Source organism: Miniopterus natalensis, chromosome 19 (assembly GCF_054644295.1).
Source record: "Miniopterus natalensis isolate mMinNat1 chromosome 19, mMinNat1.hap1, whole genome shotgun sequence".
Classification (NCBI taxonomy): domain Eukaryota; kingdom Metazoa; phylum Chordata; class Mammalia; order Chiroptera; family Miniopteridae; genus Miniopterus; species Miniopterus natalensis.
Genome location: NC_142099.1, coordinates 34,845,267 through 34,915,933, shown reverse-complemented (window position 1 = coordinate 34,915,933; position 70,667 = coordinate 34,845,267). Strand labels below are relative to the sequence as shown.

At 45.4% G+C, this 70,667-nt stretch overlaps 2 protein-coding genes and 3 non-coding genes across 5 annotated transcripts; 4 read left to right on the top strand and 1 right to left on the bottom strand.

Annotated features, from left to right (window-relative positions):
• Positions 1 to 4,918: 4,918 nt before the first annotated feature.
• On the bottom strand, positions 4,919 to 8,436 carry HJV (hemojuvelin BMP co-receptor). The gene is made up of 3 exons (XM_087828174.1): positions 8,112 to 8,436; positions 7,247 to 7,782; positions 4,919 to 6,653 (listed from the first exon to the last, which is right to left on the bottom strand). The coding sequence occupies exons 1-3, from the start codon at positions 8,206 to 8,208 to the stop codon at positions 6,027 to 6,029; spliced, it is 1,260 nt and encodes a 419-aa protein (XP_087684300.1). The 5' UTR covers positions 8,209 to 8,436; the 3' UTR covers positions 4,919 to 6,026.
• Positions 8,437 to 25,483: 17,047 nt separating this feature from the next.
• On the top strand, positions 25,484 to 25,555 carry TRNAE-CUC (transfer RNA glutamic acid (anticodon CUC)). Its single transcript has one exon. It is a non-coding gene; the product is annotated as a tRNA-Glu (tRNA).
• A 2,076-nt stretch (positions 25,556 to 27,631) lies between these two features.
• TRNAG-UCC (transfer RNA glycine (anticodon UCC)) lies at positions 27,632 to 27,703 on the top strand. The gene has a single exon. It is a non-coding gene; the product is annotated as a tRNA-Gly (tRNA).
• Positions 27,704 to 29,482: 1,779 nt separating this feature from the next.
• Positions 29,483 to 29,555, top strand: TRNAK-CUU (transfer RNA lysine (anticodon CUU)). Its single transcript has one exon. It is a non-coding gene; the product is annotated as a tRNA-Lys (tRNA).
• Positions 29,556 to 44,136: 14,581 nt separating this feature from the next.
• Positions 44,137 to 57,034, top strand: FCRL1 (Fc receptor like 1). Its single transcript, XM_087828211.1, has 11 exons — positions 44,137 to 44,167; positions 47,762 to 47,782; positions 50,078 to 50,347; positions 51,367 to 51,654; positions 51,819 to 52,097; positions 52,438 to 52,551; positions 53,610 to 53,637; positions 54,646 to 54,728; positions 54,955 to 55,026; positions 55,595 to 55,626; positions 56,831 to 57,034. Exons 1-11 carry the CDS (start codon positions 44,137 to 44,139, stop codon positions 56,900 to 56,902), a joined length of 1,290 nt encoding a protein of 429 aa, XP_087684337.1. The 3' UTR covers positions 56,903 to 57,034.
• The last annotated feature ends 13,633 nt before the right edge of the window (positions 57,035 to 70,667 follow it).

Genomic DNA, 70,667 nt, shown 5'->3' with positions numbered 1-70,667 from the left:
AGGTGATGGTTTGTTTTTTCTATGTGGGGAAAATTGGCCTGTGTTGATGTTTATAAGCATGAGGGAGATGGGACATTGTGTACTTAGCCCAACTTCCCCTTTTCTGTGAAATTTTTTCTTTCTTGCACAATTCACTAATCCAGTTGGCTCAGCCCTGCCACCCAGTGGGCCAATTCATGTACTGTCAAGAACCTTAGTCCAAGAATTGTCTCAAAATCATAGCTTTTCTGTGACTTGAAACTTGGCCCAAATGGCTCCCTGAGAGGTGAAGCTGATTCTTTGCTCACGAGGAAAAGCAGCAGAGGAAGGACTACGGAGATCACGACTGCGGAAAAAACCACACGGTGAAAGTATTTTTGTTTTTTTATCCAGACTGACATTTAACAATACCTTCTTTGTTAATAACATTTCTAGTGTACATAGAGACAACTGTACATGTGCTTTATAAAGAAATTGCACAGCCCTGGCCAGTGTGGCTCAGTTGGTGGGAGCATCCTCCCGTGCACCTGAAGGCGTCAGGTCCGACCCCCAGTTGGGGCACTGCAGCACACACGGGAGGCAACCTATCAGTGTCTCCTCCCACCCTTCCTCCTTCTCTAAAATCAATTAAAAAAAACAAACAAACTTGTACAAGCATTTGCTTGTCACTAGATAGGCCGGCAGATGTTTTTTAGAGTGTACATTGTGATTTGGAGAGCTCAAGTGACTTGCCTAGGACAAAATTCATCTGATTTATGGTTCAAAGATCTTTCTACTAGAATATCTCTGATTTTTTTTAAAAAGTCATCTTTTTTGTAAAGATTTCTCTGATTTCTACAAGCAGATTTAATTGCCACTTTTATATTCCTACAGCATGTTGGACATGCTTCTATATGTTATGATTACTGATTGTTTATCTTGTAATTATGTTTATCGGACTGTTCCTTCCCACTAACCTGAGTTCCTCAAAGGAAGGAACCACGTTGTCACGGCCTGGCAGAGTTTAGGTGCTTCAGGATTTCTAAAGGGTAAAAACCCATAGGATTATTTTACCCAGCCTGTTCCATTGCTCCTCCTGCTGGTTGTGGTTTCTTCTCTAATGCTGATGGTATTTCTCCCTGGCTGTAGGCTTGGTTGTGGTAGGTGCAGATCCGTGACCTCCATAGAGAGAAAATAAAATCATGGCAGAACATTTTCCATTTCAGATGCTATAGTTTTAGCAAAGGGGCTTTCAATTCTTGGCTGGGATGAGGTGAAGTAAGAGGGCTAAATGAAGAGGCTGAGGAGTTTTTTAATACTCCGATTTAACTGGTTTCTTAGAGGTAGGATTAGAAGAAAAGTGCTGCATCAAGACTGACTACACAAAACTCTTGATAGTAAAATTATTGGTCACTTGAACCAATAGCAAAGAATGATTCCAGAATAGCTCACAGTGCAGGCAGGATCTAGTTATCCTTCCTGATTTCTCTTTCACTTTCTCAAAGCCCACCCTCCATCCAAACACACATTTTATCTCAGGAAACATATTTAACTTATTCCTTCCTATTAACTATTGGGAGGATGATGAATAATTTGGTTTGGGAGCAGGCAGAAAAATTAAGGAAGGATCTTTATTTTCTAATGTTCTGCCTTGCTTTCCTCTCCTTGTGCTGGTGCAGTTTCTTGGCACTGATTTTGAGAACCATAATTGTTGGGCCATGGAAATTCTGCTTCCTTGAGAAGAAATGTGGGAAGGAGCTTGCTATGGAGTCTGTGAGGAGGGTAGGGAGGAGGTGGGTGGGCCTGGGGAGTGGCTGAGGTGCCCACAAATTTAAGAAGTTAAGGGGGCAAGTTATTTTATTTCTTAATTTAGAAAGATTAGACACAGCTACTCTTTTTTTTGTTACAGTAATTGAAATTTTACATCCCATTGTACCCCTACCTTCCCTTTCCTTTTACCTCATCCTTCCAGTAGAGTTATTGCACAGTTTTGGCTAAAGCAATATTCAGTGTTTACATTATCATCACTGTGTAAATAATATCCATGTGGAGCCAAGTAGTGTATTTTGATTGCTTTATGTCTTGAACGACCCTATGTTTTTTGTGAAGTTATAATAATTTAAACTATTTAGTTTACTATGTATCTATCTTAAATTTATTTTTGAAGTGACAATTCTGCCAAATATTTACTAATATTTTCTCTCATATGGGCAACCTATCAGATAGTCTAAGAAATTAATTTTCTTTTTCCTGGAGACTTGCCTCATCCTGAATAATTCTTTTTAGTCACCAGCGCCACCTGCTGACAACAGCTGGAGTTTTGGAAAGACAACTAGGAGGCACAGGGTTGATGTTTTTAAACCAGAAAATGTCCTTTTTCCTGGTTTCTGACCTTGAGAATGACAATCTGAAGGAAAAAATGTGGTTCTTATGACAGGCGTCGACAGGGAGGGTATAAAATCATAAAACATTCTCTTCTTTTGCCCCATCATCTTTTTCTTTTCTGTGTTTTCCTAGAAGAAGGAAAGTCTAAGCTTTTGTCTGATCCACCAGAGGAAGAGGGAGAGGTGGGCTACCCACTGCAAACAAAAATTTATAGCTTTATTAGCTATACTTGATGCATGATAAACTACACATACCTAAAGTGTATAATTTCATGGTTTTTGACATGTATACCTATTGTTGCTACACTCAAGATAATGAACATGTTACTTGCAAACGTTTCCTCACACCCCTTTGTAAACCATTCCTCCCTCCCTCCACAAATCCCCAGGCAACCATTGCTCTCTTTTCTGTCACTACATATAAGTTTGCACTTTCTATTATTTTATATAAATGGAAGCATGGAGATGTACTCCTTTTTGTTGTTTGGTTCTTTCACTTGCATTATTACTTTGAAATTCATCATGTTGTGTGGATCAGTAGTTTATTTCATTTTATGGCTTAGTGGTATTCTGTTGTATGGATTTACCACAATTGGTATATCCTTTCACTTATCAATGGACATTTGGCTTGATTCCAGTTTTTGGTTATTTCAAACAAGACTACTATGGACATTGGTATTAAAGTCTTTGTACAGAAACATACTATCATTTCTCTTGGGTCAATATTCAGGAGTGGGGTGTTTCAATTGCATGGTAAGTGTATACTTAAACTTTTTAAAAAAACTTCCCAATTGTTTTTACAAAGTGGTTGTACTATTTTACATTCCCACCAGCACACCTTGTGCTGAGAGCTGCACGCTTTGTCAACAGTTGATATGGTCAATCTTTTTAATTTTAACCGTTCTAATGGTGTGTAGTATTTTCTCATTGTGGTTTTTTTTTTTATTTGCATTTCCCTAGTGACTGAAGATGTTGAGCATCTTTTCAAGTGCTTATTTTGAACTACCCCTTTTTAAATACTTCGTTGGTAACAGGGCTAATCCTAAATTTTGGCAAAGGAAGCAGTGTTACATGACAGGTGTCATTAAAGGGCCTCTTTCACCAGTTGGCTGTGAAATTTTAAAAAATTTACTAGAGATTCCCAAACCTGAGGGGTAAAATCACTCTGGTGAGTTAAGAGAACCAATGTAGGGAGCAGTTTCTTAAAAAGATGTTTCAAGTTAAAATGCCTATTACCTGAAAGTGAAGGGAGAGCCCTAGATATTTTTCTTCCCATTTCTTTCTATTAGGACAGGTTTCTATATTAAAGGCCATTTCAGAAATTAAAAGAGACTGTGCTTTGAGAGAATGGCAGAGTGGCTGTGGCCCTTAGAGAGGTGGAGAGGAGGAAATAGGGGATGAATTGCAAAAGAAGTTTGAAATGGCAGACCAGATGGGACACCCCGTCTGGTAAGCACTGGCCAGTGTGTATATGTGTTCTGGGCAGGCGGGTGAGGCTGGAAGAAGAGGGGAACGTAGTGTCAATACATGATTAGATCAGGGACAGGCCCCAGATAATAGAGTAGCTGAAGGGGGAGCCTGAGACCAGAAAAAAAAGAGGGGAAATACAGAATGTAAAAGTTACCTTCTAGATGGTTTTTGTTCAGAGCAGCACTGTTGCTTTAGAACATCCTGGACCAGAATAGCTTCTATTCTCAAGTCTTCTCTTCTACAAACTAGATTCCTTCAACTTTGGGCTCCCCCACCCCAGCTCTCCTTCTGGATTTCATATGACAGAAGAAACTAGCTTTTGTGGTGGCAGCGCCTGCCACAGCTTTCCTCTCCTGCCACTCTCCTGACCAAAATTTAAGTGGTTCTCCATTTCCTTGACAATACAGTGTAGTGATTAAGAGTTAAGGCTCTAGAGCTAAACTGCCTGGGCTCAGTTTCTGGCTCTACCATTTATTAGCTGGATGACTGTGGGCAAGTTGCTTAATCTTCCTGTACCTCAGGTTCCTTATATAAAAATTAGGTGAGCCTGGCCCTATTGCTCCGTGGTTGAGGGTTGACCCATGAACCCAGAGGTCATGGATTGGATTCCCGGTCAGGGCACATGCCCAGGTTGTGGGCTCGATCCCCAGTAGAGGGCGTGCAGGAGGCAGCCAGTCAATGTTTCTTTCTCACTGATGTTTCTATTTCTCTCTTCCTCTCCCTCTAAAAATCGATAAAAAATAGAGATGAAAAAAAATAGAGATGAAAATACTTCCTTCCTTAGAGAGTTGTGAGGATTAAATGAATTATTTAAAAGTGTTTAGAATAGCCCTGGCCGGGTGCTTCGTGGGTAGAGCATCAGCCCATGCACAGAAGGGTTGCGGGTTCAATTCCCGGTCAAGGGCACATACCTGGGTTGCAGGTTCAATCCCGGGCCTGGTCAGAGGCAACCAACAACCCCCCCTCTCTGTTTCTCTCTCCCCTCCCCCACTTCCACTCTCTCTGAAAAGCAATGGAAAAAATACCCTCAGGTGGGGATTAACAAAACAACAAGAAGAACAAATTGTGTTTAGAACATTGCCTGACAGGCTTTAAGCTCTCAATAAATGTTAGCTGTTAATTGCATTGAAACTCCTTGGCTCCACTTTCAAGGTGCTTCACAATCTGGCCTCTGCCGATCTCACCCTTCTAGTCCGTTACTTCTTGCCTCGTACATTTGAGTTTTGCTGGTTTCCCGAGTCGTGAATCTGTGCATAACTCCAGGTGCTTTCAGTTGCCTGGAAGGACCTTAACAATTGAAATCCTACCCAGTCTTCATATCACTTCAAATCCCATCTCCTCTATGACTTCATATTATTATTTCTTGAGTTCTCTCCAGGCATCTTCCTATCAGAATTCACAGTACTATAGAATTCAGTGAATCATTACGCACCCCTCGGTCCTTCATGTGAATCAGTGTTGTCTCCCTGATACCTGCGAACTTTCCGAGGGCAGAAACAATGTCTGAGTCTTCTGAGCCCTCTTTCAGCGGCATGAACACATTGTCTTTACACATTTTCAAGCATCTATGAAGAGATTCAACATAGGCACAGAGGAGGCGTGAAGAAGCCATAGCTTTAATAACTGATTAGTTAGGGGTGGGGGGTGATGGTTTCTTTCCTATCTGTGCCATTTTCCAAAGGCAGGTTCCTTTCACCTAAGATCCAACAACCCCACTTCATTCCTGGACCAAGAAAGCAGAACACATCTTACCCACATATATTCATGAAACAGACTCTTTTCCCTAATCACTTTTCCGCTTCCCAAGAGAAAATCACTGTATTTTTATGGGTAATGATCATGTCTTCCTCTTTCAGTTCTTTCCTGTTAAAAGTCTCAACCCTTCCGTTTCCTACCGATCGTCAGGACCACTATCACCTCTGAGCTTGTAAGGGTGATCTCAGGAGTCGATGGGCTGGGACAGTGCACTCACTGTAAACGGGGCTGGGGAACTGGTGGAGTCCCTAGAGAGGTCTGCAGTGCAGAGACCCTGCCCAGAATCCTTATTCTGTGATCCATGCTCACCTCTGGACTGCAGCCCCATCTGACTGGTTAAGTGTTGTTGTTTCCTGTGTCCCCCAGTCCCCACTGTCCCTTCAGCGATTCTTTAGTTTCTTCCCTGCCAATCTCTATCCCCAAATCATTTTCAAACCAATCAAGGGCTTGCTGGCCTACTTATTGAATGCAAAGCCAAAGAACAAAGAGCCCAGAAAGGAGTAGGGCTGGGAGGGTTGCTGAGGAAGGAGGAATCCCGGCATCTGAGGGGAAGAGATGCAGCTTTTCTAAGTCTGGCAAGAAGGCTCGGGCATCCTCTAGAGCAGCCTGAGCTGCCACAGTGAAGTTGGGGTCACCAGAGATTAAAACATCAAAGACACAGGAATGAAAGTAAGCATCTTCGACTGGCAGCCCTTCCTTGCACAGCCGCCTGGCAGTGTCAGTGCTTATAGCTCCCCGGCGAAGACTGCGCTCCGAGTGAGAGAGTCGCTGACTCGGGGGGCACCCTCCAACGCAGAGCTGTAGGTCCTGCTCTGCTGAGAAGGCCCTGGCCACGTCCTCCGCTACCTTGATGGAGAAGGCGAGCTGCCCAGCTGTCTGCCGAATAATTATAGTTGTACCAATATAGGCAGCCTGGATCTCCACGTGGCTGCCCGGGTTAGTAGTTCGAATGGACAGACTTGAGCCCCCAGGCCGGTCGCCTCCATTGACAGAACCATCTTCAAAGGCTGCAGGAAGGTTGTCCACCTCAGCCTGGTAGACCTTCTGATCGATGCATTCCTGCATGTTCTTGAATATGATGGTGAGCTGTGAGGGCAAGAGGGAAACAGTTCATTTCGGGTTCAGGGTTCAGGGCACCCGTCCCCGGCTCCCAGTCAGGCCTCTGGGGCAGGGACCCGTGCGAGGCTGGGCAGGGCCGGCTGGCCTGGCCCTCGCTGTGCCCCAGGACGGCCTCCTCTCCGCTCACCCCTCGCTCCCTCAAGGCCTCCGCCTCGGCAGCTCCCACAGGGGAGGGGAGGGCTCCCCCAGCAGGGCCGCCGCTCGCGCCCGCCCGCCCCTCCCTGCAGGGGTTTCCAGTCTGAGCGAAGTTCCCACGAGGGGGAGTGATTTCCAGGAGCAGGTGCGCGCAGGGGGCAGTGGCCACGGGTAAGGGAGTGGCCGCGGGGGGCAGTGGCCACGGGTAAGGGAGTGGCCGCGGGGGGCAGTGGCCACGGGTAAGGGAGTGGCCGCGGGGGGCAGTGGCCACGGGTAAGGGAGTGGCCGCGGGGGGCAGTGGCCACGGGTAAGGGAGTGGCCGCGGGACGGAGGGGATTGGGGGCGTTGCCGAGCAGTAGCGGGAGTGGGGGGAGTGGCCCCGTGGGGTGGCCGTGGGAGGACCCGCGGGGCGACCGAGTCCTGACCTTCCGGGTGGCGGTGGCGTTGGCCCCCGCAGCCACGGGGGAGCTGGTGGCCTGGACAAAGAGGAAGTCATTGTCCAGCAGGGGCCACGCTCCTTGGACGCGGCACGTGTGGAAGTGGTGGTGGAAGCTGCGCACGTGGGGGTCCCCGAAGGAGGCGCAGTGCAAGAAGCCCGGGGGCCGCCCGTGCAGCCGCGAGAAGCGGCCGAGGTAGTCGCAGGGGTCCGGGGCCGCGGGGCCGGGGGCGGGCCCGGGGCCGGCGCCGGGGAGGGCGGGGCCGCGGGGCGGGGGCGGGGCCGTGGGGCCCTGGCGCGAGCAGTTGTGCTGGATCATCAGGTCCTCGATGCCGTGCACCGCCGAGTGGAAGGCCAGGTCCCCGCGGCAGGTGCGCGCCGTGCGCCGCGTGCACAGCGCGTAGGAGCGCAGCGCCCGGCAGAGGCCGCCGCCCCGGGGCGCGCCCGGCGCGCCCCCGCCGCGGAGGCTCAGGGTGGACGACACGTACTCGGCGTTGCAGCGGAGGATCTTGCACTGAGAATGGGCTGCGGGCACAGGGGCGACCCTGAGGAGCGCGCTCTCCCAGGCCTCCTGGGGGCCCAGGGTCCCTGACGCACCCCAAGTCCGAGCCCCAGTTCCCTAGCCCTGCCCGCACTCGGCTGTGCTGAACACGCTAAGCCCGCTAGAGCTCCCCGGCGGCCGCCGGGGTCCTCCCAGTGCCCCCCCAGGCTGCGGGCGGACGGCGCGCACCCCCGGGAGGCGCACACCTGCGGGGCGGGCAGGTGCCGGGCGCGCCGTCGGGCCGTCGGGCTCACACCCGCCCAGGCCGCAGCCGGCCGCCTGGACCCCCGCCCCGACCCTGGCCCTTCCTTACCATATCCACAGAGGAGCAGCAGGAGAGTGAGGGTGCTTAGAGTCGGGGGGCTGCCATGGGGGGACCGGGGACTAGGGGACTGGCCCGGGTCCCCCATACCTATCCAGCCAGGTCCCCACAGGCTCCAGTTCTTTCCAGCGGATGGCTGTCCTACCTAGTGAATTTTGACTGGCCGCCCTGCAAGAGACTGAAAAACGAAATCTGGCTGGGCCTGAGGAGAGACAAGCTGAAGATAGCTCAGGATGATGTGAGGAGAGCCTGGCCAGACCGAGGGGAGGGTAAGCCGACTGAAGCCTGGGGCCAGCGGAGCCCCCTCAGCCCTGGTGCGGCTGTTAAACCTCGGGCCCTGCTCCTGTGACCACGTTCAGGCCCCTTATGCAATACCCCTGGCTGGGGGTGGAAGGAGCATCGAGTGGACGGGGGTGGGGGGCAGAGTCCACTGCGCTGCCCCATCCCAGCTACCAAACAGCAGACATGTCCAAAAAGGAGGACTCCTGGGGACAGAGCAGGTCCCCATCACCCCGAGGCTCCCCGGGAGAACTGGGATCTGAAAAGTGCTTCTGGAACACTCCCCACATCTGCCTCCCCCCATCCGGAGGGAGCTCCAGGGGTGATTCCATTCCCCCCGTGTCAGGATTTTCAGCAAGAAGGAGCACTGGCGAGCACCCACCCCTCAGGATCCAGGTAAAAAGGGAGCCAGTGAACCAGTTTCTCTCACCTATTCTAGAGACTGCAACCATAGCGCCCCTCTCCTGGAATAATGGGTCGCAGCCCAAGCTCCCAGATCCATGTTTGCTCGTTGTGACTCAACAGTTCTTGAATGTTTCCAAACCTGACCGAAGAATCGCTTTTTCCGTTAATCTTCCCTTTGCAAATCCACAAGTTCTCGGTCTCTTGATGAGGAGAGAACTTGGGGAGGGGCTTGCCTCTCTTGGGGTAAGGGCCTGATTGGGGGAAGAGTCATGCAGGAGGGAGAACAGGACGGCAGGACCGAGTTGTGGGGGGAAATCATTTATGACAAGGAGTGGCCACCATGCCGGAAGCCCAATGCGAAGGGCACTGCTGAGCAGGGACGGGGTAGGAGAGTATCCTGACGAATCGTGTGAGGCTGAATTTGGCCTTGATGAGAAAACCACAGACTGGGGGTGTGGGAAACTCCTAAAGAGGGAGACCTCCTCAGAAGCCTTGAGGTAACAAGGGGTGGAAGGAGCTTAAACTGCCGGAGGAGAGCCTGAGGATTAAACTTCAAATGGCCGGAGGCCTGAGGCCAGAAAGAAATCAGACAGAAGGAGAAATGGAGGTTGGGGCACCTTAGCATGGAAGAGATCTTAGCTTTTGGACCAGAGATATCTGTTATAATTTTATGAACGTCTAACTTCAATCCAGAAGCTTATTAAAGGAATTGCAATTTCATTTTGACTTACTGTTTCCAGAGGTCAAACATTACTCTGATATCCCGCTCTCCAGCCATGACTGCCTATTCTGTTGGTCAGCTCCAGCCAGGGGATCCCCCGTCTCTTTCTCCATATCTCCCCTAGGTCCCAAGACCTGCTGCAATCTCAGTGAGGTCAGGGAGCCAGAGAAGGTCTGGTGTGGGGGGAAGGGGGAGTATATGGCTGGCTGGAGCGCTGGACAGCTGAGCGGGGGAGGGAGGTGGCTACCGAGTTGACTGTTTTAAAAATAGCTAAGTCCAAAATTCCAGGAGCTTTGGTGGCAGTAGGGTGTGGGAGTGGGGAGAGTGGGAGGACTAGAAAGAATGTAGAGTATAGGGTGCCAAGTAGGGGAGGGGGGACAGAAATATGACAGGCAAGTCAGATATCCAGTTCCAGCTAATATGACTCGAGTCACTGCCTACTCCAGGCAGCCCTCCAGCATGGCCACTAATGAATCCCCCACCTTTAAAAATTAGAGTGGGCAATTAATTGTACGCCTCTCCTTCACCACCCTCATCTCTGCTGTATTGAATACTGCATTTAGTTTCTGCAGAACATATCTAGTGGGAGCTGACTTTAAATAAGGTCCACAGCAGAGGTGGTTCACAGCCCTTCCCCCATCTTTGCAGAGTATTTCAGAAGGACTGAAAAAGCCAGCTGTCCAGAGGAGAAATCCGAGCTCTAAGTTGTTCAGGATGAGGGTTTGTTTCAGTCTACCAGCTCCGAGCCTTGCAGCTGTCTATCCCCTACTACCTCCATTTTCATTGCCTTAGTTATACAGCAGTTTCTGCTCCCTCCCTCTCACCAGCACACACACACACACCTGCGCACAAACACACGGGCCTGCACACAGCCTCCCGAGTTGCTGGGGGAGGAAGCTAACCGAAGCAAAGAAGTGAAAAAGGAATGGGGGTAGAAGGTTTTGACAGTTACTAATCCACAGGGGAGGGGTACTTGGAGAGATAAAGAAAGAAAAAGAGACGTAGAAAGATACTTTGTGGAGTAACATAATCCTGTCACCTTTTAAAATATTGCAGCCAAGGAATTTAGCCATGTCATATTTTTGCAGCCATAGGGATCTGGGATCAAGTGAAATTAACCTGGGCTGATTCCAAATTATGCCACTAAGGCATCTGCATTAATTGGCTGTACATTTAATTCAGGATCTAGAGACCCACAAAGGACCCTTCTCTTTTATTATACAAATATACCTGACAAATTTAGTTTTTCCCTTCACCACATAAGGCCACATCATAAAGGCTTTTATTGCCAAATGACCCCAACCAAACTATTCAAGTCAGTTTAAAAGAATAATTTGACCATGGTGTCCCAAGTGGAATATACTCCAAGGACAAAAAGAGGTGCAAAAATATTTTAAAGTGGTCATATTGTTGGTGGTAGTGTCAGTATTATTATTCTGAAACTATTGTGTATTGTGAGATAAAACAAATGAGTGTTAAATATTAGTGTATTTGTGAAACAGGATTTTTGGTGTAGAACAAAGAGACACAGATTTATAGTTGCTGCAGTTAAGTAAAAACTATAATCCTGAATTTATTTTTTAAATATATCTTTATTGATTTCAGGGAGAGGAACGGGGAGGGAGAGAGAGAGAAATATCAATGATGAGAGAGTCATTGATCAGCTGTCTCCTGCACGCCCTTGATGGGGATTGAGCCCACAACCCAGGTATGTGCTCTGACGAAGAATCGAACCACGAGCTCCTGGATCCTAGGTCGATGCTCAGCTGCTGAGCCACACCCAGCCTGGCTATAGTTCTGTATTTAAATCAGAAATATAACTTGGCTCATGGTGTTTTTATCTTATTTCCTAACTTTGTGCTAAAAAGGCCTTGAAACAGTAACCCATTAGCAATGAACGTGCTAGTGTTCAAATTGAGCTATCTAAATACTGTTTCCCACTAAAAGGAACTCCTTGGAGAAATGACTGATTTCAGGTGTGGGGCAGGAATTGCCCAAGATAAGCAAGGAAGCTTTCAAAGACTTAAGATTGTATCAAAAGGAATCAGAGCGACTAAAATAACTTCTACCGGCTAAAGATGGGCAATTTGAGTGCCAAAATGGACACTGTCTACAATGGATTTAAACATATTTAATATGTTTAAATATGCTTAAATCTGAGTTCACAATGCTACTTAATTGTAGTAAAAGACACATAGCATAAAATTTACTATCTTAACAATTTAAAAATTTTTTTTTTTTTTACATTTCACTGAAAATATTTTATTGGCCTTTTGGACAGAAACAGGAATTTATTTGCCATAAAGGATGATCCCAACATAGTTCTCCTGGAACCAGCGCATGGCCTCTTTGTGGTTCTGTGTTTGGCCCAATGCAGCCCGTCCTGCGTTTCTTGCCTGTGATGCTGAAACCTGGCCTGCCAACCACACAGACGTCCAGGCCGGAGGTGCCAATGCTTGGGCCACGTCGATCCCCAGACCGATGTGTTCCTGGATCCCAAAACCAAAGTTTCCAGTATCTGAGAAGTTATTTTTACATAATTCGTACTCTCAGGCTTTCAGACCTTTCTCCAAGACTTCTCCCACCTCGGCCCCATGGCCTGCGCAGTGGCCGGCAACCTTGTCATGTCTCCTGAAGCCAGAGGACCCGACGGTGCGCCTGGCCTTGGAGGACACGGGCCTGGCCTGCCAGCTGCTCAGGGCCGTGGGGCCCGGTCGTCCGTCTCCTCCCCCCACAGCCTAGAGGCAGGTGGGCAGGTGGGGAGCTCCCCGAGGGGTTCTCCTTTCACCCCGATCCTGCGCCGCGATGAACAACAGGAAGAGCTCTCTGAACACTTTTAAGTGTACAGTTCAGAAATGTTAAGTACATTCAGATGACTGTGCAGCCAATCTCCAGGAATTTTTTCCTCGGATGTGACAGTGCGCCCCTGTGACGAGACAGCGCGCCCCTGTGACGAGACAGCGCGCCCTGTGACGAGACAGCGCGCCCCTGTGACGAGACAGCGCGCCCCTGTGAGGAGACAGCGCGCCCCTGTGAGGAGACAGTGAGTTCCTGTGAGGAGACAGTGAGTTCCTGTGAGGAGACAGTGAGTTCCTGTGACGAGACAGCGCGCCTCTGTGAGGAGACAGTGCGCCCCTGTGAGGAGACAGTGCGTCCCTGTGACGAGACAGTGAGTCCCTGTGAGGAGACAGTGAGTCCCTGTGAGGAGACAGTGAGTCCCTGTGAGGAGACAGTGCGCCCCTGTGAGGAGACAGTGAGTTCCTGTGAGGAGACAGTGCGTCCCTGTGACGAGACAGTGCGCCCCTGTGAGGAGACAGTGAGTCCCTGTGAGGAGACAGTGCGTCCCTGTGACGAGACAGTGCGTCTCTGTGAGGAGACAGTGCGCCCCTGTGAGGAGACAGCGCGCCCCTGTGACGAGACAGTAAGTTCCTGTGAGGAGACAGTGCGTCCCTGTGACGAGACAGTGCGCCCCTGTGAGGAGACAGTGCGTCCCTGTGACGAGACAGTGCGTCTCTGTGAGGAGACAGCGCGCCCCTGTGAGGAGACAGCGCGCCCCTGTGACGAGACAGTGCGCCCCTGTGAGGAGACAGTGAGTTCCTGTGAGGAGACAGTGAGTTCCTGTGACGAGACAGTGCGTCTCTGTGAGGAGACAGCGCGCCTCTGTGAGGAGACAGTGCGTCTCTGTGACGAGACAACGCGTCCCTGTAAGGAGACCGTGCGTCCCTGTGAGGAGACAGTGAGTTCCTGTGACGAGACAGTGCGTCTCTGTGAGGAGACAGTGGGCCCCTGTGAGGAGACAGTGGGCCCCTGTGAGGAGACAGTGGGCCCCTGTGAGGAGACAGTGGGCCCCTGTGACGAGACAGTGCGTCCCTGTGAGGAGACAGTGGGCCCCTGTGACGAGACAGTGGGCCCCTGTGAGGAGACAGTGGGCCCCTGTGACGAGACAGTGCGCCCCTGTGAGGAGACAGTGAGTTCCTGTGAGGAGACAGTGCGTCCCTGTGACGAGACAGTGCGTCCCTGTGACGAGACAGTGCGTCCCTGTGAGGAGACAGTGCGCCCCTGTGACGAGACAGTGCGCCCCTGTGAGGAGACAGTGCGTCCCTGTGACGAGACAGTGCGTCCCTGTGAGGAGACAGTGAGTCCCTGTGAGGAGACTGTGCGCCCCTGTGAGGAGACAGTGCGCCCCTGTGAGGAGACAGTGAGTCCCTGTGAGGAGACAGTGAGTCCCTGTGAGGAGACAGTGAGTCCCTGTGAGGAGACAGTGCGCCCCTGTGAGGAGACAGTGAGTCCCTGTGAGGAGACAGTGCGCCCCTGTGAGGAGACAGTGAGTTCCTGTGAAGTTCTCTTACTATAGCCTTTGTTTTAAAGTCTATTTTTTCAGATAAGTATTGCTACTGCCAAGTTTTTTTAAATTTCCATTTTCTTGAAATATCTATTTAATCTCTTTTATTCTGTGTATCTTTCGTTCTGAGGTACTCCTCGTGCAGACAGCATATGCTGCATATGGGTCTTGTTTTCTTATTCATTTGGTTACCCTGTGTCTTTTGACTGGAGCATTTAAGCCATTTACATTTAAAGTGATTATTAAAAGATATGCATTTATTGCCATTTTATTTTATTTCACTATGTTCCTCTTTTTCTTCTTATAAAAGACCCTTTAACAATCCTTGTAATACTGGTTTGGTGGTAACAAACTCCTTTAGCTTTTTCTTGTCTGGGCAGCTCTTTATTTTTCCTTCAATTCTAATTGATAGCCTTGCTGGGTAGAGTAGTCTTGGTTGTAGTTCCTTGCTTTTTATCACTTTGAATATTCTGGCCTGGAATATTTATGTTGAAAAATCAGCTGAAGCCCGGCCGGGCGTGGCTCAGCGGTTGAGTGTCACCTAGGATCCAGGCGATCAGGGTTTGATTCCCCGTCAGGGCACATGCCTGGGTTGTGGGCTTGATCAGTGACTCTCTCATCATTGATGTTTCTCTCTCCCTCTCTTCTCCTCTCTCTGAAATCAATAAAGATATATTTAAAAAAAGAAAAAGAAAAATCAGCTGAAATACCTATGGGTGCTCCCTTGTAGGTAACTGTCTTTCTCTTGCTGCTTTTAAGATTCTCCCTTTGTCTTTAATCTTTGCCATTTTAATTATGATGTGTTTTGGTGTGGGTCTCTTTGGATTCATCTTGTTTGGGACACTGCACTTCCTTGACTCGTGTGTCTTTTTTCTTCACCAGGTTAGGCAAGTTTTCAGTCATTATTTCTTCCAATAGGTTCTCAATCCCTTGCTCTCTCTCTTCGCCTTCAAGTACCCGTATGATATGGATGTTGCTATGCTTCATGTTCTCCCAAGAGTCCCGTAAACTATCCTCATCTTGCACAACTGAGACCATATACCCATTATACATAAATCAAACTTATTTTGAGATAATTATAGCTTTACATGCAGTGGTAAGTAATAATAAAGAGAGATCTGAGTGCCCTTTACCTAGCTTCCCCCTACCCCCAGTGGTAACATCTTGTGAAATTATAGTACAATATTACAACCAAGATATTGACATTGGTACATCAAGGTACAGGACATTTCCATTAGAAGGATACTTTATGTTGCCACATCCCCACCTTAACATCTAGCAATAACTAATCTGTTCTTCATTTCTATTTTCTATAATTTTGCCATTTTAAGAATGTTACATAAACAGGTTATAGTATGCAACCTTTGGAATTGGCTTTTTTTTTTTTTTTTTTTTTTTTTAAGAGAGAGAGAGAGAGAAGAGAGAGGGAAATGAGAGACAGAAACATCACTGTGAGAGAAACATCTTTCAGCTGCCTCCTGCATGCCCCCTTCTGGGGATTGAGCCTGAAACACAACCTGGACATGTGCTCAACCACTGAGTAGCACTAGCCAGGCAGGATTGGCTTTTTTTTACTCAGCTTTTGTCTCTGGAGATTTGCCCATGTTATGTGTGTATCAATAGTTTGTTCCTTTTTATTGGGGAGAGATGTTCCACAATTTGTTTATTCACCTGTTGAAGGCCATCTGCCTTGGTTCCAGTTTTTGGCTATTATTAATAGATCTGCAATAAACATTTCTGTACAGGTTTTGTATGAACATTAGTTTTGATTTCTCTGGGATAAATACCCAAGAGTACAAATGTTGGGCCATATGAAAATTGTGTATTTAGTTTTTAAAAAACAAACTGCCAAACTATTTTCTAGAGTGGCTTACCATTTTACATTTCCATGAGCAGTGTATGAATAATCCAGTTTTTCAGCATTAGTCTCTCCAGCATTTAATATTGTCATTATTTTTTATTCTAGCCATTCTGATGGGTATGTAGTGATATCTAATTTGTGGTTTTAATTTGTATTTCCCTAATGGCCAATGATGCGGAACATCTTTTTATGCAAAATGTTGATCTGAGAGAGACACATTGATTGGTTGCCTCCCACACACCTGTCAGGGCTCAGGGATTAAGCCTGCAACCTAGGTAACTGCCCTTGGCCAGAATTGAACCCAGTACCCTTCAGTCCATGGACAGATGCTCTAACCACTGAGCAAACTGCCTAGAGCAAATGTGTTTTAATTTTGATGGAATTTATTTTTATCAGTTTTTCCCTTTACAGATAATGCTTTTGGTGTCAAATCGTTGTCTAGCCCTTCTAAAAGTTTTATGCTTCACATTTAAGTTGGTGATCTACTTTGAGTTAGTTTTTGTATAGTTCTGAGTCTGAGGTTAAGGGTTTTTTGTTTGTTTGCTTATGAATGTCCAATTTTATCAGCAATATATATTTAAAAAGTTATTCCTCCTCCATTCAATTGCTTTTGCACCTTTGTAAAAAAAAAAAAAAAATCGGTTGGGCATATTTGTGTGGGTCTACTCCTGGGTCCCCTATCTTGTTTCATTGATCTGTGTATTTATCCTTTTGCCAATACCTCACCACCTTGACTGCTGTAGCCTTTTAATAAGTCTTGGGTAAAGTCTCAAGTAAAATGGATCTTCAGTAAAAAGCTGATTCCTCCCACTTCTTTTTCAAAATTTGTTGTAGCTATTCTAGTTCCTTCCCCTTCCCATATAACTTTTAGAATAATTTTGTCTGTATCTACAAAAATCTTTCTAGGATTTCCCCCTCACTAATTTCTTTATTGTGGTAAAATACACATAGCATAAATTTCACAATTTTGACCATTTTAAAGTGTACAGTTCAGTGGCATTTGGTACATTTAAAATGTGCAGCCATCACCACTATCTAGTTCCAGAATATTTTCATCACCCCAAAAGGAAACCCTGTACACATTATGCAGTCATTCCTCAACCTCTGGCAAGGACTGACCTGCTTTCTGTCTTAATGGATTTGCCCATTCTGCCCATTTCATACAAATGAAATAATATAACATGTGACCTTTGTATATTATTTCATACAAATGAAATAATATAACATGTGACCTTGTGATTGCTTCTGTCATTGAGCTTAATGTTTTGGAGGTTCTTGCAAGTTGTAGCATGTCAGTACTTTATTCCTTCTCATGTCCAAATAATATGCCATTGTATGTATATACCACACTTTGTTTAACCATTCATTCCTTGATGGGTATTTGAGTTGTTTCTACCTTTTAACTATTGTGAAAATGAATGTTTTCACAATTTACTTGAAATGTAAAAATGAATGTGCTGTGAATGTGCATGTAAAACTATTTAATTACCTATTTTCAGTTCTTTGGGATAAATACCTAGGGGTGAACACGGGGTCATATTCTATGTTTAATTCTATGTTTAACTTATTGAGGAATCACCAAAGTGTTCTCCACAGCAGCAGCAACATTTTACACCCCTACCAGCGATGTACAAGGGTTCTAACTTCTTCTCGTCCTCACCAGTATTTGTTATTTTCCATTTTAAAAAAAGGATAGCCATCATAGAAAGTGTGAAGTGGTGTCTTATTGTAGTATCGATATATATTCCCTTAATGACTAATGACACGGATCACCTTTTGCATGCTGATCATTTAAATATTTTCTTTGGAGAAATTCTATTCAAATAATTTGCTCATTTTAAAATTGAATTGTTTGTCTTTTTGTTGTTAAGTTAGATTCCTTTCATTCTTTAAAAAATTTTTTTTATTTCTCGATCTTAGAGAAAGAGAGGAAGGGAGAGAGAAAGAAAGAGAGGGAGAGGGGTCAATTTGTTGTTCTACTCATTCATGAGTTCACTGGTTGATTCTTTTTTTTTTTTTTTTTTTTTTATATGTGCCCTGAGTGGAGATCGAACCTACAACCTTGGCACATTGGGATGATGTATTTCCTTTATTCTTAAAAGATATTTTTACTGGATATAGGAATCTGGGTTGACAGCCTTTTCTTTCAGCACTTAAAAATGTTTGTGCCACTTATTCTGGCTTCCATGGTTTCTGATGAGAAATCTGCTGTCATTCAAATTGTGTCATTTTTCACTTCTATCAAGATTTTTTCCTTGTTTTTAGCTTTTAGCAGTTTCACAGTGATGTGCCTTGGCATGCATTTGCTTGGGTTTATCCTCTTTGGGGTTTGCTTATTTTCTTCAATCTGTAGGTTTATCCCTTTGCCAAATTTTGGGGAGTTTTCAGCCTTATTTTTTTTTATTAACAGCTTTATTGAAATATAATCCACATACCATAAAATCCATCTGAGTTTTGTGAAGTTGCATTTGATTGCCTATAGGCTTGGGTTTAATTCTACCACCTTACTCTGTATCTTCCCTTCACCTTGCTTAGTTCTTGGTTTTATTCTCTCTCCTGACTTCTAGGTTGACATCGCCCCACCTCATTTCATTCCATTTTTTTCTCACTCTTAGTTTAGTACACAGTGCTTCTGTCTTTCAGTGGTTATCTTAGAATTCTTAATGTGTTAACTTAAATTTTAATTTTTACCCTTCTCACAAATGAACTTAGAATAATTCAGCTGCAGTCATTCCTGAAGCTGCTTCCTTCTCCCTGTGACCTGAGCTCTCAGCTCCAACTTTAGCTTGGGAGTTGGATTTCCATCCCTTCCAAGTGAGTTTTGGACTGAAATGGGCAGTCACCAAGGCCATTCCTTTCCTGCTCCTGTGAACATGAGAGGGGGAGGAAGGGGCCAGTGAAGGGTCCCTCAAGCCCTCACACCTTCCACACTGCTCCCTCATCCCTCACCCTGCAAACTTTGGGGGTCTTTCTTGCCTTACAAGAGAGCGCTGGAGCCAGGACCTGGTTCACCCCTGCCCTAGGTCTGAAGGATCCAGACCCCTGTTCTCAACACTGTTCTCTTTTGCACACGTGGCCTGAGCCCTCTGAGTTTGACAGTGTGCACTTTAGGCAGAGGAGCCTGAGTCTACACAGACCGGGGACTTGTTCAGCATCACAGGACTTGGAGGTTCTCCTTGAGCCTCCACTAATGGTGCAGCCACAAGTGGGAAAGCTGCCCAGATCAGGGAGTGGCCTGGATACCCAGTAGCCGGCCCTCACATCAGGCCAGTTCCTGGGGCAGGATCTAGCCCTTCCTGCAGCCTTTTCCAGGTGGCACTTGGCCTTGGCCATCTTCTTCTTATGTAGGTTCTGGTGCCGCTGGTGTTGCTGCTGCTATATCTTCACCACGTGGACTGCGCACTTTGCTAGGAAAATTCCTGGGCGAGTGGAATAGGGAAACTCAGATAAGAAAATTAGACAAGGCGAAGCAGTTTGGGCAGCTTGCAGCCAGCTAGTTAATCATAAGACCACCTCTTCCCCAACCAAGGACACCTGAGAGCAAATGGTTCATACCCTCCTCCCCAACCAGAGAACACACAGCTCAAATCACCCTGGCCTGGGAAAACAGGGAGCAGAGACCCAATTAATGCCATTTGTGCCAGCTAAACCCAAGGACAGATGAAGCTGGGGAACAAATAACAACAAAAAAACCCAGTAGAGCCAGACAGACCCAAGATAGAAAGTAAAACAGCTAAGCAGACCAAAGAATAATCCCAAACTCCCCTAGACACTCATTTTGATGCCTCAGCATATTAAAAATGCACCTGAAAAACTGATGAATAGTCTGCTGAAACCCTCCCCTAAGATTCTCACCCACAGAAAGAAAAGGATAAAAAGTCCTTAGGACAAAGACTCAAGGCGGCTCGCTCTAGAGCACGCCCATGCCCCTTCCTGGCCATGACCTATTTATTTCTTCCTAAACTCTAAGGGTCTGCATGAGACTTGCAACCAGGGGAGTGGTGGGCAGCAGCAGCTCCACCCAGGCTCAGACCCTGATCCTGTCTCCAAGGCCCCATTTTCCTTTGACTCTCCAGGGAGCTAAAAGCAGCCCCGCCTAGGCTCTCTCCCGTTGCTTCTTCTACCCTATAGTCTTCCTTTTTTCCACTGTCCCCAGCTCTAATAAACATATTCTCAAAATCACCTGGACCCCTTTGTGAAATCTTTCCTACACCAAGTCAAGAGCCCACACACCACAGGCTGGTCTGAGGCAGACCCGCTCCTGGCCTGGCCGCCCACCTGCGCTCCCGCCTCCTGCGCTTCAGGGCCTCCTGCAGCAGGTGCTCCTTGTCCTGGTCAGGGTCCTAGACCCTCACACCCTCGGCCTGGCCTCGCACAGAGCGTCGCTTCCGCCGAATCCCGCTCTCCAGCTCTGGGCGCTTCCCTGCGCCCTGCTCCACAGCTCCTCCAGCCGGCTCTGCCATGCCTGCCCTGGCCCAGCAGCTGCCCTAGTGCTTGCCCACCGGTGGCGTCAAGTTCCCCTGGAGACTGCTTTAAAATCTTTGTTAGATATTTTGAGATTTCTCTCATCTGGGTCTGGTCTGTTTTCATTCAGCTTGGGATTTTCCTCACTGGTGGGATGAGTGCTTGTAAACTAAAGCAGGGGCACTTTGGATTCTGGATCGTATTTAGACCTCCTGTTTTAGTTGGCTTTCTCTGATAACACTCAGGCAGAGGAAGGGCGTGTGCATGGCTTGTTACAGTGGGGTAGATATAGGAATCCAGGTTTTCCAGTTCGCCTCCATTTACACCTAAGGCTCCTCATCGCTGCTGGGCAGGGTAGGAGTTCCAGCTCCCAAGGTGGCCTCCACTGACCGAGGAATGGGGTGGACTTGTCATCACTGGGTGTTGGGGGAAGTACTGACTGTCTACTAAGTGCCAGCTACCCACCCAGCAGTGAAGGGGAGGAACACCTCCTTACAGGCTGGTGAGAGTGGAAGTCTGGCACCCATTCGGCCCTTGCTGGCATGGGTAGGGGCACGCCACAGTTCTTTCTGTGGTGTTTGGCTGGAGTAGAGTTGTTCTTATTGTCAGAGTTAGAAATGTTCAGACCTGTAGAGAATTTTTATGAGTTTATTTGAGTCAAACTGAAAATTGCTGGGAAGCAAAAATCTCAAAGGATTGAGAAAATGCTCTAGAGAATGGCAGTTTTGCACTTTATTTTTTATACATTATAATCAAAAGAGGAGGTGTAAGTGGAGTGGGGGGAACCTTTGGGATTGGATAAAAGACATGTACATCTTTTACACAGGCGGGACAGGGTAGGTAACAATCTACAATCAACATAACAATAACAATGAGGGGATTTGTGGCCTGTGCTCTGGAGTGATTGTGTCTGGAGGGGTAAGAAAAAAGGGAAGTTACCTTGACTTTCCAAAGGTAAGATGCAAAAAGACAATAGACGGGCTCAATTAAGGTAAAAATTGACTTTTGTCAGGGAAGGGTCTGGCCTAGGACATGACTACTTGCTTTTACTTAAAAAGTTTTAATTTGAGACCTTCTGTGGTTACTTTAGGTCTCTGAGTTTATAAGGCCACCACTCAGGCCTCCCCGGAGCTTATCAGGTTTAGTATGTGGCCCTTTTTTGTCCACATTATCTAAAAGTTTTCTATTTTGATAGGATGCCTGTTTCCTGGTTCTTTGGTTGGAGCGAGCAGGCTTTTGTTGGTGTTTTTTGTTTTGTTATTTTGGCTGCACCTGTTGGCATTTCCACGTTGCTGGCTCCTCCGGCTCCAAGTCTGGGATAAATGATGCAAGAAGAAAACCCAGGAAATTACTACTGTGTGGGTCCTTGGGCTCTGAGTTTCCTAGTTGGTTTCCCTCTTTCTATCTTTCAGAGGCCTTATTGTTACCAGAAAGGGGACCTGGCCCTTGGTGGGTCTGCCTAGGGCCAGCTGATGATGTGTGGGTTCTTGACTTTTTGCAGGAAAAATTTCACAACATGAGTCCAGGAGACTATGAGGGAACCTTTATTAAAGCTGGGACAGTAAAACAAGAAAGGGCTTAGCACAGAAGAAGCAATGGGAGCACCTAGGCTGGGCTGCCTTAGCCCTCTGGGAAGGCAGAGGAAAGGTCCGAGGGAACAGGTTCAAGGGTTAGCCTGGGATGAGCTGCTACTTCCCTTTGCTCCCCGGGTTGCAGGTTACATGGGCCCCTTAGAATTTAGGAGATGCGGCCTGTGGGGGAAGACATGGAGGAAGAAGAGGGGAAGGGAATGGCGGGGGCTGCTCCCCAGAGGGAGAACTCTCGCTGGGTCCTTTGTCTTGAGGCTTTTATCACTTTCTTGCAGTTGGGAATCTTAGGGGATGTCTCAGGGGAGGGTTTCAGCAGAATATTCATTCGTTTTCTAGGTGTGCCCCTCCAGGGCTGTGGTCTCCACCAATTGGTCGGTGTCAGGACAGGGGGTTGTTAGTCATTGCAACTGGTCCTGGTGTCGCCCTTCTGGTTTTGCTGTTTTTCTGATTCTGGAGCTGAAATACAACAGAGGCCTAGATGTTATCTCTAGGGAGGTGACCTTCTGTATCGGCTGTAAATTGCTCTGTCGATTTGTTCAGCTGTCTGTCTCATTTTCCGTATTCCACTTGTCCAGGCTTACTGGCCTGTTTCATTAGGTTGGTTTTATATGCAGTGCCCAGGGTTTTTAATTGTATTAGCAGACAGAATAGGAAGGAGTACCTCTATTCAATCTTCCCTGATCCATTCTCTTTTATTTACTTGTTTTTTTGGTTTTCCACTAGATTGTGAGTTCTCTAAGTATATTTTTGTATCTTTAATACCTAGTCAGGCACATTATCTGTAAATGTTTGAAGCAAGGAAAAAAGAAAATAGAACATGGAATGAAGTGGAAGAATTGCATGTCTCCCTCATCTGTTCTTACGTGTGTGGTGCCAGGAAGAGGAGGAGGCTTAGTCTTGTCCTGAATGGTGGATTTCTCCTGGCGCTTTGATGCTGAAAGGTGGTTGGCTCCGAGTTCATAGGCTCCTTCCTAGGTTCTCATGTCTTACTGAAAATTACCAGTAGGTGGCAGAATAATTGATGAAAATGGACTTGACTAAAACATAAGGAGGCTGATTTCTTCTGTGACACAGAGAAATAAATTTTCTTACCTTTTACCCACCCCTGGTACAATCTCAAGATGTTGCTCTGAAGGTTAGATACTTTTTTTCAGCCTTGAAGTACAGGTAGCTGAACAGTGGGGACAGAGATGGAGTAAAAAGAAGTGGATTCTGTTAGGCAACTTGGTGACATGTGACAACAGGATTACTTGTTTTTTGTGAAAATAAATGTCTAGCATTTAGCTACTCGTCTCCCTAATTTCTGGCATTTAAACCCACAGGGCCTCGCCGTGTGGCTTAGTGGTTGAGTATCTCCACCTATGATCCTGGATATCTGTTTCCATTCCAGGTCAGGGCACAGGGTTTTGGGTTCGATCCCCAGCAGGGGGCGTGCAGGAGGCAGCTGATCAATGACTCATCATTGATGTTTCTCTCTCTCTCTCCCTCTCCCTTCCTCTCTCTGAGATCAATAAACATATATTTAAAAAAACATATTAAAAAAAACAACCCATAGGAAGTTGGAGATTGGATGACTGGAGGAATAATACTTTTCTTAAACATTTTAACACTGATATTTTAAAAGCAAAACAAGGCCCCTCCCCACATCCTACTATCCACTTTTTCTGTCAGGCCCTGCTGATATGTGCACGTTATTAATGATTCAATTTTTGAATTCTTTTTAAAAAATTTATTATCAAAAGTATTTTTGATACTGTTGTAACTTAACCTAGTTATTAAGTAACAGAAAAGGAACAGGGGGAAGGCCAAAAAATATGGGCATGCCATTTATGCAGCTTTGCCAGGAAGCTGCAGTAAAGTCTAGGTGACCTAGGAAAGGTACTAGTCTGTCAGTCACACCTGGGAACAGGTCATTGACCAGAGTAGGGGTGGCCAGTGCAAGCCCGGGAAAATTTAAGATATTTAATCTCCTACACAGAGGAGTTTGCTCTCTTGCTCTTGGCTCCTGGCCTGCGGAACTCACAGTCCTGCGTTCACCCACAGGGCTCACAGCCACGTGGACCCCACACAATGGACTGATGCATTACAACTAGCTTAATGCTAAACCAAACACAGCTCCACCACCGAACAGAAACTTTGGATGCTGGCTTTGCTTCTAGTTCTACTGAATCCCCAGCTGCACATTTTCCAGGACTGGATTAATGGAAATGGGACTTTGGAAACTCAAGGACGTAATTCCATGAAAATAAAGCTTCCTACCACATCTCATCCTTCCGTGAGGTCGTCTGGAAATGCTTATTCCAGCGATGCCCGAAGAACCCCACTCACACTAGCAACAGAGAAAGATCATCCACTCATTTCTCTGGTAACATTTTCTTTTTTTGGGGGGGGAGGTTGCTTTTAAAAAGTTCTATTTGAACTGAAGTGCAGAGAGTTAATCACACTGCAGTCATATGGCCAAAAAAGGCCTTGGTGGAGGCTTTGATTGTTTATTTGTTTCAGTTTTGTTTTTCTTAACCTTTTATTTTTTAAAATTTCAAATTTATTGAAAAGTTGAAAGAGTAAAATAATGAGTACTCAATTACCCTTCTCCTAGAGTCATTGTTAACATTTTGCCACATTTGTGTCAACATAAGAAACATTCAAACCTAGAGAGAATTTTTGTGAGTTTATTTGAGCCAAACTGTCAACAATTGCCAGGAAGCAAAATCTCAACAGATTGAGCTAATGCTCCGGAGAATGGCAGTTTTGTAATTTATTTTTTATATTACAACCAAGAGAAGAGTAAGTGGGTTACATAAAATTCATTGGTGACAGATTAGGGAGGCTGGAGAAAGCAAAGGAGGGGGGACCTCTGGGATTGGATAAAAAGTAAAATGATAGACATGTACATCTTTTACATAGGTGGGTACAGGATAGTTAACAGTGACAATTAACATGATAACAATAACAACGAGAGGATTTATGGTCTCTGCCCTAGTGTGCATTGGTTGCACCCTGAGGGATCTGGAAAAAGGGGAGTTACCCTGGCTTTCCTAAGGGCACAAGCAATGCGCGGGAGCAGGGACTACAAATCCTGCCATTGCTATTTTTGTCACGTTAATTGAATACTGTTAACTATCCTGTTAACGGGCGCCTGCTCTTTGGATTGTCAAGTATAAAATAAGGTTCCAAACTGCCATTCTCTGTCTACACTTTGGCTCAAATAAACGCACACAATTTTTTTTACAGGTTTCCTGACAGGTCTAAATTCCCAGCAGAAGAAAAAAGCTCCGGCAGGGCCCGGGTCTCCCAGCCTGACACACCGGGACCTTTACTCAGCTCAGGGCAGAGGCCCCGGTGCACGGGCCGAGCGCCAGCCGGAGGCCTTTGCTCTTCCGCGGGCGGCTCAGCGGCTCCCCGGGACTCGCGAGGCCGAGAGCGCGCCTTCCCGCCTCGCTCCGAACGTCTGCGCGGGGTCTCGGGGACGCGACGGCGTGTGCACGGTCCCCTGCAGCCCGGAGCCACGCTTGGCAGTTCTCTCACTGGTTTTCTACTTCAAAAGGGAAGTAAGAATAAGAAGTCGTTTCATCGTCGGGAAAGGTCAATATTGAAAAATATCTCAAAAACCGAATTAGGTAAAACAATATATATAGCATAATGAATAGAAAGACAGTCATTAAGTTGGAGCTATCTGTCCTTTACTCAACCAACCTCCCACAGTCCCTGGTGGTCTAGTGGTTAGGATTCGGCGCTCTCACCGCCGCGGCCCGGGTTCGATTCCCGGTCAGGGAACTTCCTTTTTATGCCTAAGTACTATTGTAGACTCGTACCATTATAGACTCGTACTATTATAGACTCGTACTATTATAGACTCCTTTTTAATGATTAACACTGTTTCTTCTAGTCACTTCTTCCATCCACCCAAAACTGAAATATAGGAAATGTGGAAAAATAAATACATCATACTTTGCTGACAATTCCAACACCCCAGGGTAACTTAATATCCAGTTTTTGAAACAAAATGAAATAATGCTATGCAAACTATTTTATTTCCAGCTATTTTTTTGTTGTTATATTTCCAACACTTTCCAATGGAAATATTCATCAGCAACATATTTTCTTTCAATTTAATTTTTGAAAAGTAATATATTTACATGGTTTAAGATTCAAATATGTTGGTGGGGAGTGGGTGTGGGGCGGAAAGGGTTAATGGGGAAAAAGGGGACATCTGTAATATTTTCAACAATAAAGGTAAATTTTTTTACAAAGATTCAAATAAGCAAAAATGCATAACTGATGACACCTAATTTCCACTCCTGCCATCTAGTTTTTTAACGCAACCAATGTTAAGTTTTGCAATTATAATGTAAATATTTTATGCAAATAGATTATATACATACATACTTATATATTTAAATGTTTCCCTTCTTGCACAAATGACAGCAATCTATACACACCTTTTTTGCACGTTTCCTTTCCACTTAATATATTTTATAAATAGTTCCAGATTAGGCATGAAGAGTTTCCTCATCTCATAGCACATAGGATTCCATTGTATTAATATTACATAATTAATTGAACGAACTTCCTATTGTTGGACACTTAGGTTATTTCTAAACTTTTGCTATTGCAAACAATATTGCCATAAATAATCTTGAACATCTGTCATTTTGCACAGGTGTGGAAGAAATGTCCAGGAATTCAAATGCTGCACATTATACTTTCACTAGCAATGTGCAAGGTCAGTATCATTAAAAAAACAAACAAAAAACCAACACAAAACAACTCATGGGTTTTCATCAATCAATCGTACTTCTGGTCTTTTAGTCCCACTCCCCAATTTTTTTGGTGTTACAAATAACACTTTGATAAACATCTGTAAGATACATCTTTGTGTATATCTTTAGATATTTACTTAGGATAAATTCATAGAAGTGGAATTATTACCTCATACAATCTATTAAATGGATTAAAAAATAAAATGCAGAACTGAAAAAATTAAGAGCTAGGAAAAGTATATTAGTGGGTAATTATCTTAATATTGAATTGGAGAAGACTTTTCCAAGATAAAAGCAAAGACAGAAATCATAGGGGATAAAACTGACAGAGTAGACTACGTAAAAACAGAAAACTTCTGCCCATCAAAAAATCCTATAAACAATTAAAAAAACAAATGATAAACTGGTATAAGTAGGACAAAAATAATATACATACCCAATAGAAAAAATAGACAAAGCACATTACTTTGCAAGTCTCAAAATTAACAAATAACAGGTAAAGTTTTGAAAAATGATCAACCTCAATAGTAACAGAATAAATGCAAATTAAAATGAGACTCCATATTTTTATCCTGCGCTTTTCTAAAGATGAAAAGAATGACGATATCCAGCTGACCTATATATTCACTGAATACTGAAAATTGGTGATATCTCGTCACCCAGCAATTTGGCAATATGTATCTAAAGCTATAAAATGTAATAAAAAGTTTTTAAAAAATCTACACGTTTTCAATTGCAACTTTACATTTATGCATTTGCATTAAGGAAACACTCTCAAATGCTAACTATATGTGTACAGAGATAACTTCCGATGAAGGGACTTAACTCGTCCCCTGGATTTCAGAGGACCCTTTCAAATGAGGATAGATTAACTGAAATTGACTTTCCTTAAACCTGTGAAATAATAAAAAACTACCAGAATTTTCAATATGGTCGTAGGAGAAAGTATAGAGAGCTTTTTTCCTCTCTTCCTCCTTTGGCTCTGTGTTGAAATCTTTTCGTAACATAAATCTCAACAGCGGAAAAAATTTGCAGAGCCAAAGGTTGATGTACTATTCTTCACAAGAAAACAGGCAACAGCCTTCCAGTTGCGTTGGTGGTATAGTGGTGAGCATAGCTGCCTTCCAAGCAGTTGACCCGGGTTCGATTCCCGGCCAACGCATCTCGCTCTCTCTTTTTCAGGAAATTGAGACTTGCACTCGGGGAGCCGGGAGAAATGAAATCTTCATGTGTTTTATAGCTGCACCTCCCCGAGCCAAGCCCGTCTGCTGGGGTCGCACCAGTTTATAAAAATTGAGGGGTGTTTTTTGCGGGGGGTGGGGAGTGGGGGATGGCGTTTGGGGGTGGAGGGTTAAGGAAAATCCTGAGAGAGGCCGGTCAGATCTGTTTTCCCCAGTTCTCCGAGCTGGCTGACTTACTGAGGGGTCAGATGGGAAGCCGGCCCAAGCGCCCGCGCTGGGGGGAGGGCACCGAGTCCCTTGCGGCGGCTCCGGAGCAGCAAAGCGACGGGCTGGGTGCTGCCGGCCGCCGGCCGGGGCGCAGCAGCCCCGCCGCTCTTCCGGCCGCGCCATTCGGGGAACCGAAACCTCACTGCCAGCTTCTAAGCTGCAGATGTAAACAGGAAAATCCTCTGGGACTGCCGCTCGCACCCGTGGGTGGGCGGCTTGTGTTTTGGCGGGGAAGAGAGAGAAGTGACTGGAGGGGCGCCCACTCGCAGGCTTCAAGGCAGGACGCGGGCGCGCCGCCCAGCAGAGGGCGCGATGCTGGCGCCGCACCGCGGGCTCCGGGGCTTCGAACCCGACTCAGGGGCGGGGCTTGAAGGTTCCGGAGCGGAAACCTTTGTTTGGGATTGACTCGGGCGAACCACCAGAGCTGGGCAAACAGAATCGAACAGCAGCACGAGGTAGTTTCCTGTCGCAAAAGAAATGAAGTCCAACCGCGATCTGCTGCTGCGCAGGTGGCAGGCGACACTGTGCCGTCTATATCCACTGTAGTGGGTGGCACTCTGCGTCAGGAACCCCGAGTCAGGGCATATCATTCTAGTTGGCTTTTGCATCCGAATTTACTTAACCTTTTAAACGTTAATAAAAGGTTAAACGTTAAAATTTTAAACGTGAAATTTGCTCGAGGCAGTGTCGCAGAACTGCAGCCAACGAATGGGGTTGAGTAATTGCCTCCCTCTCAGCTCACTCCGCTGCCCCTCCCCCCAGGTGAGCCCAGCGGGCTTCGGCGAGAAGGGCCCGGGGGGTGCGTGGCAGGGGAGCGTGGCACCGGCCGCCGGGGGAGGCCCCCCGGCCCCGCTGAGCCGAGCGGACAGTCCCTTCGCTGGGAACCCGGAGCTCAGCTCCTCCTGCAGAGTTTGCGGAAAGGAATACCTAGGGGAGGGGAGGGAGACCTCCTTCAGGCCCTGGAGCCCGTCCGCGGAATCTCGGGAGACCTTACCACGTGAGGAATATGGTCTTTTACTCGGGCCACACAAAATTTTAGTATTTAAAACCAAACTCGTGCCCTAGATGAACAGCAAATCGGACCTGTTTTCCCAGGGACGCGCCCCCTCCCGGTCGCCGAGATTAGCGGGGAACAGGGCTGCGGCCCCCAGGCCCCGGCGCACCAGCCCTCGCCCCCCGACTCCCGCGGCTCGTCCGCTCCTCTTGTCCTCAGGAGTCTGGTCCCCGAAGCCGGACCCTCCGCGTGACCCGGTCCAAAGGGAATTTGCGGAAACACTGAGGCTTCAGGACCCGTGATTCCCGCGTTGGCGAGCTCGCCTGGCTCCGCGCGGCCCCGTCACTCTCTCGGAGCTTCGGGTTCCTGGGTCCACAGTAGTTAGATCCACAGAATTCAGGACCTGAGATTTCTTTCAGGCAAATGACGTAGTTTAGGCACTTGGCCTCTGGAGTGAAATTGTACTAATACCTGAAGTTTAGGAAGAAGCATCGGAGGTGCCCGGCTAGCTCAGTCGGTAGAGCATGAGACTCTTAATCTCAGGGTCGTGGGTTCGAGCCCCACGTTGGGCGCACTCTCATTTTCCACACCTGTGATCTTGTTTTTTATTGAATTGCCTCTGTTCGCTCCAAATTTAGCAAAAAAGAGGAACCGGAGCCAGGAGCCTAGTATCTGTCCCCCACCCCCACCCTTGGACCCGCCCCAACTCTGCTCCACGGAGAAGACGCCCTAAGACGGGACCAAGTGGAAGCCGGTTCCTGCTCCGCACCTGGGCGGCAACTTGAGGATAAAGTTGGAAAGACCTTCTTAGCTACGAAGATGTTCTCCGTTAGGTGCTAAGGAGCATGTCTTTGCTTTTTAGGTTTTGAAACGTTCACCGGCCGCAAGGGGCTGTAAAATACAGCTCGTTAAGGAAGGTCCCGAAACCAAAGAGGGAGAGAGACTCTGGAAAAGGGGCTGGGCAGGCGGAGGGACGCGGACGAGCGAGGAGCAGGGGAGGTCGAGGTGGGAGGAGGGGCGGAGCTAGGACCCGGCCGGGAGCGGAAGCTGGGGGGCTGGCGGGGCTGCCCGACGAGAGGGGGAGTTGGCGGGGGTTGCCCGACGAGCGGAGGGGGGTTGGCGGGGGCTGCCCGGCCAGCGGGGGGGGGTTGGCGGGGGCTGCCCGACGAGCGGAGGGGGGTTGGCGGGGGCCGCCCTGCCGGCGGGGGGGTGGGGTTGGCGGGGGCCGCCCTGCCGGCGGGGGGGGTGGGGTTGGCGGGGGCCGCCCTGCCGGCGGGGGGGGGGTGTTGGCGGGGGCCGCCCTGCCGGCGGGGGGGGGGGGGTGTTGGCGGGGGCCGCCCGGCCGGCGGGGGGGGGGGGTGTTGGCGGGGGCCGCCCGGCCGGCGGGGGGGGGTTGGCGGGGGCCGCCCGGCCAGCGGGGGGGGGGTTGGCGGGGGCCGCCCTGCCAGCGGGGGGGTGGTGTTGGCGGGGGCTGCCCGGCCAGCGGGGTCCTGGCGGCCTCCGTGGAGCGAGGCGCCCTCTTGTATTGAGTTAGTTCCTGACACCCCGGAGACCTTTGCTCTACCTTCAGAGCCTAAAGTTGTTTGCCTTACATTTGTTCCTCGTAAACATGTTTTCATTGTTGGGATGGGAGGTGTAGGTTAAATGGGCCTACAGGCTTCTCTACAACAACTCTGGCATTCCTTTTAAATTTATCTTTATTGTTGAAAGCATTACAGATATTCCCCTTTTCCCCCCATTGATCCCCTCCACCCGCCCCCATTCTTTTGACATTGTTTCTGTAATGCTCACTCTAATATGTAGCTTGTAGAGAAGCAGCATGTTTGTATAAGAATCCTAGGAACTAACTTCAGAAGATGCAGTCTCTGACCTTCATTCATCCCAGTTCCAGGACATTTGCTGACCTTCAAGTGTAGAACCAAGATGACAAAGACCAGGATGACACACACCAGGCCATCCCTTGACCAGTTTTGAGATGCTTATTGGAATGGACTCTGCTGGCCTGCACATAGAGAGCTTTTCAACCCACTCTCCTTGATTTCTTCGTTCTGCTTTCCCTCTCCTTCCTTATAAAAACCTCTGCCTGCACTGAGGTGGGGAGATGGGCTTTGTGGCAAGAGTCCCCCATCTGCTCAAGTGACCGGCGCTTGAATAAACTTCTTTCCTTTTTCACCAGCATCTGTAATCATGAGTTTGGTTTTTGTGGCGGCAGGCAGTCGAACCTTGGTTCTGGTTACAAAAATAAAAGATCTATTACCCAACATCTCAATCTAATGAAAAGGTTAAATGTCTCCCCTTTCCAATTTTTATTTGGCTTAGGATCCACCATGAAGGTCTCACTCTGGAGGGTGTGTTCTGGGTTCTTCTTCCGCAGCTAAAGCCTGGGCTCTGTCACAGGGACACTGGGAACAGCTCTACAGTCCGATCTTGGGAACCACTTCCTCAGAATTCCCAGTGGTCGGGGAAACAAAGGGGACCATCACAGCACTGGCCCTTTACCTACAAGATTCAGAGTCACGTGTGAGACCAACAAGCAATAACATTCTCCAACCTAAGAGATGGGTTTGTACTGCTATTAAATGCTTGGTAGGGTTGCCAAGAAAAGAGCTGTCTTTTGGATAATGAGACTGTGACTAGGTGCAACTTCTTTGGAGGGTAATTAGTCAGGAATTAACAAAATTAGAAATGCACAAATACTTTGATCAGGCAAGTCTACTTCCAGGAATCTATTTTGGGGAAATCCTTGCACAGGTGATAAGGATATTGGTATAAAGATGTCCTTGAAGAATTATTTATAATAATAAGCATTAGGGGGGGGCGTGGTTCAGCAGTTGAGCCTCGACCTAGGATCCAGGCGATCAGGGTTCTATTCCCTGTCAGGGTCAGGGCACATGCCCGGTTGCGGGCTCGATCAATGACTCTCTCATCATTGATGTTTCTATCTCTCTCTCTCCCCCTCCTTTCCTCTCTCTGAAATCAATAAAGATATATTTTTAAAAAACCCAACAACAATAAACATTAGAACCAATGGCATGTTTATCAATTGAGGAATGTTTAATTATGTAATAGGCCATCCATACCATGAAAGGATATGCAGTTGTTTCAAAAGACAAGGTAATAATGAGAATGGCGATGAGATGCTACTGAAAAGAATTACAGTAGCTAACCTTTAATGAACACTTTTAATTGGTCAAATACCTATGTGCCCTTATGTGCCTATCTCATTAAAATTCAGATTAACCCACGAGGGAAGTGCTCTTATTTGCCCCCTTTTGTAGATGAAGGACTTGAGGCACAGAAAAATTCAATAACTTGGTCAAGGAAGATCACATCACAGAAAAAACAAAATTTCCACTGAGAACTTGAAGTTTCACCGCAAGTGAACACTAAGGTTTTGTTCTTTCCAATTCTTGGGAATTTCAGGTTTCCAGGATGCGTAGTTGTAAAAACCCAACTTTGGGAAGTGAGGGACTCTCTGCCGTGGTTCTGGGATAAAGCGAGCTCCTAAGCTCCAGACACTCTCCATTAAAAAAACTCCGTCAGCCCTGGCTGGGTAGCTTCAGTTGGTAAGTGTGTGGATACCCAAGGTTGTGGGTTCCATATCCGGTCAGGGCCCATACAAGAGTCAACCAATGAATGTTTAAATAAGTGGAACAACAAAAATCAATGTTGTTTTTTTTCCCCCCTCACTCTCTCTCTCTCAAAAAAAAAAAAAAAAAAAAATCAATTAAAATACCTTTGTTGGTCTAGGGCATGTATCTGGGTTGCAGGTTCTCCAAGTATCTCCCTCACATCTCTGTCTCTCTGTCTCTGTCGCTGTCTCTGTCTCTGTTTCTCTCTCTCCCCCTCCCTCCCTCCCCCCCCCACTCTAAAAATCAATGGACAAAAGATATCCTTGGGTGAGAAAGAACAGCCTCTGAGGGTGAGGTGGCTCATAGATTACAATGGCGAGTTGCAGGTAGATCAGAAAGGAATTCAAGGACGTAAAAGTCACCGCTCTTGGGTGGGCTGGAGCCGCTGACCTTTCGGTCAAACGCGCTATCCAATTGTGCCACAGAGACACCGAAGGTCGCCTTCCCAAACTGATTTCCTGATCCCCAGAACTGCTCTTCGACCTCTGGCTGGGAACATCCTCCCTGCACTCCAGGAGCCGGGGCGTGGGAGACACCGAGACCAAGCGCCTTGGCGTTGGGCACGTTTGGACTTCGACACCTGTCCGGAGTCAGCTGGGGGTCCGCGGCCTCCCCCCGGCTCTGGACGATGACCACAGCTCTCCGGCTGAAGCCCGGCCTTGCCCACTCGCGCTCAGGTGGGTCCCTGCAGCGCGCCCCACCCTGCGGCCTCTAGGACTCCGTGGGGCAGGACCTGGGATTTGCTCTGAAGCAGCCGGTCCCCAGAGCAGGGCCTGGCACCGTGTAGCCACCTAATAAATGCTCGGTGAAGGATGCGTGCCCCAGGGGGCCTGGGGAACCAAGCGTTCCCGGGTGGACCTGAGGCGTGTAGCCATCGAGGAGACCGGGCAGGTTCCTCCGGGCCAACGCGCTCTTACCCCCCGCTGACTGCAAGGGGCGCAGCCCTCAGCTCCCCATCCTTGACCTGAGGCGGCCTCAGTCCAGGGCAGTCCTCCTGGGGCGGGGGCGTTGGCAGGGACAGCTGCAGAAGAGAAGAAAGCGGGGTGTGGGGGGGCAGCCCGAGGAGGGGCGGGCGGAGAGAGTGGGGGCTCTAGCCATTCAGAAAAAAGCCAAAAGAAACCCAAAAATGACTCGCTCACGCGCCCCTTGCCTTCTCTTTGCCAGTCCCCACTGCAGCCGTGATCCTGTAGGGCTGATGGTTGATGGTCTCGCGTCCGAAAGACGGGTTCCTCCTGTAACTGCTAGGCGAGGGACAGCGGCACCTTGAGGTGTCCCTCCTTGGACCTGGCGACTTCCCGAGTCGGGGCCTCAGAGCGCAGGGCAGGTGCCCACGCCCCCCGGTGGGGACGCGCAAGAGCCGGAGGGGAGGAAGCGCTGCAAACTGTCCCCGGGCGTCGCCCACTCCGGCCCAGCCCTCCCCGGCGTCCCTCTTCCCTTCGCGGAGCCCTGTGCGCGCAGGGGAATGCTGAGGACAGTGACAAGCCCTCTGTCCCATTGATGCGCTCTCAGGGCCAACTGCAGAGATGCTGATGAAGGACTCTGCCTAGCAGAGCGCCGGTCAGCTCAGTATCATTTCTGGAGCAGACTGGATAACGCTACCTTGACTGAGCAGGGCGATGACAACTTTGGCTGTAACGCCAGGTAAATGGAGCTGAAAGTCCACTATAGCTCTGTAGCCACCTGCGGGCCACCTGCCAGGCTGCACTCCCATATTTTTTTCTTTTTAAATTTATCTTTATTGTTGAAAGTATTACAGGTGTTCTATTTCCCCCTAATTGACCCCCTCCACCTCCCTCCCACCCCCTCCCCAGGCCTTCACCCCATTATTGACCATGTCCATGGATTATGCACATATGCATGTAACTTCTTTGGTTACTCTCTTCCCACCCTCTACGCCCCTTCCCTCTTTCCTCTGAAATATGATCGTCTGTTACATGTGTCAGTGTCTCTGGATCTATTTCGTTTGTCAGGTTCTTTTGTTCATTAGCTTCTTCTTAAAAAAGACCCTTCAACATTTCCTGTAGTGCTGGTCTGGGGTGATGAGCTCCTTTAGCTTTTTCTTGTCTGAGAATCTCTTTAAATGACCTTCAGTTCTAAATGATAGCTTTGCTGGGTAGAGTAATTTTGGTTGTAGGTTCTTGTTTTTCATCACTTTGAATATTTCTTGCCACTCCTTTTTGGCCTGCAAGGTTTCTGTTGAGAAATCAGCTGACAGTTGTATGGGTGCTCCCTGTAGGTAACTAACTGCTTTTCTCTTGCTGCTTTTAAGAGAATATTCTCTCTTTGTCTTTAACCTTTGGCATTTTAATTATGATGTGTCTTGCTGTGGGCCCCTTTGGGTTCCTCTTGTTTGGGACACTCTGTGCTTCCTGGACTTGTAAGTCTATTTCTTTCCCCAGGTAGAGGAAGTTTTCTGTCATTAGTTTTTCAAAAGGTTTTCAATTTCTTGGTCTCTTTCTTTTCCTTCTGGCACCCCAATAATACAAATGTTGGGCCACTTGAAGTTGTCCCAGAGACTCCTTACACTATCTTCATATTTCTGGATTCTTTTTTCTTTTTGCTCTTCTGCTTGGGTGTTTTTTGTTTCCTCATGTTCCAGATTGCTGATTTGATTCTCAGCGACCTCTTCTCTACTGTTGATTCCCTGTAAATTATTCTTCATTTCAGTTATGTAGCCTTCATTTCAAATTGGTACTTTATTAGGTCACTGATGGTCTCACTTGATTTTGTTATAGTCTTACTAATATCCTTGAGCATCCTTATAACCATTATTCTGAACTCTGTATCTGTTAGCTTGCTTGGTTCTATTTCATTTAGTTCCTTTTCTGGAGATTTCTTCTGTTCTTTCCTTTGTGACATGTTTCTTTGCCTCCATATTTTGGCTGCTTCCAGGTGTTTGTTTCTATGTATTAGGCAGAGCTGCTATGTCTCCTGGAATTTGTAGAGTGGCTTTGTGTAGTAGGTGTCCTGTAGGGCCCAGTGGCTCAGCCTCCCCAGTCACCTGAGCTGGGCCTTCTAGGTGCTCCCCTGTATGGGCTGTGTGCACTGTCCTGTTGTAGTTGAGCCTTGGTTGCTGTTGGCGTCACTGGGAGGAATTGAGCCCCAGGCCAATTGGCTGTGAGGACCAGCTGCAACTACAGCCAGACAGCTGCTGTGCTGGAGACACCCCTCTGGATCAGGATTTACTTCAGTGGGGCTTTGGTGTTCACCAAGTGCACCCCTTGAGTGTGTCACTCGTGGATGTGGTAGGGTTGTAATCCAGCGTGGTCAAGTCTGACCACCAGGTGCACTGTCTCTGGGGCCTCTGGGGATGTGCAAAGTCAGCCTCTGCCAGTGCCTTGCCCAGGGCCACCCAGCATGAGCTACACAGCAAACCGTAGTTGGCCGCTCCTTGTGCTGGGCTTGGAGGTGTCCAGGAGAGGCCAAGCTGTGAGCCAATGCAGCTGCCGCTAGTGCCAGGCCTGGGGCCGCTTATCAAGCCGTATGGGGCCCGCTGCTGCTTGTTTGAGAGATTTTAGGAAAGTCCTAAGCATGAGGCTGGAGAGGCCACTTGCACAGAAAAGCCCCTGGAAGTGGCCTGGATGAGCTGCAGGTGGGGAGGGGCGGGGCCTCCAGGAATCACGGGGCGGGGCCAAAGATGCGAGTCAGGTGCTGGAGATTCAAACATGGCGCCTGCCTGCCGGCTGTGCGGGGTGGACTCGCCACAGGAGCCAGGGCCTCCGCCAGCCCTTCTGTCTGGGAGGAAGCCGCCCTCCGCCTCTCGCCCGGATCTCAGGCAGGTTGGTTCCTCCCCAAGTGTCCCGGGTCCTTTCAGGCTGCTCCCGGCGCTGGGCTCAGAGGGAGCGTCCGAGTGAGTCCGTGCGCGGGCCCTTTGAGAGGAAAGCCTGGGACTCCTGCAGCCTCTGCGACCCTCAGCGACAGTCCTCGCTGGTTGTCACAGCCTGTAGTTGTGGGGACTTCTCTTCCCGGCCCTGGAGCCCTGGGCTGGGGACCTGCTGTGGGGCTGGGACCCTTTGCTCCTCTGGGAAACCTCCGCTGCTGAGATTCCCTCCCGGGTTTAACCCGTGGCACCGGGTGTGGGCCCACTGCCAAGTCCCTGGGATCCAGCCCCGATCCACCCAAGTCTGTGCCCCTCCTACAGGTCTCGGTGCTTCTTCAGTTCCCTCATTGTAGGGCTTCTGTTCAGCCAGGTTTCAGGAGGCTCTGAGTGATGGTGGTTCTGTAATTTAGTTATAATTTTGATGTGGTTGTGGGAGGCGGCGGGTGCAGCTGTTACCTACGCCCCCATCTTGTTTCTCCTTCAGATATTTTTCTTAATAATAAACTTAATGCGTGTTCCTTTGAGTCTCGATTTCTTATTTCCCCAACAGCCCCCAGAAGAGGCAGAGAACACTGGGGGCTAAGTACAGAAAGTGCACATGGCTCCGTGTGAACTTTCACTTGTGCTCAAAGACCCTGGGGAAAAGTACCCACGATTGTCGTGGAAAGTTGGAAAATTCCGGAAACAGGACTAAGGAGGTGGATTGTAGTGGGCCTTGGTGGGACCTCTTGGGATGGAATTGAACTCCAGCTTTTGGTGCACAGGATGACACAGGATGATGCTACATCAGCCATAGCAACGAAAGCATAATTTTGCTATTATTTATTTGGAAGTTACGAATGGTTTTAGCCCTGGCCAGGCAGCTTAGTTGGTTAGAGCATTGTCCCAATATGCCAAGGTTGCAGGTTTGATGCCCAGTCAGGGTACATACAAGAAGCAACCAATGAATGCATGAATGAGAGGAACTACAGATCTCTCTCTCTCTCTTTCTCTCTCAAAATTAATTTTAAAAAAATTTTCTTTTTAAAAAAGAATGGTTTTAAAAGGATGAGGTGGAGTTGAGTATATGGACCAGCAATCCGTAAGAGGTGGACTGTGGTGGATTTGTGTCAATTTTGCTAAATTACAACTGGAAGTACATTTCCCAGAATTCCCATCTCTTTATAGTTCTGGGTTAGCTTGTGCAATGGGAAACATTTGCTGAAATTTAGAAGGTAGAAATGGAAGTGTCTGCCACATCCTTTTGTACCCTGGGAAAGTCAGGTGAGGCCACCAGTGTTGTTACAGCTCACACATGTACTTCATCTGCTGTTTTATTTTATGGACAAGAGGCAAGAAGGAGGCCTGCAGCAGCTACATAGCTCCTGACAGAACCCTTCCTACAGCATCTCTACTTTGGGCCAGCTGGGTATTTAGCTCCTTGACACTATTGACAATAAGTCACCAGTAGGACAGGACACTCCTATTTTTAAGGTTGGGAGTTTACAGCCTTCAGTTCTCCACTTTGTCCGTGCAGGGTGAGGGGGCCCCCTTTTAAAAATTGATTGATTGATTTGAGAGAGAGAGAAGTCCAACTTTGTTCCACCCACTTATGCATTCATTGGAAGCTTCCTGCATGTGCCCTGACAGGGGAATGAACCCACAACCTTCATGCATCAGGAGGATGCTCTAATCAACTGAGCCACCTGGCCAGGGCTGGAACCCTTTTTAAGAAACCAAATTTGGAAATCTCTAAGGGAATACAGGAAATGTACAATCAAATTGACTAAGAATCAAAGTAACCATCAGACCATCAGCTTGTATTTGAAAAAGCACTTAAGCAGTTGCACTATGAGGCAGGTGGATGCACCACCGTCCCCATCAGCATAGGAACCCTACAGATGTTCCCATAATGCCTCAGGTAAAGGGCAGGGCCTGTGTAGGAAGGGGTATCTGGGCTGTGCAAAAACTCATGGGTTTTCACTGAAGCTGACAGTCATAGGTACGGTCTAGAAAAGGTAAGTCATCAACCGTAAAGCAACCCAACACGGAAACTCCACCTAGGCTTGAAGCAACATGCCAACCGAACAGGGGACACATGCCTGGATCCCCAAGAAATGTCTGGGAGGGTCAGTTAATAGGTCTAGTTTATACACAATGCCAGGAAAGAACCCGAACACAGTACCCCATGATCACAAGTTATGCAGTTAAGTTTCCACATACAGGGGAAACGCAGAGTTCAGCCTCCACCTGGGACTAACCTCTTCAGTGATAATGCCTCTCATGTTCGGTAGGTAGGAGTTGAAAGCTTTCCAGGCCAGCATAGCCCCACAGGTTTTACGCTGGACATGCATGGTCACTTTGCTCTCGGCACCCTGAGCCTCTCTAGCCCTTCAGCACAGCTAGGACACCCAGTTTCAGGCGACAGTCCGGGACTCACCTTCCTGCAGGGGCCAGCATGCCCTGTTTAAGCAGCAGCTGTGGAACAGCAGCCCCAGCGCAGCCAGGTCTACATAGGACCCGCCCTATGCATGAAATCACCAGAATAGCCCTGCCCTCCAGCCCACGCCCGCCTTCTGCCGCTGCTCCCTCCTTCCACTCCTTCCAGCCCTTCTCTTGGCCCAGGGGCCAGCCAGCCAGCCAGCGGGAGTGACATCAGCCTCTCCCCTTCCTTCCTTCCACCTAGATGGGCGTCTTTACCTTTCTGGTCCTGTGGGGGGAGGATTTGACTGAAACTCTGCTGAAGCCTGTTCACCTTTCTTGAAGTAATGACTTACAATGCAGAAGACAGAACATTTAAGGTTAGGGAGGAGAGGGTTACTTTCAAACCCACTTATTTTGGAGTCATATTAGACTTTGTGACAGGCGATTTATGTTTGAAAGTGTCAACGTAAGAAACATTCAAACCTGTAAAGAATTTTTGTCTTTATTTGAGCCAAACCGTCACAGCTGCCCGGAAACAAAATCTCAACGGCTTGAGATAATGCTCCGGAGAATGGCAGTTCTGCACCTTATTTCATACATGACAATCCAAAGAGAAGCAAGGGGATTCTGTGAAATCCATTGGTGATAGACTAGGGAGGTGGGAGAAAGCAAAGCAGGGAACCTCTGGGACTGCATAAAAAGTAAAATGATAGAACTTTTAGATAGTTGGGTACAGGATAGTCAACAACACTGTGGTAACAATAACAATGAGAGGATTTGTGGTCTCCAACCTGGTACATTGGTTGTGCCCTGAGGGGTCTGGTAAAAGGGGAGTTACCCTGACTTTCCAAAGAATGTTATCATAGATGCAAAAGACAATAGACAGCCTCAGTTAAGGTAAATATTGACCTTTTTCGGGGAAGATTTTAGCCTAGGACAAGACTACCTGCCATAAACTGGTTGCAGTTGAAAAGTTTTAACTTCAGACCATCCTTTGTGGTTACTTTAGGTCTCTGAGTGTGCAGGTCTTCTCTGAGCTTCTCAGGTTCGCATGTGGCCCTTTTCACTTACAAAAGTAAATCATGCTATTGCTTCCAGTCAAATCCAGATATTTTTCAAACTATAGCTTTTAGCCCAGTCCTAGGCATTGTATCAGTGAAAATTTTGCTACGTGCAATGTCTGATATTTTGTTGTCTATGGTTTCTTCTAGGATTTTTATGGTTTGATGACTTACATTTAAGTCTTTTATCCATTTTGAGTTGATTCTTGTGTCTGGTGTAAGCTGGTGGTCTAGAGTCTTTTTTTTTTTTTTTTTTTGCGTGTACCTGTCCAATTATCCCAACACCATTTATTGAAGAGACTGTCTTTACTCCTTTGTTCTTGCTTCCTTTGTCAAGTATTAATTGAGCATAATGGCTTTGGTCGATTTCTGGGGTCTCTGTTCTGTTCCATTGATCTATATGCTGGTTCTTGTGCCAGTACCGGGCTGTTTTGATTACAGTGGCTTTGTAGTATAACTTGATATCTGGTGTTGTGATCCCTCCAAATTTGTTCTTTGCTGCGGCTACTCAGGGTCTTTTTTGGTTCCATATAAATTTTTGGAGTATTTGTTCTAGATCTGTGAAATATGCTGTTGGTATTTTAATAGAGATTATATTGAATTTATAAATTGTTATGGGTAGTATGGACATTTTAATGATGTTGATTCTACCAATCCATAAACACAGTATATTCTTCCACTTGTTTATATCATCTCCTATTTCTTTTTTCAACGTCCTGTAGTTTTCTGAGTACAGGTGTTTTATCTCCTTGGTTAAGTTTATTCCTAAGTATCTTAATATTTTTGTTGCAGTGGTAAATGGGATCGTGTTTTTAGTTTCTCTTTCTGAGAGTTCATTATTCGTGTATAAAAATGCCATGGATTTCTGGGCGTTAATTTTGTATCCTGCTACATTGCTGAATTCATTTATTAAATCGAGTAGTTTTTTGGTGGAGTCTTTAGGGTTTTCTATGAACAATATCATGTCATCTGCAAATAATGACAGTTTTGCTTCCTCCTTTCCAATTTGGATACCTTTTATGTTTTCTTCCTGTCTGATGGCTGTGGCTAGGACTTCCAGTGCTATGTTGAATAAGAGTGGTGAAAGTGGACATCCTGTCTTGTTCCTCTTCTTAGGGGATATGGTTTTAGTTTTTGCCCATTGAATATGATGTTGGCTGTAGGTCTGTCATATATGGCCTTTATTATGTTGAAGTATGATCCCTCTATTCCCACTTTGCTGAGAGTTTTTATCTAAAATGGGTGCCGGATTTTATCGAATGTTTTTTCTGCATCTATTGATATGATCATGTGATTTTTGTCTTTCAGTTTGTTTAAGTGACGTATCATATTTATTGATTTGCAAATATTGTACCAGCCTTGCATCCCTGGAATAAATTCCACTTGGTCATGTTGTATGATCTTTTTAATATATTGCTGGATCTGATTTGCTAATATTTTGTTGAGGATTTTGGAATCTATGTTCATCAGGGATATTAGCCTGTAATTTTCTTTCTTTGTAGTTTCTTTATCTGGTTTTGGAATTAGGATAATTCTGGCTTCATTAAAGGAGTTTGGAAGTGTTCTTTCCTCTTGGATTTTTTGGAATAGTTTGAGGAGGATAGGTGTCAGTTCTTCTTTGAATGTTTGGTAAAACTCCCCTGTGAAGCCATCTGGGCCAGGGCTTTTGTTTGCTGGGAATTTATTGATTACTGTTTCAATTTCCTTAGCTGTTATTGGTCTGTTCAAGTTTTCAGAATTTTCCTAGTTGAGTTTTGGAAGATTGTATGTTTATAGGAATTTGTCCATTTCACTTAAGTTGTCCAATTTGTTTGCATATAGTTCATAGTATTTTCTCACAATCCTTTGTGTTTCTGTTCAGCAGTTGTTACTTCACTTCTATTGTTTTTTGTTTTTAAAGTCCTTATGTGTCTTTTTTTTTTTAAAGTATATCCTTGTTGACTTGAGTGAGGAAGGAAGAGGGAGAGAGAGAGATAGAAACATCAGTGATGAGAGAGTTGTCATTGATTGACTGCCTCTTGCACGCCCCTGACTGGGGATTGAGCCTGTAACCCTGACATGTGCCCTGACCAGGAATCGAACTGTGATCTCCTGGATTCTAGGTCGGTGCTTAACCACTGAGCCACACCTGACTGGGTACCTCTATTGTTTTTTATTTTATTTATTTGGGTTCTCTCTTTGTTTCTTGATAAGTCTGGCTAAAAGTTCATCAATCTTGTTTATCTTTTCAAAGAACCAGCTCTTGGTTTCATTGATTTTTATTTTTATATTTTTTAGTCTCTATGCCATTTCTTTCCTCTCTGATCTTTATTGTTTCCTTCCTTCTTCATACTCTGGACTTTTCTTGTTGTTCTCTTTCTAATTCTTTTAGTTGTAAGGCTAGATAGTTTATTAGAGATTTTTCTTGTTTCTTGAGGTAGGACTGTAATGCTATGAACTTACCTCTCAAGACTGTTTTTGCTGTGTCCCACAGATTTGGGGTTGTTGTATGTCCATTTTCATTTGTTTCCAGAAAGTTTTTCATTTCTTCTTTGATCTCACTGTTTAATTCATTGTTTAATAACATGTTATTTAACCTCTATGCTTAAATGTTTAAATGTTTTTCAGTATTTTTATTGTTGATTTCTAACTTCATGCCACTGTGATCCAAGAAGATGCTTGATATGATTTCAATCTTCTTGAACTTGTAGAGACTAGTTTTGTGTCCTAACATGTGGTCTATCTTTGAGAACGTCCCATGTGCACTTGAGGAGAATGTATATTCTGCAGCTTTGGGGTAAAATGTTTTGTAAATTTCAATTAAATCCATATGGTCTAGTGTGTTGTTTAAGGTCGCTGTTTCCTTGTTGATTTTTTGTCTGGAAGATATATACATTGATGTCAGTGGAGTGTTGAAGTCTCCTACTATGACTATATTGCTGTGGATCTCTCCCTTGAAGTCCTACAAGAGATTTTAAAAAATATGTTTAGGTGCTCCAATATTGGGTGCATGTATATTTACCAGGGTTATATCCTCTTGTTTTTTTTTGTTTTGTTTTTTTTTATATCCTCTTGTTTGAACAATCCCTTTAGTATTATGTAGTGTCTTATGTCTTGTATTATGTAGTATTTCTTGTCTCTTGTTATGGCCTTTGTATTGAAGTCTATTTTGTCAGATATAAGTATTGCTGCCCCAGCTTTTTTTCATTTCCATTTGCATGGAAGATTTTTTCCATCCCTTCACTTTCATCTTGAACTTGGATATGACTACTATATGGCATCTTCCCAGGCCCTGTAATAGCTTAGCTTCCACACATTGTCTGGTTCTTCTTACTGAAAGACTTTAAAATGTTGAATATTTAAATGGCTTATACTCTTCTAATCTATAATCTGAATTACACACAGGGTTCAAGTACCAAGGACTGGTAGCCCCAGTGTGCTAAGGGAAACAATGGGGGCCATTATAGAGATCATGATGTGTGGGGTGAGGGGAGGAGCACTATCACAAGTGTTCAGGGTTACTGATAATAGTGAACTCTCCCCAGATGCCCAGAGCTAATTTGCATATGCTGTTTTCTGTATTTCACTTTCAAAATTCTCCAAGATTGCGATTTACCATGATTTTGTTTTCCAGATGTTTCATGCTTACTTACTGATTTACTGAAAGTTTATATATGAGAGCTTGTATTTTAGGAATAGCTTCGCCTTATACAAATCATCATATGCAACAACAGTCAGACACTACACGTAACCTGTGTGACAGCTCATCAGTCCCTGGCTTAACCCATGGGAAATGTTTGCATAGTGTGACAATAGAGACTGCTGAGAAACAAAACAATGTGCTTATTAGACGTAGTCAAGGAGACATCCTTATTAAAGGTGCAAAGCTTGCAATTTGAGTTTCAGCAGGGCCATAGCCTGACATGTACTGTCATCAAAGTCAGAAACTGCCTTTGGAAAACTTCCCTTTGAGATGCCTGAGTTCTTAAAGAGGACCTGATGTATTAATGTGCATTATCTTCCAGTTGTGCAATTAAACTGTAAAAAGAAGCATCTTTCATTTTTGTAGCCTCTACGGAATAGAAAATAGAAATTGACCATTGGAGGGCTCCTGTTTCTTCTATTTTTGTAAACTTGTGCTGTGGGGTGACTTCCGATCTTAACTTCCTCAAACATGTGACAAACCAGTCTCCTCCCTCAGGTAAATTCTTTGTTTGATGAGAGAGCACCTCAAATCACAGTCCCCGACCTTGTCCTCATGCTGCTGGAGCTCTTGCTGTTGATCTGCGGTGAGTAGGACAACTCAGAACAGAGTATGGGATTCCATCACCTGGGGGCTCTGGCTCCCGAAGAGCTGGGGGGTTTCTCAGGAGTCATTTTCTGCCTGGCTCTGCTCAGGGATGCTTAGATCTCTACTTCCAAGTGAGGGCTCAGAGTCGGTCAGACAGTGCTGTCAATACGGGAAAGCCAGATTTTTAAGAAAAGAAAATTATCATTTTAGTTTTTATCTCATAGGATGTGTTCACTGTCTGTCTTTCTACTTTTAATTGAAGATTTTGTTTTTGGTATTTTCAATAACCACAAAGATAGTTGGTACAACAGATTGGTCTCTCGGGTCTTTGCCCTCCTTACTATCGACGTTATTTCCCTTTACCTTTGTACGACCTCCCACTACTACCATCAAACCCTAGAACATTACCAGCAACAGCATGGTTTCCAAAATCTTTTGTTTTCAGCATCTGCCCGCCACCACACACCCAATACGCTGTCTCTGCGGCTGGCGCCCCTCCCGCCCCGTGTCACTGTCCTCAGCTCCTCAGCATCACTCTCCCGCTGCCGGTTACTACACTCTCCGTGCCCACGGCCACGGTGATGGGTGATCGGCTTCCAGTCGAGTCCATCACGGGGTCCCTCGCACACGCCTTCACCTCTGTACCTGGGCGACGGCCCCTGATTAGCACACGTTTCTGCCTGCTCACGCCCGTGCCGAAGCAGCTGTGACTCTATACAAAAGGGGCACCCTGCTGACTTACCCCCTTCAGTGCAGAGCCCGCAGGCGTCAGCCATGCCAGGCACGTCCACACACTCTCCCAGTCTTGATGACCGCTATGTGGTGCCTTCTCTTTTCTTCTCAAACTTCCCCCTTCTCATTCTCAATTTATAACTTTGCTTAATATTTCTGAGGAAATAAGAGCAATCAGAAGAAAAATTTCTCATTGTACTGTGTATATATCAGTCCACCCACCTTTATACTTACGCACCTATCGTGAGTGTATTTTACTCATCTTATCAAAGACAGGACTCTCCACTTGTGCATTGAGTGCCAGATGCTCTCAAAAACTTTGCTCCATCATCAAAATGTTTCCCCATCTGGGTTATTCCCATAATATATTTTATCTTAAAATAACAGAAATGTGACCTGTTGTGCACCATTCCTCTGTCTCCCTTTATAAAGTTTTCTACAAGTTGCTATCTTTACTTCATATTAACCTATCCTTTCTTAAAATTTTATTTTTAATTTACATTACAGTAAGTTTTACTTTTGGACACACTGTCTATGATTTTTGACAAAGATTTAGTGTCATGTGACCTCCAGCACAATCAAAGTACTTCTGTACATTTCCATCACTTCAAACACTTTCACCCCTTCAAAAATTTCCTCATGTCCTCTCTTTATAGTGAAATACTCCCTCATTTCTAACTCTTGGAAACGGCTAAACGGTTCTAGTTCAGGTTCTTTCTTGTGCTTTCTTAACCCCACGTAAATAAATCTTCAGCTCCCAGCACACCATTAAAACCACTCTTGCTCCTGTCATCAACCGCCTGCATGTTGCCCCATCCAGGCTTCGTTTTCATTTCTCATTTTATTCAGCCTCTCGGGAGTATGTGACACAGTTATCAACCGGTCTTCTGGAAATACATTTTTGCTTAGATTCTGGGACACTACATTCTATGGTTTTCATTCTAACTCCGTACCTGCTGCTTTACTGATCTCAAAACGTCTGACTTCCTCCCTTCTGTTCATACTCACTTCCCCAAGTTACACACTTTGGTCACTTTATATGTCACTTTAAGCTTAAAATACTTAAAATCAACCTTAGTTCTCCAAATTTTATCTCACCTTTGAACACTGTTCATGTATTCAACTGCCCTTCGGCTGTCTAACAGGCACCTTAAACCCAACATATCCAAACAGACCCTTTGATCTGCCAAGTGTGGCACCACCACCACCACCAAGCGTAACCTATTTCTCCCCAGGATTTCTCCATTTTCATAAATGTCACCACCATTTTTCCAGTTGCCATTGCCCAAAATCTAGGAGTTATATTTACCTCCTCTCTTTCTTTGATACTTTATATCTGATCCATAAATAATTTGTATTTTCAAAATTTCTGCTGAAATCTGACCACTTCACAGACCAGCACCACTTCCCCTGAGCCATGATTGTCCTCAGTCTTTCAGATCAGGCTCCCACCGGCCTTCTCCCTGCTTCCCGTGTACGCCTGTACTTTATTCTTCTCACAGTGTAAGAGCGATTTGTCAAATGTCAATTAAGTCAGAACTGTCCTTCGCTCCCCATAATATCTAAAATAAAATCCCAAACTATTACCAAGTCCAGAAATCCCGCCCCGACTGGCGCCTGCTTACTTCTCATACCCCGATATCAACCACTGTCAGTCCACCCAATCAATTCCAGATGCACTTGCCTTTTTATTCCAGCATGGAAAAGAATATGCCTTTTTAATGTCCTTGCAGGAGCTGTTTCTCCTCCAGAAATGACCATTCCCCAATACTCAGTAGGCTTTTACTCTAATTTCATTTAGATTTCTACTCGCTTCACATCTATATAAATAGTCAAGACCATCGTAAGATGATCAGTAACTTATTTCTCTGATTTATTTTTCTTATGGCACTAACCACTCTCTGAAATCATGCCATATATTTATTTTTAATTGGCTCCCTTCTACTATAATGTAAAAATTTTGACAGCAAAGACTACTGTTCATTTTTACTCCTGTCACATAAGTGCCACTATGCCTAGCATACAGTATTTGTTGTATAGATGAGGAAAGAAAATATGACTTTTATGTTAGCCTTTATTAACTCTTTTCTTCTACCTTTTTTCCATAACCTAAAAAAGGAAGGCATCTCAGACTAAGCATGGGCTTAAACAGATGGTAATAATAATGTTAAATAAACACTCTAAGGCACTATTAGGCACGATTCTAAGCACATTGTGGATATCAACTTATTTAATTCTCACAAAACGCCACGAGGCAGGTCTGTTATTATCTCCATTTTACAGAAAAGGAAATGAAAGCATAGAGAGATGAAACATTTTTCTCTGGGTGACACAACTTGTAAGAGGAAGAGCCAGTGCTCAAATCTATGCCATCTGGCCGCAGAGCCTGCATTTTCCACAGAATTTACAGTGTTAGTAGTTATCGGGTCTTGAGCAAGAGCCTTCCCACCATCCTTTCCTGGCTGCCGTTGCCAGGAGTCAGCTGGTGTGGGGCCGGGTCACCCAGGCCCCTGAGGGGAGGGGCTGAAAATGAGGAGCTTCAAGGGGGCTGCTAGGTACTCACGAAACAAAGGCACCATCTTATCAGTATAAGTGAGAGAAGTTATTGGAAGTTGCTTTATAATCCTAAAAGGAACTCTGCGTTGTTTTCTGGGCAGGTGTTTTGTGGGTGATGTGGAATGTGAGAAAAGGAATGGAGGGAAAGAAGAAAGAGAAGAGGGAGAGAGGAGAGAGGAAGGGAAGGATGTGGGGGAGGGCAGGAGGGAAGGAAGGTCAGTTGTCGGGGAAGCTCTTTGGAAAATTAAACTTTGCATGTTTTGGTTTTGGTGTTCTGTACTGATTCTGCTGAATTTTCCCGCAGCTCAGCTCTGTGAACCAATTGGTGAGTTGCACTTCCCTTTCTTCTTCATGGTCTATGGGTATTTGGGGCCAACACCGAGGCCTGTGGATGGCTGACACCTGGTGACAGCTACTGAGGTATACAAATAACGGGGGCTGCTTGTGTTCACACTAGTTTCTGTACCTGACACTTGCCTGCTCAGTCAGGGGAGCAGGTGTTAGTCTGACTTCCTCAAAACCACAGTCTTTTTTTTTCTGGGAAGTCCCAGTTTAGGGAGGGATTTGGTGTTTGCATACAGAAATCATGTGTGTCAAAGGCTGATTTCAGAAGACTCTCTGCTCTCGTAGCCTCAGAGGCCCCAAGGCCCCAGTGTAGTCCTGAGCTGGGTGCTACTCCAGGAGTGATAAAGGAAATGTCAAAGTCACATATCCACGGAGAGCAACATTATAGCCAATCCTTGGGCCATATGCAAAATAAAACAGTGCTGCTGACTCCCCCTAGTTTTTAGCTTTGCTGCCACAGCAGTTACCCAGCGTGATTTCTCTCGTTGGCTCAGATTTATGCAAACTTACTTCCTTGTGCTGATCCTCATTTAAAGGCTTACCTTTACGGGATGAAGAGAGGAGGCAATTCCCCCCAGAAGAAATATTTCACTAAAGTGTGTTTAAATCTAATATGTGTCCGAACTCTTTTTTTTTGTACATAAAATACTAAACTCAGGGTTAAAAGAGGTTATCCTGTCACATCAAGAGCCCAGGCCACATGTGCAGCGAGGGGACGCTAGATTAGGAATTCCTATGATGAGAGATATTCAGGACAGCTCCTCCTCCTGGGCTCCTCACCCGATGCTTGTCCCGGTCTAACTCATGCCTGTGTTAATGCCACGATGTCCTGCTCTTGGCCCTGTTTTCCTCCATAAAGGCACCCATGTGCCTCACCCTAGCCTAAGCAGAAACACAGCCACATCCAGCATGATGAAAGAAACCTGCCACCAAGAATTTTCCACAGTCTCTGTGCCTGAGAAGTATTTGGAATAAGCTCTGAGCTGTAACATTGAGCTCCAAACCCTTGAAAACAGCTCTTTCTGATGTCTTACTCCATCCCCACCCAGGCTCATTCAGAAAAGTGGGCTACTGGTGCCCAGAGACCTTTTTCCACCTCTTCCCTCCCTTTTCCTACTCAGGCCCTAAAGCTGTGACGCTCCTCAGTCCTTGGGGACCACAATTTCCCACGGAGAGAAGCGCCTCTGACGTGCAGGGCGTTCCACAGGGCAACATTGTAGTGCAGCTCTGGAGCAGATTTTTTCAGAGTCCCAAGGTAACAGATTACAGATATTAAATCAGAATATTAAATGAAAAGGATTATTAAATCAGAAATAACCTCTCAGTGATCTAGAATAAGAATTCAACATTTTTATATGGTGAATTAAACACTCAGAAGCCTATGAACCATCAAAACCCCTGATAACACTGGCCCTTCAGGTATTTGTTTATTCAACCCTCAAAATTTCTGCTATTTGGGAAAATTTAAGAATTTTCCTAAGAAAAACCTCTTTCTCTCCTCACCATGAGGACATGAAGTGAAAGCAGAATACAACTGGAGCCATCTTTAATTCTTCCAGAAAAAAGCCCTGAAGGCAAAAAAATACATCCCCGAGGCTCAAGATACGGATTATACTTTCTTCTTATAAACACGGCTTCTGAAAGACTTTGTAAAGAAGTCTTCGGGCACAGGCCGTGTACGCGTGTGGACTGAGGGCATTTCCACGCAAGCACACGCCCGCTCCTTTCATCGGCAGTCACAAGGGCAAAAGAGAATCAGTAAGGAGGGAGCTGAGTTTCTCTCAGTCTTTCCCAGATCCTCCAGGTCTCATATTCTGTCTTTGAAAGAGATAATCTGAGATGTCAGGGCAAAGGAAACAAGAAAATAACCAAATAAGGCTTACAACATGGATGGAGGAAATATATCCCCTTTTCCTAAAACTTCAAGCTCCACCTTCTCCAGTGCCAGCTGCAGTGACAGTTGTCAATATCCCTGCACTGTCCCAGAAAAGGTGCTCTTAGTTCCTGGACAAAAACTTCGACAAGTAAGAACCAAATCAAAGGTAATGTTTGCCTTGTGGTAAGAGGTGAGGCAACACGGGGGCAGGGGGTCCTGGGGGTGAGCAGCTGGCAGAAGAAAGCCCATGGACCGCTTGTGGGTGGTGATGTGAGGGTGCTCTGTGTGTCCAGGGGGCTGGTTCTCGATCTGGTTTTAAATGCTGAGAATACAAAGTGGCTCTTACCAGGAACTCTGAACTCCATGGCCCTGGAATATGTGTTTCATTCTTCCCTCCAGCGCTGCTTTTGACAGCCAGCTCTTCTCAGCCCATAGAGGGGAACTCAGTGATCCTGACCTGTAAGATCGAACTCCCTCCACAGAAGTTAGGTGTCCAGCTCCAGTTCTACCTCTTCAAAGATGGCCATGCCCTGGGGCTGAGCCAGAGCAACTCCCTGGAGTTCCAGATCACTGCCGTGACGAGGGAAAATTCAGGGTCCTACTGGTGTGAAGCACGGAGAAACCGCCTTAAAGTCCTAAGGAGCAAGAATATCTGGATACATGTGCAGAGTGAGTAGTGCCAGTGGGGTCCTCTCCTGGGCTGGGACAGGGAGGGCAGGAACCTGGGCTTTGCTGACTTCTGTTCTGCTCCTGCAGAAATAGGAGCTGTACCCGAGCTTCTCTCTTTGTCAGAGTGCTTATGGGGTCTTCCCTTCTCCTTGCTGTTCCCATTCAAGCAAACAGAAAGATATTTAGAAAACCCTTATTGTGAGTTTTCACTCTGCTGGAGAGTGTCGAGGAAATATCTGTGTAATACATGGTCCCCGATTACAGGTAGCTGGTGCGCAATCAGCACTCTAAACAACTGTGGTGAAATATATGGTGTTGTTGTTTAGGGCCAGCAACTACAGAGAAGAGAGAGATATGACTGGGGTTGTCAGAGAAGGCTTTGTGGAATCAGCTATGAAGGAAGGGCTTTTGGAAGGATAGTGTGGGCTTGGTTTTTAAAGATACGAACGAGGGTGTTTCTGATTCTGAATTGGAAATGTTATTGCAAGTCAGGGTTGATGCTTCTGATATCCTTTCATTCTCAGATACCAGGCTTGCTCAAAACTCAACATTGGTGATGGTGAAACACACACACACACACACACACACACACACACACACACACCCCAACCTAGACAGCAGGCCCTGTTCTAGTACAGAGTTGGAAGCATCCTTAAAACCCAGGCAGTTTGATTTGCAACATGGGATATTAACCAATTTGCTTTTGTGCCATAAAAAACGAGCATTTGCTATATCAGGGTTCTGGAGGGTCCAGGGTTCTGGAGGGTCCAGTGTCTTAGAGAGGGAGCTGATCTTGCACCCCCTACTATAACATTACGGTGCCTTTCTTACCCTACCACCAACCTAAACAATGCCAATTTCATATCAGCAGAAATATTGCCCCCTGCCACAATTAAACTATATAGGTTATTGACTTTATCCAAGGCCTTACCCCCGCTCCCCCAGGACAGTCACACCTACTCCTGTCCCTGAAACTCTCCCTATTTGGGGCTCTCATGTGTCATTTTGTGTTTTTGCAGGAATCCCTGTCTATAATGTGACCTTGGAGACACAGCCTCCAGGGGGACATGTGATGGAGGGAGAGAAGCTGGTCCTTGTCTGCTTGGTCACTGGGGGAACGGGAAACATCACCTTCTTCTGGTACAAAGGGGCCTTGGGTTTAAACCTAGAAGTGAAGACCCAGCATTCACTGAGAGCAAAGTTTGAGATTCCTATGGTGAGAGAAAGTGATGCTGAGAAATATTACTGTGCAGCTGACAATGGCTACGGCCCCAGTCTCAGTGGGCTAGTGAGCGTCACTGTCAGAAGTAAGTTCCACTGCCCTTCAGCTCAGTCAGCAGGTCACAGATTGGGCTCCATGGTTCCTTGGGGCATCCTGGGGAAGGTCAATGGGGCTGAGACCTCGTGGGAAGAGATCATGAGTCTGTTGCATTATCAGACACCCTCTTAGACGTTCCACTATCTTTGTCAGTTCCAGTGTCTCGCCCTGTCCTCACCCTCAAGGCTCCTGGGGCCCAGAATGTGGTGGGGGATGTGGTGGAGCTTCACTGTGAGGCCTGGAGAGGTTCCCCTCCAATCCTGTACCGGCTTTATCATGAGGATGTCACTCTGGGGAACAGCTCAGCCCCCTTCGGAGGAGGAGCATCCTTCAACCTCTCTTTGACCAAAGAACATTTTGGAAACTATTCCTGTGAAGCCAGCAATGGCCCGGGGGCCCAGCGCAGCGAAGTGCTGCTACTCAACATCACAGGTATGGCTCAGGCCGTGGAACAGTCCTGGTCGGTGTCTCTTTCTCAGCAGCCTGGGAGAGTTTCACTGACCACAGTGCTTTTGCTGCTGTGTTACCAAAGATGGGGTTTCAGCGGGTGGTGCTGTCCTGGGAGATGTATCTGAGGGGTATGGGAGGACATAATGACTGGGCGCATCTCTTTCTTTCATCATTGTGAAAAGCTGCAAGTCTCTAGATAAATAAGCCTTACTATCCCCTGCCCCTGCGGAGAAGACCTTGGCCTCAGGGCACACTCGAGACGTCTGCTCTCCCAATTGAAGCCCTTCTCCTTGGCAGCTCATGCCCAGGTTTCTCTCCTCAGTGCCTACAGAGGACAGAAAGGAACTTCTTTCAGGAACCTTTGAGGTGCTGCTTGGCAGCCTTAGTCTCACCATTGTGGTCCTTATATTTTGCTGTTGGCGCAAGAGAAACACAGGTTAGTATTTATAGAGGTTGGCATGTTGTTACTGTGACCTTTGTTTTCACTGAAATAGGCTACATTTGAGACACGGATACGATAAAGAATGAATATACACTGTGAGTCAGCTGCCTGCAGACCTGCTTACAATGGCCAGTTTGGAATGACACCCATGAAAGTGGTGCAATGCCGTTAGTAAAGTTCTCTGTCCCCTTTATTACTAGTCGAAATCCAGCTGATATCTAGCGCTTCTGTGATTTAATTGTTATACAAAGATGTAACTCTATTTAGATAACTAATCAGCTACTGGATGAGAAATACAGTGAGCAGTTCCGGCTGTACTGACCATCTCCCAGCTAAAGCCAATGCATCAATTCTTATGCAGCTTAGATTAAAATCACACTCCCCCCACCCCGAAATGCTTGTCCACACACCCACACATTCTACTCATTGCTGGATCTCTTCCACTTTTTAGCTTAAATGTCATTTTTTCCCAAGAGGTTTCACCTGGCCACACAGCCTACAGTTCTCTTCTATTATTATTCATCAGAACAGCCTTATTTAGTTTCACACTTTATCACCATTGGTAATTAAATATTTATTTGTATGTTTAATCTTGGTGTCTTGCTCTCCATTGATTGAACTGGAGATGGGGCAAGAGAAGACAAATCGAGATTCTCATTTAAATTACAAGCCTCTTCTGCACCTTTGGGTGCCTCACCTCTACGACGTGGTTGTGGCAGTGCCTGCTCCTGCGGGATCCTGTCATGATAAAATTAGGTGATGTGGCTGTCAGATCAGAAGCAGAAAGTACAATAGGTGTGAAGGTTTGAGCTCAAGTCTTAGCTTTGGTATTTACTGCCATTGGGAAGCTTAATTAATTCTTCTAGACCTGAGTCTCTTCGTCTGCAAAATGAAGGGTCCGCTTGAATGACTGCAGGATGTCCTTCGGGCATACAGTGGCATCTTGTGACAGGCATACTGGCACGGAAAACAGTCCCCGCTAGAGCGCTACATGAAAAAACTGATGAAAAGAGGCCTCCATTGATGTGTATGCTCATGTGTTTGACTTTCAGGAGGACGTCCAGCCAGGGATCCACCCAGGTGAGGCCTCTGCTTTCCCCATCTGTGCTGACTGTAGAAAAATACCTTTTATAAAGATTAAATTGTCCTCTCTCAAGAGCTTTTTCACATTTTTATTATATCCCAAACTCCCACTACACAGTTCTCTCGCTGATAACTTTGAATATTCATTTGCTATTCTTCTTCTTTTATATATTAACAAATTAATTTAAATCCTTTCATCATTCTTCCTAACGTGCCTCTTTCACTAAATCTCTAGAATAAGAAAGTTACATTATTTTGACCCATCTTATGCATTCATTCAATAAATTAACCGGTATCTGAGGGTCTGTAAGTCATTCTATTGAGTGCTGAAGGCCTGAAACTATAAAAGTTTTGAGTCCTGAAGCATTGTAGAATAGTTAATATAAATACACATTTCTGTAACACAGGCCAGAGAGTAATAAACATGCTAAAATTTTTCATGATAAAGTTCTTTAGGAGTTTAGAAGAGGAAAAGATTTTTGAATGCTTTCATCTAGGGATATCAATATTTAATTGATATATTTTTATAGTGTGTTATTGTTTATGCCAACAATAAAAAAGAGTCACCTTCCCCCAAATCAGAGTAGCACTCTTTCCGTGGTACATGCAAACGCCAAGACAATCACCTTATTTTCTTTGCTCCAGACACTTGTTCTGCCTCGCAACACTTTTTCCAGCTGGAGTGAGTCACTATTTCTTCATTCTGTATTTACTGAGCACCTGTGATGTGAGTGGTGCTATTCCGGGTGTGGGCAGCACCGCGGTGAGCCAGTCAGATAAGGACCTGGCGCTGGGGGAATTTGTACCCTAGCGATGCTCTGCAGCGCCTCTCTCAGCCCCCGCACTGGGCTGGGGCCTCTGCCATACAGCGTGACTTCCCCAGAAATTGCTGTTCCACTTCGGACTCTTTCTAACAGGCTTCTCTCCCTCAGTGTCTAACCCATTACCCGGACGGCGATGTCCGGGCGCTGCGCAGATGGATAGCTTGTGTCTCTGTGTTTGCAGGAGCCCGCCCAGCCCTGTGCCCCGAGAAACCACATACCTGAACGCAACAGCCCCGGGGCAGCCGCAGCCCATATATGAAAACGGTGAGGTCCCCAAGCCACCTGCCCTGGGCCAAAGCAGGCAAAGCGAGCTGGGGAGGCAACGGGGCAACGCCTGCTGGTGGCACCCGACCCTGCTGTGCTCCCGCCAACCCTGCAAAGAGATGAGCTGTCTGTCTGTCTTCGTGGCTCTGTGGGCGGGATGCATGGAGCCACTTAAATGGCAGGAAGGAGGGACTGTGTCGCGATGCCTCTTTTGCTTCTCTTTCAGTGAATGTTGTGAGTGGAAATGAGGTTTATTCTTTGGTGTACTATATGCAACAGGAACGGCAAGCGGCAGCAGGTAAGTGCATTTTTCTCTGTCTTTTGTCTTCCCTGGAACCAAGACATGGTTGAGTGCGGCAGTGTCCCTTCGTGACGTTGCTTCTGCCGTGAAGCCGGCTGTGAGCGCTGTGCCTGTCTGAGCGCTGGCTTTGGCCTGGAGCCTGCCTGGGGAGCCCGGTGCCGAGGCTACCCTGGCCTCCCGGTGCAGCGTGTGTCTCACTCGCGGCAGGTGGAAGCGCTGGGGGTGGCTTCTGCCTGTTCTCTTTGACTAGCCCTATGGACTCCCTAGGACGCCCCGACACAGCTGCCTAGTTGCCACTGTCGTCCCATCTAGCACATGGTGGGCCCAGAACTGCCGAGAGGTGTAAATGCCAGGAGGGGCCTCCCTATCCGGCCACCCCAGGCGGCTCTGTTTTCTCTGCATAATCAGGGAAGTGTATTTGTGAAAGGCAGAAAGTGAGACAAAAATATTAATAGAAATGAACCCATGGGCAACAGACGAGAGGAAGAAGCCTTTATGAAAATTTATTTAGTGGAAGACTTTAAGTGTAAGTAGAATCTCACAGCATGTACCCTTTTCTCCACAGGGGAGTCCCTGACGACACAGGCCGAGAGCAACGTGAGTTGGAATCCCTATTGTCCTTCCTCCTGCTCTTTCTTCTCGGGCCTGGTTCTTGTACTTTTAAAATTATGGCCACTAAGGAAAAACAAAAGTTCCCGTGCTCCATCTCCTCATTTGTCTCCCCACACAGTGGGGATACAAACACTTAGCTATAACAACAAAGTGTCGCTGTATAAGGAAATTCGCGAGGCTTGTGCATACATACATTAGCCATGGACATATGGACGATTTGGGACTAAACTGTAGTGTATACCCAGTCTAAAAATTATACTTAAAAATCTTTACACTGAAATAATGTTGAGCCATACACACATAAGGTTAACCAAACAACACAGAAATAGAAATTAATAAGCTAAACAGTGATGTTTGTAATTAAAAATAAGTAATTTCTAAACTTTGAACAATACATGACATTACTGATGATACAAAAATGCTTTCATAAAATGCAGAAATCTCAAGTCCTCATGTGAGCAACAGCAGGTGCTTTGCAATTTTGTTAAGTGTGGTGCGACAGTCAAATGTCTCAGGACAAAATTCAAGTCCTTGGTAAAATCCAGTGACATGCTAAATACTAGTATTCTTTTTTTTTTTTTAATTCTCACCCCAGGATATTTTTTTCATTGTTTTTTAGAGAGAGTGGGGGGGAGGGTGGAGAGAGAAAGAGAGAGAGAGAGAGAGAGAGAGACATCAATATGAGAGAGACATCGCTTGGTTGCCTCCTGCCCTGACTGGGGCCAGGGATTAAGCCTGCAACTGAGGTTTGGGCCCTTGGCTGGAATCGAACCCAGGACCCTTCAGTCTACTACCTGACGCTCTAACCACTGAGCCAAACTGGCTAGGGCAAAATGCTAACATTCTTTAAAAAAATGACAGCCCATGGAACTGCCTAACAATGGCCCATAAGAACGAGAGAAGGCCTTGTATGTTTGGGTCAGTTTGCAGGCCAGCAGCAGCCCCTCTGTTAGCCCACCGGTGAAGTGCATACATACCACCCACACAGCCATGAAGACAGGGTCAGGTCTGAAACGCAGACCCTTTGGAAATGATGCCCTAGGGCCACAATCTTCCAATAACCTCCAGTTCATGTGCTGCACGGCGAGCCATGATGGGAAGCGTTCGTGCTGACTGGAAAGGGAAACGGTGGGAAGCGTGTTCTACTTGTCCTCCCCGCTCCACCCTATCCTTGTGCTTTTGCTTCTAGGCCTTCTCAGACATCTATTCTGGAGTGAAAAAAGCAAGAGTTACAGACTCGGACTATGAAGATGCTATCTGAAGTAATGGAAGATTCTGCTTTTATAAACCATCAGTGACCCCACGCCTCAGAACCAGTAGGTTCTTCAGAGATCCTGGGGGTCAGCTTTCCAGATACTCATCCAGGTGCTTTCCTCCCTGAGACTGTTCTACAGCTACTATGAAGCAGAGTTGGCTCGGCCCCAAAGAGACCGCCCGAGAGAACCAACATGATTGCAGGAGCAGGAAGGACTTTGTACCAGAACCTGATTCCCGCTGGTTCTTTTAAGCACAGGTCAAATTGTGCTCTAACTTCTTTTTCTAAGAGGAAACAGAACAGGATAAAAAAATACTTAGGACTCTGGGGTAGTGGGACAGTGACGTTCAGAGTGCACAAAACCGGTTTAGTGATTCTGCGGGACTGCTCCACGCAGAGAGCTGTGTCTATCATTTTGTTCAAGTGCTTTTTCTGCTCAGACGGTACTGAACTCCAGCCCTGCCACTTAATTAATCATCCTGTTTCTCCATAAAATATGTGACTCATAACATTTGAAGTCACTGTTATCCAATTAGAATTAAAACAATGTTACATAAGACATTACTGCAGTTATACTCAATTTTAGCATATTTTTATGCACAGGCCAATCTGGATTTATAATGAGATATAATTGTGTCACCACATCCAATATTCTGCATTTGTTGCAGCCCCTAGAAGCTTTATGAATATAATTTTTTAATTCAGAAACGTTTTGAACACATGTGATAATATGGTTTGGAGTTTGTATTTTAATTTCAAATCAACCATTTGCTAATGCATAAATTAAAACAGTTTGAAGCATAAAAGGTAAAATATTGAAGTCTTCCCTATGATTTAACACAAGTGGTGCCCATTGTTAAAAACTAAGCATTGTTAAAATCACAGCTCTGCAGGGATTTTTTCAATTTTTGTATAAACACTTATACATATTTGTAAATATAGAAATATTTAGAAATATGCCTATTTAACAAAGTATCATGAAATATTTTTTAAAGTTGAAAATGCTACCATTTATTCCTTTAGACAAATATGTCAATGTACAAATATGATCAATATAAAAAATAAAATTATATGATAAACTCAGAAACAGCCTCTGATTCTGAATCTGTCAGTGTTCTTACAAGATGTCATCTTACCTATCTCTCTGAAATTAAGGGAAACTGCCTTATTTTCTTCTTTGTTGTTCAGTGATGTTTTAACCAGTTTCACATACTTGTCGTTTTTTTATTTTCTGCAATCTTTTTTGATATATATATTTATTGCCATTTTATTGTTCATATTTTTCATCTTTCTTCTTCTTTTTAAAAATTTATCTTTATTGCTGAAAGTACTACCGATGTCCTCTTTTTTCTCCATTGACCCCTTCTACCCTACACCCACCACCCCACCCCAGGCATTCACCACACTATTGTCTGTGTCCCTGGGTCATGCAAACATGCATATAAGTTCTTTGGTTAGTCTCTTCCCACCCACGCACCCACCCACATCTTTCTTCTGAGATTCTTCAGTCTGTTCCATTCTTCTATGTCTCTGGATCTATTTTGTTCATCAGTTTATTTTGTTCATTAGATTCCACATATGAATGAGGTCATGTGATACTTGTCTTTCTCTGGCTTATTTCACTTAGCATAATTCTCTCCAGGTCCCTCCATGCTGTCTCCAAGGGTAAGAGATACTTATTTTTCACAGCTGCATAGTATTCCACGGTGTAAATGTCCCACAGCTTTTTTATCCACTCATCTACTGATGGGCACTTGGGCTGTTTCCAAATCTTAGCTATTGTAAATAGTGCTACTATGAACATAGGGGTGCATATATCCTTTCTGATAGGCCTTTTGGGTTTCTTAGGATATATTCCTAGAAGTGGGATCACTAGGTCAAATGGTAGCTCCATTTTTAATTTTTTGAGGAACCTCCATACTGTTTTCCATAGTGTCTGCACCAGTCTGCATTCCCACCAGCAGTGTACCAGGGCTCCCCTTTCCCCACACCCTCGCCAGCACAAGTTGTTTCTTGATTTGTTGATGGAGCCATTCTGACCAGTGTGAAGTGACACCTCATTGTTGTTTTAATTTGTCTCTCTCTGATGACTAGTGACCTTGAGCTTTTTCTCATATGTCTCTTGCCCATCTGTATGTCTTCTTTGAATAAGTGTCTGTTTAGGTCTTTTGCCCATTTTTTTTTTTTTTTTTTAATATATCTTTATTGATTTTAGAGAGAGGAAATGAGAGGGAGAGAGAGAAATAGAAACATCAATGATGAGAGAGTCATTGATCGGCTGCAGCCCGCAACCCGGGCATGTGCCCTGACTGGGAATTGAACCCTGATCGCCTGGATCCTAGGTTGATGCTCAACCGCTGAGCCACACCCTGCTGGGCTTTTTGCCCATTTTTTAATTGGATTTTTTGCTTTCCTTTTGTTCAGTTTTATGAATTCCTAATATATTTTGATTGGCAAATATGTTCTCCCATACAGTGGGCTCTCTTTCCATATTGTTGGGAGCTCGTTTGTAGATAACTAATTGCCTTTTTTGCTACCTTTAAGATACTCTCTTTGTATTTAAACTTTGTCATTGTAATTATGATGTGCTTTGGTGTGAGCTTCTTTGGGTTTATATTGTTTGGTACTCTCTGTGCTTCCCGAACTTTTGTGACTTTTTCTTTTTCTAGGTCAGTATTCCTTCAAACAGGTTGTCTAGCCATTGCTCACTTTCTTCTCCTTCTGTGACTTATATGACGTGGATATTGTTAAATTTTATGTTCTTCCTACACTCCCTTAAACTATCCTCCTCCTTTTTATTATTTATTTTTATTTATTTAATATTTATTTATTTCTTCTATATTTTATTTTATTTTTTTCCATCACCATTTATCCCCTCTATACCCTCATTCATATCCAACCCCCCGTCCCCTGCAATCACCATACTGTTTTATGTGTCCATCAGTTTTTTCTCTCTCTTTTTTTCTTTTATGCTCAATCCTTCTACTTCAGAAAGGTATAAATTTATGTGAGTCTCAATGAGCAACCATATTGTGATATTGCAATGCATTTATTGTGAAATTAACATTCATACCAGTTTAAAGATTTTTCTAGACAGATGGAATATAAAAATAAATAGTTTTGAAAGTGATGTAGCTAACTCTGCTTCAGAGTGTTCATGTATATACGATAAAACTGAAGAAAATGAAAATGAACTTTAATTTTTAAAAAATATCAGTAAAACAAAATAATCATTATCAATCAAAATTGTAGTCCCTGAATAAAAGTTGGTCCCAAAGTTTATCTCAAAGTTATCAAATAATAAATATACTTAATTGAAAATGAGAGCCAGAGGAAATTATTTGGAGTTGTTACACAAAATTATTTCTCAGTAGTCCTTGGGTTGTGCATATATGCATATAAATTCTTTGGTTAATCTCTCCCCCTCCACTCACCCTCCCTCCTCCATCCCTCTGACATTTCTCAGTATGATCTATGCTTCTATGTCATTGAATCTATTCTGTTCATCAGTTTATTAAGTTCGTTAGATTCCACATATAAGTTAGGTCATGTGATGTTTGTCTTTCTCTGCCTTATTGAAATGGCTTATTTCATTTAGCATAATATTCTCCAGGTCCATTCATACTGTCCCAAAGGGTACGAGCTCCTTTGTCTTTAGAGCTGCATAGTATTCCATGGTGTGAATGTCCCACAGCTTTTTTATCTACTCATCTACTGATGGGCACTTAGGCTGTTTCCAGATCTTAGCTATTGTAAATTGTGCTGCTGTGAACATAGGGGTGCATATATTCTTTCTGATTAGTGTTTCAGGATTCTTAGGATATATTCCTAGAAGTGAGATCACTGGGTCAAAAGGTAGCTCCATTTTTAATTTTTTGAGGAACTTCCATACTGTTTTCTATTGTGGCTGCACCAGTCTGCATCCCCACCAGCAGTGTACCAGGTTCCCCTTTCTCCACACCCTCGCCAGCACGTGTCATTTGTTGACTTGTTGATGGAGCCATTCTGACAGGTGTGAAGTGATACCTCATTGTGGTTTTAATTTGCGTCTCTCTGATGATTAGCGACCTTGAGCATTTTCTCATATGTCTCTTGGACATCTGTATGTCCTCTTTGGAGAAATGTCTATTCAAGTCCTTTGCCCATTTCTTAATTGGGTTGTTTGTCTTCCTCTTGCTGAGTAGTATGAATTCTTTGTACACTTTGGAAATTAGCCCCTTATCAGATACATCCTGGCAAATATGTTTTCCCAAACTGTGGTGTTCCTTTGTATTTTGAGGCTGTTTTCTTTTGCTGTGCAAAAGCTTTAGCTTGATGTAGTCCCATATGTTTATTTTTTCTTTTGTTTCTCTTGCCCTAGGAGATGTATCCATGAAAATTCTACTATGTGGGATGTTTATGACTTTACTGCCTATGTTTTCTTCCAGGGTTTTTATAGTTTTGTGACTTATATTTAAGTCTTTTATCCCTGACTGGGAATCAAACCTCAATCTCCTGGATCCTAGGTCAATGCTCAAGTGCTGAGCCATACCTACTGGGCTCTCTTGTTATTTATTTTGAGGCTGTTTCTTTGTCTCCCTATTTTGGCAGGCTCTTTGTGCTTGTTTCTGTTTATTAAGTAGATCTTCTAGGACTCCCAGCCCCGATGGGTTAGCTTCTGTAGTGGGTATCTTGTGGGACCTGGTGGTGTAGACTCCTTGATCTTCTGAGCTGGGTGCTCTAGGAAGGTCCCTTCTATGTGTTATGTGGGCTCTACTATTGTGATTGGTTCTTGATTACTGTTGTACCATTTTTGGGTGGTCTTGGCCCTCGCGCTGGCTGACTATAAGTCTCTACCCCTAGTACATCATGGCAACTATTATCCAGGTGCTGGGAAAACAAAATAAGTCCAAACCAACCAACCAGAAACCCTTCCCCACACACACTAAAAACTAATAAGAACAAAAAACACCACCACCACCAACAAAAAGAGAATAGGAAAGAGAGAAGAGAAGGAAAGAAGAATACTATCATGTGAGACCAACAGAATTAGAACAGAAAGAAGTGAAAGAGGAGAACGTGAAAGAAAAGAAGATGGAGAAAAGAAAAAATAAGAATTCATGAGAAGAAAAAAATACATGAAATAATAATAGTAATCTTAAAAGGTAATAATAATAAATAAAATAATATATGCGATAAGGGAAAAATGAAAAATACATAAATAAATAAGTAAAAATTAAAACAGCAAAGAGAAAGAAAAAAGAGAGATAAATAAGGGATATAAGAGGAAAAAGAAGAAAAAAATGAAATATAAAAAATAAAGAAAAAAGATACGTACAAAGTAATAATAAAGAATTAGAAAGAAAAAGAAAAAGAAAAAAAAGCTGAGTTTGCCTCCGCAGATTTCGGCACCTACTGTGTTCACCCCTTGGGTCTGCTGTTGTGGTGCCTGCTGGATTTTGCTCTGATGCTGCCCATGACTGGCCCCTTGGTGTGCTGTTCACAGGCCTCCTGGTAGGTTCTCTGGTGGAATCGACGTCAGTTGCTGTCCCTGCCTGCATTTTTTGGCCACCAGTCTGATGCTGGGCAGGGCACAGCCCCAAACAGCCCAGTGGGCATAGCTTCTGAAGCCCAGAGACTGGGTCTGCCTCAGGCATGCCTCTTGAATGTCCCTGCTTCTAGTTGCGTTTCCTTCCCCCATGGATCTACACTCTGGGGGGGTATCCAGGACCTGGCCTGGGGGGTTTAATAAGACTCACTTTGCTGGTGGTGCTTGTAATCTGTAGGAGTGGGGTGGGAAATTCCTCTCCTTCCCAGGGCTGGGGAGGAAACATTTTGTCTTGTTTGAGTTGACCTTTGATTTCACATGGGCCTAGATTGGCATGATAAAATGCTACATTAGGGATTTTCCCATACAAATGGTTGGGATTTTTTAAAAACTAGAGAGGGTGGTTTCCCAAGCAGCTGCAACTTGCTGACATGTCTCCATTTTCTCTCCCTGGTAGCAGAAGTTGGTCATAAATATCAGTTTACATTTTTAAACTTTGCTTTGGTATCTCTACTATTGAGGGGTGGCTCAGGACTTCAACACCCAATATTCCAAAATGGCCTCACCTTTCTGGGAAACATCTACATAATAGCTGGTTCTGAAACTTGTGTTTGTATCTGTTACCTTACCTTGTTATCCTCAGTTCTGGAGAGAGAGAGAAATTCTTAGTGCAAGGGGCATATAAATGTTGAGAATTTAGAATAGTGCTATCGATGTGACTCTGTTACAGTCACTGACTGCATCATGGCTCTCCCATATTTACTTTAGGCTAAAGATTAGACTTAGAATACAGCTAAGAGAAGATGTTGATCATGGCCAAATGTACTATGAATCTCCAGCTAATTTTTCACAGGCTTGGTAGTCATTGTGACCCCACTTCAAAAGGGAAAAAAAGGGAATATTTTGAAAATCTATGTCAGCATCAGTTACTTGGGTTGCATAGAGAATAGGAAACTATTGTAGGGAATGTACCAGTGGAAACTGGACAAATCCCAGAGAAAGTCTGCCACCTGAAGTATTGCTAGAGATATTGGGAAAGATTACGTTTCCTCTCAAAGTTCTCAAGAGTATGAGAGGAGTTTTATTTCAAATTTAATTAAAGCTGTTTTCTGAAGCTCACAATTCCTCTGCTCCAGTAGGCATAATAGACCTTTAAAACAAGGCCTGCTGTTGAGGGAAGTTAGTTATCACCTTTGTGGCTCTTCCATTCTCCTGGCACGATCCTCCATACTGGGCACATGGAGAAAAAACAGGTGGATGTTCACAAAATTTCTCAGAGGGTTGCAAGATTTTAAAGTTTGAGAAGTCCTGCCCATGCTATCTCAGAATCTTTATCCCCTAGTATACATGCAGTTTCACAAGTTCCCTTTCTCTTTGTTCTTCTAAACCACTAGGTATTGTTCTATATGATACAAAGTTATTAGATGTCTATGTCAGTTGCCATTGTCTGTCTAGCCTCTCATTGCCTGAAAGGCTACAGAGAAGAGCTTTCCTATTTTTCAGGTCATGCTTTCTCTAAAAGCATATCAGTTCCTATCACTGACATCTCCTATTCTTTTTGTTTTCGGTGAGGTTTTGCCCACCCAAGCTGGAAAGCCCCAAACTGAGAGAGATGGGACTTCTATAGAGAAAAGGATGCATGTGGAGCTGGAGAATGTTGGAAGAATCCATTTTTTTGCAGGTTAATAGATGCTCCAAACTCTCTTTTCACCAGATGTATGCCCTCTCCATAAAAGATAAAGGATGCTCTGGAGAATAGGAACTATGGCATCTCTGACATCTTCTAGGTTCTATTTTCTTTTGCTTGGATAATAAACTGGCAAAATACACCAGGCGTCTTCTCATGGCTTAAAATTCTAATGTAATTAACAAAGAGAAGAATCAATTTTTATCATCTACTAAAAAAGTTATATTCCTCAAAAATCTGATGTTTAAAAAAATATTTTTTATCTCTAAGATTGGGAATAAGACAAAAATGCCTGATCTCACAGCTGTTATTCAACATAGTACTGGGAATCTTAGCCATAGCAATTAAGCAAGAAAAAAAAATAATAAGAGGAATCCAAATTGGGAATAAAAAAGGAAAATTGTTACTTATTTCAGATGACATGATTCTATACATAAAAAACTTTAAAGACTCCATCTAAAGATTATTAAAAAAATAATAGTACAGTAATATTATAGGATACAAAAGCAATGTGCAAGACTCTATCATATTTTTATATACTAACAATAAAATATCAGAAAAAGAAATTTAAAAATTCAATTTACAATTGAAAAAAAAAAGAGAACAAATGCTTAGAAAACTTAACAAAGAAAGTGAAGTACCTATACTCTGAAAACTATAAGACACTGTTGAAAGAAATTTAAGTAGGCACAAAGAAATGGAAAGATATGGATTGGATTGAATCAACATAGTTAAATAAGCATATAACTTAAAGCAATATACAGATGTAATGCAATCTTCATCAAAATCCCAAAGGCATTTTTAAAAGAAATAGAACAAAAAAATGATCAGATTTATATAGAACCACAAAAGACCCTGAATGGCCAAAGTAAACCTCAGAAAACAACAACAAAGCCAAAGGCATCACATTCTCTGACTTCAAAATATACTACAAAGCTGCAATAATCAAAGCAGAATGGCAGAGAAACAAGATAGGGGCGTAGGTAACAGCTGTACCTGCGGCCTCCCGCAACCACATCGAAATTACAACTAAAATACAGAACCACCATCACTCAGAACCTCCTGAAATCTGGCTGAACAGAGGCCCTACAACCAGGGAACTGAGGAAGCACCGAGACTGGTAGGAGGGGCGGAGACACGGGCGGACCGGGGATGAATCCTGGAGACTCGGTCACAGCTCCACACCCGGTGCCGCAGTTGAAACCCGGGAGGAATATCTAGGCAGTGGAGGTTTCCCAGAGGAATGAGGAGTCCCAGCCCCACATCCGGCCCCCAGCCCAGGGCTCCAGGGCCAGAAGGGAAGTCCCACAGCTTCGGGCTGTGAAAACCAGTGGGGACTGTAGCAGAGGGTCACGGAGGGCGCGGGAGCCCCAGGCTTTCCTCTTAAAGGGCCCCCACATGGACTCACTCGGGTCCCCTCCCTCTGAGCCCCAGTGCTGGGCAGTAGCTTGAAAAGATCTGGGACACTTGGGGAGGAACTAACCTGCCTGTAATCAGGGTGAGAGCTGGAGGGGCAGCTTTCTCCCAGGCAGAAGAGCTGGCAGAGGCCATTGCTCCTTTGGTGAGCCCTCCGCCCACACAGTCGGCAGGCAGATGCCATATTTGAATCTCCAGCACCTGATTCACACCTTTGGCCCCGCCCCGTGATTCCGGGAGGCCCCGCCCCTCCCTACTTGCAGGATTGTCCCAGCCATTTCCAGTGGCTTTTCTATGCACGTAGCCTCTTGAGCCTTATGCTTAGGACACTCCTAAAGTCTCTCAAACAAGCAGCAGCGGGCCCCATATGGCTTGATAAGTGGCCCCAGGCCTGGCACTAGCGGCAGCCTGTATTGGTTCATAGCTTGGCTTCTTCTGGATGTCTCCAAGCCCTGCACAAGTAGCAACCAACTACAGTTTGCTGTGTAACTCATGCTGGGTGGCCCTGGGCAAGGCACTGGCAGAGGCTGACTTTGCACCTCCAGGAGGTCCCAGAGACAGTGCACCTGGTGGTCAGACTCGACCACGCTGGATTACAACCCTACCACATCCACAAGTGACACACTCAAGGGGCGCACTTGGTGAACACCAAAGCTCCACTGAAGTAAATCCTGCTCCATAGGGGTGTCTCCAGCCCAGCAGCTTTTTGGCTATAGTTGCAGCTGGTCCTCACAGCTGATTGGCCTGGGGGTCAATTCCTCCCAGTGATGCCAGCAGCAACCAAGGCTCAACTACAACAGGACAGTGCACACAGCCCACACAGGGGAGCACCTAGAAGGCCCAGCTCAGGTGACTGGGGAGGCTGAGCCACTGGACCCTACAGGACACCTACTACACAAAGCCACTCTACCAATTCCAGGAGACATAGCAGCTCTACCTAATACACAGAAGTAAACACCAACAAGCAGCCAAAATATGGAGGCAAAGAAACATGTCACAAAAGAAAGAACAGAAGAAACCTCTAGAAGAGGAACTAAATGAAATAGATCCAAGCAAGCTAACAGATACAGAGTTCAGAATTTTGGTTATAAGGATGCTCAAGGATATTAGTAAGATTATTACAAAAAAAATGAGACCATCAATGACCTAATAAAGTACCAATTTGAAATGAAGGCTACATAATTGAAATGAAGAATAATTTACAGGGAATCAACAGTAGAGTGGAGGTCCCTGAGAATCAAACCAGCAATTTGGAACATGAGGAAACAAAAAACACCCAACCAGAAGAGCAAAAAGAAAAAAAAATCCAGAAATATGAAGATAGTGTAAGGAGTCTCTGGGACAACTTCAAGTGGCCCAACATTTGTATTATTGGGGTGCCAGAAGGAAAAGAAAGAGACCAAGAAATTGAAAACCTATTTGAAAAACTAATGACAGAAAACTTCCCCTACCTGGGGAAAGAAATAGATTTACAAGTCCAGGAAGCACAAAGTGTCCCAAACAAGAAGAACCCAAAGGGGCCCACAGCAAGACACATCATAATTAAAATGCCAAAGGTTAAAGACAAAGAGAGAATCTTAAAAGCAGCAGGAGAAAAGCAGTTTGTTACCTACAAGGGAGCACCTACACGACTGTCAGCTGATTTCTCAACAGAAACTTTGCAGGCCAGAAGGGAGTGGCAAGAAATATTCAAAGTGATGAAAAACAAGAACCTACAACTAAGATTACTCAGCAAAGCTATCATTTAGAATTGAAGGTCAGATAAAGAGCTTCTCAGACAAGGAAAAGCTAAAGGAGCTCATCACCACCAGACCAGTACTACATGAAATGTTGAAGGGTCTTTTTTAAGAAGAAGCTAATGAACAAAAGAACCTGACAAACGAAATAGATCCAGAGCCGTTGACGCATGTAACAGACGATCATATTTCAGAGGAAAGAGGGAAGGGGGGTGGAGGGTGGGAAGAGATTAACCAAAGAAGTTATATGCATATATGCATAACCCATGGACACAGGCAATAGTGGGGTGAAGGCCTGGGGAGGGGGTGGGAATGAAGTGGAGGGGGTCAATGGGGGGGGGGAAATGGGACACCTGTAATACTTTCAACAATAAAGATAGATTAAAAAAAAAAAAAGAAGAACTCATGCCTGTTCTGCGTTGCTTAGAGGTTGAGTGTCAATCTTTGATCCAGGAGATTGGGGTTCGATTCCTGCTCAGGGCACATGCTTGGGTTCTAGGCTGGATCCCAAACAGGGGGTGTGTAGGAGGCAGGTGATCAATGACTCTCTCATCATTGATGTTTCTCTCTCTCTCTCTCTCTCTCTCTCCCCCTCCCTTTCCCTTCCTCTCTCTGAAATCAATAAATAAAATATTAAAAAAAAAAAAACCCACACAAATCAACACCAGGAAGACAAACAATCCAATTTAAAAATGGGTAAAAGACCTAAATAGACACTTCTCCAAAGTGGACATACAGATGGCTAAGAGACATTTGAAAAAGTGCTCAAAGTCACTATCATCAGAGAGATGCAAATTAAAACAACAGTAAAGTATTATCTCACACCTACCAGAATGGCTACCATCAACAAATCCATAAATGACAAGTGCTGGTGTGGGAAAAAGGGAACCCTGGAGCATTGTTAGTGGAAATGCAGACTGGTGCAACCAGTGTGGAAAATAGTATGGAGGTTCCTCAAGAAATTAAATATGGAACTGCCATTTGACCCAGTGATCCCACTTCTGAGAATATATCCTAAGAATCCCAAAACACCAATCAGAAAGAATATATGCACTACTGTGTTCATAGCAGTGGTATTTGCAATAGCTAAGGTCTGGAAACAGCCCAAGTGCCCATCAGTAGATGAGTGGATAAAAAAGCTGTGAGACATTTAAGCCGTGGAATACTATGCAGCTGTAAAAAAAAAAAAAAAAAAAGAAGGATTTCTTAACCTTTGCAACAGCATGGTGGGACCTGGAGAGTATTATGCTGACTGAAGTAAGCCAGTCAGAGCAAGACAAGTATCACATGATCTCACTTGTAAGAGGAATCTAATGAGCATAATAAACTGATGAACAAAATAGGTCCAGAGGCATAGAGGCATGGAACAGACTGACAGACCTCAGAGGGAAGGGGTGAGGGGAAACCTGAAGAGATTAACCAAAGAACTTTTATACATAAATGCATAAACGGTGGACACAGACCATAGTGTGGTGAAGGCCGAGGATGGGGTGGGCTGGAAGGAGGGAGATAAAGGGGAGAGAAACTGGGGGACATCTGTAATACTGTCAAAAATAAAATAAAATACAATTTAAAAAACCATATAATTTCACTCATATGTGGTATAAAAAACAGAAAGAAACAACAAAGTGAATAAGCTCACAGACACAGACAACAAAGTGCTGGTTGCCAGAGAGGAAGCAGGGTGGGGAGTGGATGAAAAGGGTAAAGGGGTCAAATGTATGGTTACAGAGGGAGACCAGACTTTGGGTGATGTGCACAAAATGCAATAAACATAGGATTTGTTATAAAAGATAAATGAAGCCCTGGCAGGTGTGGCTCAGTGATTAGAGTGCCGGCCCAAGCACTGAATGGTCTCGGGTTGGATTCTCAGTCAAAGGCACGTGCCTGGGTTGCAGGTTCGATCCCCAACCCTGGTCGGGGTGTATGTGAAAGGCAATTAATTGATGTGTCTCTCTAACATCGATGGTTCTCTCTCTCCTCTCTGTCTCTCTCTTCTTCCCCCTTCCTCCCTCCTTCCCTCCCACTCTCTCTAAAAAGTCAATGGACACAGACAATAGTGTGGGGAAGGCCTGGGGAGGGGAGTGGGTGCGGGGTGGAAGGGGTCAATGGGGGAAAAAGGGGACATCTGTAATATTTTGAACAATAAAATAATAATAATAATAATATAAAAAATAAAAATCAGTGGAAAAAATATCCCCAGGTAAGGATTAACAACAACAAAAATAAAATGCATATGGCTGCATGTACATGTAATTTCCTTGGTGCCCTTTTTTCTCTCACACACTCCATAAGGCAGGCCTCGCTTCTGTGCCCTCTGATGCTGCTCCCTGCGGCCCCTCCTCTGCACCGTCCCCGAACATAGACAGATCAGCAGGGAAGGCCAGCATCTGTAGCCTAGACGGGCTCTGGGCCTCAGCGCTCATGCACACATCTGTATTCCAGGGCTAGTCTGACTCAGAGAGAAGGGGCTGTGAAATCATGAAGGTCTATGGCCTAAGCTAAAAAGAGCTACCTTTTGGAATTTGGACCTGCAATTGTGGTAGAGGAGGCGGTCAGGAAGACATGACTGCCAGCTGACCCGAGCGAGAACTGGGCCTGGGGAATTAGCGTCTCCTTCCCTGTGATTGGAATGCATGTTCCTTTACCATTCCCACACTGAGGGACATTTTTAAGGACACAGCCTTCAGAGATCGATGTGTTGTTGAGAGCATTCAGACTGCATATGTGACTGAACCTAGTTAAGGCCTGTATATAAACTTTTGCGATTTGGCTGGCTGGTGTGGAAAACTCCTTGAGTTGCAGCCACCCAAGACAACTCTTGTAAGTAAGTTCTCTTGCTTGTTAAAACTGCTGGGTACCATGCCCTGTCCGGGAGGCTCAGTTGATTCGAACGTGGACCCGTACCCCAAAAGGTTGTAGGTTTGATCCCTGGGCAGGGAGTGTATGGGAGGCTCTTTCACATTGATGTTTCTCTCTCTCATCAATAAAAACAAATCCTCGGACGAGGATTTTTTAAAAAAACAAAACAGCACACACACACACAAAAAACCACTGCCACATACCAAACTGGCATGGTGTACCTCTCTTTGGTTTCTCCTTGCCACTCATGTATGGGGTCCGGGTTGGAAGCAACCAGTTGGTGGTACAGAAGTGTTTATGTGCCTTCTTTATTCTTTGTCAGTGCTCTTCCCCGGTATGGCTGAGTGAGAGTGACCAGGCGTTCTGTTTTGCCTGACCTAAATATATTTTTAATCTCACTTGAGCACCGCACACATTGATGGCATCAGTGCAAATGGACAGATTACGACACGAGGAAAGGCTTTTGCTGGGAAGAAGCTAGCTTCTGATTCGGATATAACATGTTTTGCCCTGTTGACTGTACTAGTTCCTCTCCATCGGAGC

Coding starts and splice junctions, on each gene's coding strand:
- HJV (XM_087828174.1), bottom strand. CDS start 8,208: ATGGGGGACCCGGGCCAGTCCCCTAGTCCCCGGTCCCCCCATGGCAGC. Junction 7,783..8,111: donor GCTGCTCCTCTGTGGATATG/GTAAGGAAGGGC, acceptor CTGTGCCCGCAG/CCCATTCTCAGTGCAAGATC. Junction 6,654..7,246: donor ACGCCACCGCCACCCGGAAG/GTCAGGACTCGG, acceptor TTGCCCTCACAG/CTCACCATCATATTCAAGAA.
- FCRL1 (XM_087828211.1), top strand. CDS start 44,137: ATGCTGCTGGAGCTCTTGCTGTTGATCTGCG. Junction 47,783..50,077: donor TCAGCTCTGTGAACCAATTG/GTGAGTTGCACT, acceptor TCTTCCCTCCAG/CGCTGCTTTTGACAGCCAGC. Junction 52,552..53,609: donor TTGGCGCAAGAGAAACACAG/GTTAGTATTTAT, acceptor TTTGACTTTCAG/GAGGACGTCCAGCCAGGGAT.